At 45.6% G+C, this 59,510-nt stretch overlaps 2 protein-coding genes across 3 annotated transcripts; both read right to left on the bottom strand.

The window, feature by feature from the left end:
- Nucleotides 1-14,767: 14,767 nt before the first annotated feature.
- Nucleotides 14,768-38,467, bottom strand: LOC121485201 (carcinoembryonic antigen-related cell adhesion molecule 6-like). Of its 2 annotated transcripts, none has more exons than XM_041745291.1 (10): nucleotides 38,340-38,467; nucleotides 36,103-36,462; nucleotides 33,783-34,061; nucleotides 32,907-33,161; nucleotides 22,901-23,179; nucleotides 21,903-22,023; nucleotides 20,886-20,938; nucleotides 20,532-20,563; nucleotides 20,076-20,117; nucleotides 14,768-14,858 (listed from the first exon to the last, which is right to left on the bottom strand). In XM_041745291.1, the coding sequence occupies exons 1-10, from the start codon at nucleotides 38,401-38,403 to the stop codon at nucleotides 14,823-14,825; spliced, it is 1,521 nt and encodes a 506-aa protein (XP_041601225.1). In that variant the 5' UTR covers nucleotides 38,404-38,467; the 3' UTR covers nucleotides 14,768-14,822. The 2 variants fall into 2 exon arrangements, with proteins under 2 accessions (XP_041601225.1, XP_041601224.1); XM_041745290.1 differs by lacking the exon at nucleotides 14,768-14,858 and adding an exon at nucleotides 17,961-19,809.
- Nucleotides 38,468-49,319: 10,852 nt separating this feature from the next.
- CD177 (CD177 molecule) lies at nucleotides 49,320-55,144 on the bottom strand. Its single transcript, XM_041734557.1, has 9 exons — nucleotides 55,093-55,144; nucleotides 54,878-55,018; nucleotides 54,344-54,529; nucleotides 53,299-53,418; nucleotides 52,981-53,097; nucleotides 51,228-51,368; nucleotides 50,369-50,554; nucleotides 50,101-50,235; nucleotides 49,320-49,843 (listed from the first exon to the last, which is right to left on the bottom strand). The coding sequence occupies exons 1-9, from the start codon at nucleotides 55,142-55,144 to the stop codon at nucleotides 49,686-49,688; spliced, it is 1,236 nt and encodes a 411-aa protein (XP_041590491.1). The 3' UTR covers nucleotides 49,320-49,685.
- Nucleotides 55,145-59,510: the final 4,366 nt, after the last annotated feature.

Raw genomic sequence — 59,510 nt, 5'->3', positions numbered from 1 at the left:
GTGTCTGGTGGGTTTGGAGTATAGAAGGGGGTCTCAGCTGTTGGGGGGTGGGGAGTGTCACATGAAGCAGTCCTGGGAGAATAATCTTTTACTGAAGCAGGAAGCGTGAGTGGACCTTCACCCCTGGAAGGACAGAGTTTTTGGAGGGACAAACTGCCCACAAAGGAACCAGTCTCAGCAAACAGACACCTGGCCAGCCAGCCAGAGGGGGTGAGAGAGTGCAGTGGGGGGAGCCCGGGAGCCAGGAGGATGGTGACTGGATGAGGTTGGGAAGGGTCAGAGCCTGCTGGGCCATGGGCTCTTTGAGGAAGGCTCCAGGCTGTGGAGCAGCTCTGCTGCTCCCTGGTGGACAAGAAGGGAAATATATGGCAGAAAAAGTCCTGCTACCCAGTTCTGTATTTTTAAAATTTGTACATTAATATTTCCCAAATGTATCAAAAATTGTTAATGACTTTGTCCAGTTAGAGTTGACATATAAGAAACTCATCATATTGATGGTATACAATGTAATAAGTTTTGCCATGCCCCTGTACCAGAGAATTCATTCCTACCTGAAGATAGTGAATGCGTCCCTTTCTCTCAAAAATCTCATGTCCTCTTTATTCTTTTCATTCTGCCCCATTTGACCCTCCTTCCCTATTTTCCCACGAAACCTTATATTTTATTTTGTCATTACAGATTGGTTTTCATTTTTTGGAAATTTGAAAAGTTGAATAATACAATACAATGTGGGACGGGACAATACAATGTCAAACTTCTTTACTCAGTGTCATTTATTGCTACATGTTCTTGGATATATTCAGTTTTTTTCTTTTTTAAGCTTTGTTACATTACATTGAACCATGCAGGAAATTTTTTAAGGTTTTTTACTATTTATGTATTTGAGAGAGAGAGAGCAGAGTGAGAGAGAGAGCAAGAGAGTGAGAGAGAGAGAGAGAACACAAGTGTGTGGGTGTAGGCAGAGGGAGAAGAAGACTCCCCACTGAACAAGGAGCCTGGAACGGGGCTCAATCCCAGGACCCTAGGATCATGACTTGAGTCAAAGGCAGACACTTAAGCAACTGAGCCACCCAGGAAATCCAGGCTTTGTGGTTTTTTAAATTCAGTCACTCGTTTATGCAGTTATGTTGTTTCCAACTCTGAGCTATTACAAGTAGACTTACCAGGAATTTTTGTGCAGGAGTCTTTCAAATGAGTGCATCTTTTCATTTCTCTTGTGTAGAGTTTCACCCAGGAGGGCAGTGAGGGGATCACCGTGGAGGCACACGATTAATATTTGAAGAACGTGCTACACTGTTTTCCCAAGTATTATTATTTTACTTTCCCACTAGCAATGTATGAGAGTGCCCGTTGCCCCTCATCCTCAACAACACTTAGCATGGACAGTCTTTTACCTTTTTTAGCCAGTCTGATGTCTGAGAGGTGACATCTCAGTGTGGTGTTTGCTTTTGTTTCAACTGGGAAAGTATTTTTCATTTTCTTTTATCTTTCTTTTACTTTATTATCAGTTCATGGGAGATCTATCCTCTTAATAGCTTCCATTATACATATATTACATCATCCTCAACCATTCATCTGTTGATGGACGTTTAGGTTGTTTCCCTATCTGGACTATTGAGAATAGTGCTGCAATGAGCACAGGTGTGCTGATATCTCCTCCAGATCTTGATATCAATTCTTTTGGAGAAATACCCAGAAGTGGGATTGCTTGATCATATTGTAGTTCTATGTTTAATTTATTGAGGAACCTCCACACTGTTTTCCAGAGTGGCCACAACAGCTTGCCTTCCCACCAACAGTATGCAAGGGTTCCAGTTTCTCAATTTCTTAACATCCTCACTAACACTTTTCTTTCTTTCTTAAATTATAGCCACTCCAACAGATGTGTGGTAATATCTCACTGTGGTTTTGATTTGCATTTACCCTTTTTCATGTACCTGTTGGCCACTGGAAAATGTCCTCTCAGGTCTTTAGCCCTCCCATTTATATTTTATAAGCTTCTTTTTTAAAGTTTTTTTTAAAATATTTTATTTATTTTTCATAAGAGACACACAGAGAGAGAGAGGCAGAGACACAGGCAGAGAGAGAAGCAGGCTCCATGCAGAGAGCACGATGTGGGACTCGATCCTGGGTCTCCAGGATCATGCCCTGGGCTGAAGGGAGGTGTCCCACCGCTGAGCCACCCAGGCTGCCCATCTTTTTAAAATTTTAAATTGATTAATTAATATATAATGAATTGTTGTTTCAGAGGTAGAGATCTGTGATTCATCAGTCTTTTTAAATTTTTATTTATTTATTTTAAAATATTTTATTTATTTATTCATGAGATACACAGAGAGAGGCAGAGACAGGGGCAGAGGGAGAAGCAGGCTCTCTACAGGGAGCCCGATGTGGGACTCGAACCCGGGATTCCAGGATCATGCCCTGGGCCGAAGGGAGGCGTCCCACTGTTAAGCCACCCAGGCGTCCCATTTTTAAAATTTATTGTTTTTTTTCTTTCTTCCATTTTTAAAATTTAAATTGAATTAGCCAACATATATTAATTACATCATTAGTTTCAGATGTACTGTTTTTAAATAATAAAAAAAAAGATGGACACCTGTGTGGCTCAGAGGATGAGCATCTGCCTTTGGCTCAGGTCTTGATCCCAGGGTCCTGGGATGGAGTCACACATCAGGCTCCCTGAGGGATCCTGCTTCTCCCTCTGACTGTCTCTGCCTCTCTCTGTGTCTCCATGAATGAATGAATGAATGAATGAATGAATGAATGAATCTTAGAAAAAGAGATTTTATATATTTGCCGGAAGAGAGAGAACAAGCATAAGCAGGGGAGAGGGAGAGGGAGAAGCAGGTTCCCTGTTGAGAAGGGAGCCTGCTGCAGGGCTGGATTCCAGGACCCTGGGATCATGCCCTAATACAAAGGCAGACACATAACTGACTGAGCCACCCAGGCACCCCTGTAGTGTTCATTAATTCATCAGTTGCATATAACATCCAATAATCATCACATCACGTGCCCTACCTAATCCTCATCACCCATTTACCCCATCCCACCCACACACCTCCAGCCCAGCAACTTTCAGCTTGTTTTCTATAGTTAAGAATCTCTCGGGATCCCTGGGTGGCGCAGCGGTTTGGCGCCTGCCTTTGGCCCAGGGCGCGATCCTGGAGACCCGAGATCGAATCCCACGTCAGGCTCCCGGTGCATGGAGCCTGCTTCTCCCTCTGCCTGTGTCTCTGCCTCTCTCTCTCTCTCTCTCTCTCTCTCTCTGTGACTATCATACAAAACAAACAAACAAAAAAAGAATCTCTCATGGTTTTCTCCTTCTCTGATGACTTCCCATCCAGTTTTCCAAAAACTCCCTTCTGTTATGATCCTCTGCACAGTTTTTTATATTCCACATGTGAGTGAAAGCATACGATAATGGTTCTTCTCTGGTTGAATCATTTCGCTCAGCATCATACCCTCCTTTTCCATCCACATCAATAGAAATGCTAAGTATTCATCCATTCTGATGGCTGAGTAGTGTTCCATTGTATATATATATATGGCACATCTTTTTTATCCATCCATCTGTCCATGGATATCTTGGTTCTTTCCACAGTTGGGATATTGTACACATTGATGTTAGAACATTGGAGTGCAAGTCCCCCTTCAAATCACTACATTTGTATCTTTGGGGTAAATACCTAGTAGTGCCATTGTCAGGTCACAGGGTAGCTCTATTTTTACCTTCTTGAGGAACCTCCATGTTGTTTTCCAGAGTGGCTGTACCAGCCTGCATTCCCACCAGCAGCGGAAGAGGGTTCCCCTTTCTCTGCATCCTCATCAACATTTACTGTTTCCTGTCTTGTTAATTTTAGCCATTCTGACTGGTGTATGGTGATAACTTATTGTGGTTTTGATTTGTATTTCCCTGATGCCAAGTGATGTGGAGCAGTTTTTCTTGTGTCTCTTGGCCATTTGGATGTCTTCTTTAGAGAAAGTTCTGTATAGATGTTGGAAACTAGCCCTGTATCTGATATGTCATTTGTAAATATCTTCTCCAATTCCATAGGTTGCCTTTGAGGTTTGTTGACTGTTTCCTTTGCTGTGCAGAAGCTTTCTATCTTGTTGAAGCCCCAAGAGTTTTTTTTTCACTTTTGTTTCCCCTGCCTTTGGAGACATGCTAGCCCATTTAAAATCAGATAATTTGTTTCATTTTTACTATGCTATTGTAGGAGTTCCTTATATATGTTAGATATTAACCCCTTATCTGTACATGGTCTGAAAATATTCTCTTCCATTTGGTAAGTGACCTTTTTATTTTGTTCATGGTTCCCATTGTTGTGCAGAAGCTTCTTAGTGTAATATATTCTATTTGTAGATCTTCATTTCTGCTGCCCAAGGTTTTTTTTTGTCATATTCAAGAAGTCATTACCAAGACCAATGTCATCAAGCTTTTCTCCTGTTTTCTTGTAGGAGTTTGTGGTCTTACATTTAAGTCGTTGATCCACTTTGAGCTGATTTGTCTATGTGTGGGCAATTTCATTCTTTTGCGTGTAGCTATCCACTTTCCCCAATATCATTTGTTGAAGAGACTATATTTTCCCACTATATATTCTTGACACCTTTGTTCAAGATGCATAGACCTTATATGCATGGATTTAGTTCAGGGCTCTCTTTTCTGTTGCATTGTTCTGTCTCACTGTCAATACTCTTACCTGACAGAGAGCTGGTTCTGAACACAGTTTTGGCTGCTCACACCCCAAAAATCCACACTTGCGAGTTAAGTAATGGGAGGTGAGGAAATGTTTCTATATTCAGGAAGCCACAATGCTGGGAAGATGGTGGACTGCTGTTTCAAACACTGTGTTCCCCATCCATGGGGACTGGGAGTGGAGGATGATTACAAGTGGAAGGCATGAGAGGGAGCCTGCATGCAGGAGAAGCAGGTGGGTGGAACTGGTTTCTGTGGACATGACCCTGAATGACTTGCTGGCACGCAGGAAGGCTGTTGTCCAATGGAGGCAGGACTCATCGCCTGGGAAAGTTTGGTCCTTCACTCCTCAAGGCCAGTGGTCTGCAAATCCCAAAGAAATTAGGTTAGTTCTGCTATAGATCATGGGACTTGGGTCAGCAAGCAATGGGGCACATGCTTGGAGCAAGTGAACACTTAAACCTGGTTGGATTGTTGTCATGATGCCACACTGCTTTGATGAGTGTAGTTTTGGAATGTAGTTTGAAATCAGCGAGAGTGATGCCTCCAGCTTTGTTCTTGATCAAGATGGCTTTGGCTATTTGGTGTATTTTGTAGTTCCATACAAATTTGAGAATTGTTTTTTTATCTTTCTCTGAAAAATGCTGTTGGCATGTTGATGGGGATTGCATTGTATCTGTAGATCATGTTGAGTAGTATGGATATTTTAACCCAATTAATTCTTCCAATCCATGGAAAGGTGATATCTTTTCATTCCTTTCTGTGTATACCAATTTTTTTCATCAGTGTCTCATAGTTTTCTGTGTTTCTTTCTCATCCATGATTATATTTAGTCCAAACTATTTGTTTCTTTTCCTTCTTCCTTTTTTTCACAGAAGACTTTGAATTCTTTTACTTAGCTGTAAACAAGTTCGTTGCAACAAAATTTCTTTTGGTGTGAAGAGCTCCTAACATGTTTTTCTACAGCAGGAAAATATTACTGTTCAATGTCATTGAGAATCTTCCACAGAAATCATGCCAATAGAGTGAGATTATCACAATGTATAGTATATTATTCCACTCTAAGTATATTATTTTCTTGCAATTTTAAAAGTGTACCAACTCACTTGGGTAGTGTAGGAAGTAGGATACTTCAAAAGCCATAGATACAGAGCTTAGGAAGGTAAAGGCTGTGAGTGTCCCTTTTCATTTAATGTATGCTTGATTTTCCATTCTTCACACATAAACAGGCAGTTCCTGCTATTCCCTGGGCCAATAAAGAACAGATCTTCCAAGGAATGGAATTTACTCTGACATTCTCATAGGTATGATGAAGTTTTTCCAAAGCTAAGTGCCAAGATATCAGCAAGTGTAACTTTGGGTAATGGTCCAAACAACAAGCTCTGCTTTCTTGGTGGTGGCAAATGGAGAACTTTGTCTTGTTTTCTGTGAGTAGACACTGAAGCCACGATGTCTTTTGTCTTTGCCTCTCTTCTAGCTGAGTGTGCTCTGCTTACTCCTTGACCCAGAATCTGTGGGGGTTGGGGGTTGGCTCCTAGGCTGTATCTCTAGTCACCACAGAGCAGAGCTCACCTGCCTCTGCCACTATAGACAGGACTATTGCCTGCCTCCAGGTGCCTGCCTCCACCCCTCATGGCACCTCCAGAACAAAGTATATCATTGTTTCTGATGCCATTATAAATGGGATGATTTTATTTATCTTCCAGATACTTTGCCATATGTTATTCATTAGTGTTTGGAAATGCACTGACTTCTGGGGAGCCTGGGTCACTCAGTTGATTGAGCATCTTACTTTGCTATGGTCATGATCCCAGGAGCCCAGGATCAAGCTCCACCAGGGGCTCCCTACTGGACTGGGAGTCTGCTACTCCCTCTCCCTCTATCATTCCCCCTGCTTGTTCTCTCTCTGTCAAATAAAGAAAAAAAAATAAATAATAAATACATAAATAAATAAATCTTTATAGAAATACACTGATATCTGTATATTGATTTTGCATCCTGCAGCTTCCTGATCTGTTTATTAGTTCTGACAGTTTTTCATGGAGCCTTTAGAGTTTTCTGTACATAAGATCATGTCATCTACAAACAGACAGTTTTACTTCTTTTCTGGCATGAACATCTTTTATTTCTTTTCTTGCCTAATTGCTCTGGTTAAGACTCTCAGTACTATGCCAAATAAATGTGGTGAGAATGAGCACCCTTGTCTGTTTCTCGTTCCAGTAGGGAAGCTTTCAACCTTTCATCATTGTGTATGATGTTCACTGGGAATTGCCATATACAGCTTTTATTATGTTGAGGAGTGGCATACTCTATATTTTTCTATACTTGTTATTTCTGCATACCTGTGTCTTTGCACAAAAAGAAAATTCCACTAGTCAGAAAGAGTTACACTCCTGCACTGTTGCTGGGAATGTAAATTGGGAAGCCATTCTGGAAGTCAGTATAAACGTCCCTCAAAATGTTAAAAAATAGAACTACCCTGTGATTCAGGAACTGAGCTACTAGGTATTTACCCAGAGAATATAAAATACTAATTCAAATTCATACACACATGCTGATGTTGCTAGCAGCATTATTTACAATAGTCAAACTATAGATACAGCCCAAATGTCTGTCAGTTGATGAATGCATAAAGATGATATGGTATACACACACACACACACACACACACACATGCGCACACATTGGAATAAGACTGAGCCACAAAAAGGAATGAAGCCTTGTAATTTGCAACAATGTGGATGGAGATAGAATGTATTATATAAGTGAAATAAGTCAGTCAGAGATAGATAAATACCATATTATTTCACTCCTGTGGAATTTAAGAAACAAAGCAAATTAGAATAGGGAAAAGGAGAGACACAGAGAGAGGCAAATGAGGAAACAAAGTCTTCACTATAAATAATAAACTGTTGGTTGCCAGAAGGGAGATATGTGGGGGAATGAGTGAAATAGGAGATGGGGTTAAGGAGGGCATTTGTTCTGATGAGCACTGGGTATTGTAAGAAAGTGTCGAATCATCGTATTGTACAGATGAAACTAATATTACACTGTATGTTAACTAACTGCAATATATTTTATTTTATTCTTTAAATTTTAAAGATTTTTTTTTGAGGTGGGGCAGGGCAGAGGGAGTGGGAGAGGATCTCTAGCTGACTCCCCCACTGAGCACTGGGGCCTGATGCAGACCTTGATCCCATGACCCCAGATCATGAACTAATCTGAAACCAAAGGTCAGATGCTCAATTGACGGAGCCACTCAGGAGCCCCAACTAACTGGAATTTAAATAGAACCTTTAGAAAATGCCCACTCATCAATTTTTGTCACTAAAATAGTTACACTGGCATAAGTCTAGACAACTAGTTAAGAAAGGCCTCTTAATATGATGCAATATAAAACCCAAGAAGCATTCTTTTTTTTATTTAATTAATTTTTATTGGTGTTCAATTTACCAACATACAGAAAAACACCCAGTGCTCATCCCGTCAAGTGTCCACCTCAGTGCCCGTCACCCATTCCCCTCCAACACCCGCCCTCCTCCCCTTCCACCACCCCTAGTTCGTTTCCCAGGGTTAGGAGTCTTTATGTTCTGTCTCCCTTCCTGATATTTCCCAACATTCCAAGAAGCATTCTTGATGAAAAAAATGTAACCTGAATCTATTTAAGCTTTGATATTCATTTTCCAATAAATGGGAAGTATAGGGTTTAGAGAAGCAAGTGATGACACCATAAGGAAACAAAGTCAGAATATGGACATCCTACATGACAGCATGTCTGGTGGTCTTTCAAAGAGTTTTTATCATAAAAAGTTGAGGAGGTAGAGGACCATTACATAGTGAAATGTTTTGCTTACTGAGTTTTCTTTTTTTTTTCTTTTATTTATTTTTTTTAATTAATTTTTATTGGTGTTCATTTACCAACATAGAGAAAAACACCCAGTGCTCATCCCGTCAAGTGTCCACCTCAGTGCCCGTCACCCATTCCCCTCCAACACCCGCCCTCCTCCCCTTCCACCACCCCTAGTTCGTTTCCCCGAGTTAGGAGTCTTTATGTTCTGTCTCCCTCCCTGATATTTCCCAACATTTCTTTTCCCTTCCTTTATATTCCCTTTCACTATTATTCATATTCCCCAAATGAATGAGAACATACACTGTTTGTCCTTCTCCAATTGACTTATTTCACTCAGCATAATACCCTCCAGTTCCATCCACGTTGAAGCAAATGGTGGGTATTTGTCGTTTCTAATTGCTGAGTAATATTCCATTGTATACATAAACCACATCTTCTTTATCCATTCATCTTTCGATGGACACCGAGGCTCCTTCCACAGTTTGGCTATTGTGGCCATTGCTGATAGAAACATCGGGGTGCAGGTGTCCCGACATTTCATTGCATCTGAATCTTTGGGGTAAATCCCCAACAGTGCAATTGCTGGGTCGTAGGGCAGGTCTATTTTTAACTCTTTGAGGAACCTCCACACAGTTTTCCAGAGTGGCTGCACAACTACACATTCCCACCAACAGTGTAAGAGGGTTCCCTTTTCTCCGCATCCTCTCCAACATTTGTGGTTTCCTGCCTTGTTAATTTTCCCCATTCTCACTGGTGTGAGGTGGTATCTCATTGTGGTTTTGATTTGTATTTCCCTGATGGCAAGTGATGCAGAGCATTTTCTCATGTGCATGTTGGCCATGTCCATGTCTTCCTCTGTGAGATTTCTCTTTATGTCTTTTGCCCATTTCATGATTGGATTGTTTGTTTCTTTGGTGTTGAGTTTAATAAGTTCTTTATAGATTTTGGAAACTAGCCCTTTATCTGATAAGTCATTTGCAAATATCTTCTCCCATTCTGTAGGTTGTCTTTTAGTTTTGTTGACTGTATCCTTTGCTGTGCAAAAGCTTCTTATCTTGATGAAGTCCCAATAGTTCATTTTTGCTTTTGTTTCTTTTGCCTTTGTGGATGTATCTTGCAAGAAGTTACTGTGGCAGAGTTCAAAGAGGGTGTTGCCTGTGTTCTCTTCTATGATTTTGATGGACTCTTGTCTCACATTTAGATCTCTCATCCATTTTGAGTTTATCTTTGTGTATGGTGAAAGAGAGTGGTCCAGTTTCATTCTTCTGCATGTGGAAGTCCAATTTTCCCAGCACCATTTATTGAAGAGACTGTCTTTCTTCCAATGGATAGTCTTTCCTCCTTTATCGAATATTAGATGACCATACATTTCTGGGTTCTCTATTCTGTTCCATTGATCTATGTGTCTGTTTTTGTGCCAGTACCACACTGTCTTGATGACCACAGCTTTGTAGTACAACCTGAAATCTGGCATTGTGATGCCCCCAGCTATGGTTTTCTTTTTTAAAATTGCCCTGGCTATTCGGGGTCTTTTCTGATTCCACACAAATCTTAAAATAATTTGTTCTAACTCTCTGAAGAAAGTCCATGGTATTTTGATAGGGATTGCATTAAACGTATAAATTGCCCTGGGTAACATTGACATTTTTACAATATTAATTCTGCCAATCCATGAGCATGGAATATTTTTCCATCTCTTTGTGTCTTCCTCAATTTCTTTCAGAAGTGTTCTATAGTTTTTAGGGTATAGATCTTTTAACTCTTTGGTTAGGTTTATTCCTAGGTATCTTATGCTTTTGGGTGCAATTGTAAATGGGATTGACTCCTTAATTTCTCTTTCTTCAGTCTCATTGTTAGTGTATAGAAATGCCATTGATTTCTGGGCATTGATTTTGTATCCTGCCACACTAACAAATTGCTGTATGAGTTCTAGCAATCTTGGGGTGGAGGCTTTTGGGTTTTCTATGTAGAGTATCATGTCATCGGCGAAGAGGGAGTGTTTGACTTCTTCTTTGCCAATTTGAATGCCTTTAATGTCTTTTTGTTGTCTGATTGCTGAGGCGAGGACTTCCAGAACTATGTTGAACAGCAGTGGTGAGAGTGGACATACCTGTCTTGTTCCTGATCTTAGGGGAAAGGCTCCCAGTGCTTCCCCATTGAGAATGATATTTGCTGTGGGCTTTTCGTAAATGGCCTTTAAGATGTCGAGGAAAGCTCCCTCTATCCCAACACTCTGAAGGGTTTTGATGAGGAATGGATGCTGTATTTTGTCAAATGCTTTCTCTGCATCTAACGAGAGTATCATATGGTTCTTGGTTTTTCTCTTGCTGATATGATGAATCACATTGATGGTTTTACAAGTGTTGAACCAGCCTTGTGTCCCAGGGATAAATCCTACTTGGTCATGGTGAATAATTTTCTTAATGTGTTGTTGGATCCTATTGGCTAGTATCTTGTTGAGAATTTTTGCATCCATGTTCATCAGGGATATTGGTCTGTAATTCTCCTTTTTGGTGGGGTCTTTGTCTGGTTTCGGAATTAAGGTGATGCTGGCCTCATAGAACGAATTTGGAAGTACTCCATCTCTTTCTATCTTTCCAAACAGCTTTAGTAGAATAGGTATGATTTCTTCTTTAAACGTTTGATAGAATTCCCCTGGGAAGCCATCTGGCCCTGGACTCTTGTGTCTTGGGAGGTTTTTGATGACTGCTTCAATTTCCTCCCTGGTTATTGGCCTGTTCAGGTTTTCTATTTCTTCCTGCTCCAGTTTTGGTAGTTTGTGGCTTTCCAGGAATGCGTCCATTTCTTCTAGATTCCCTAATTTATTGGTGTACAGCTGTTCATAATATGTTTTTAAAATCGTTTGTATTTCCTTGGTGTTGGTAGTGATCTCTCCTTTCTCATTCATGATTTTATTAATTTGAGTCTTCTCTCTCTTCTTTTTAAGAAGGTTGGCTAATGGTTTATCTATCTTATTAATTCTTTCAAAGAACCAACTCCTGGTTCTGTTGATCTGTTCCACAGTTCTTTTGGTCTCGATATCATTGAGTTCTGCTCGAATTTTAATTAACTGTCTTCTTCTGCTGGGGGTGGGGTCTATTTGTTGCTTTTTCTCTAGTTCCTTTATGTGTAAGGTGAGCTTTTGAATTTGAGATCTTTCCAGTTTTTGAATGGATGCTTGTATTGCGATGTATTTCCCCCTCAGGACTGCTTTTGCTGCATCCCAAAGATTTTGAACGGTTGTATCTTCATTCTCATTAGTTTCCATGAATCTTTTTAATTCTTCCTTAATTTCCTGGTTGACCTTTTCATCTTTTAGCAGGATGGTCCTTAACCTCCACGTGTTTGTGGTCCTTCCAAACTTCTTGTTGTGATTAAGTTCTAATTTCAAGGCATTATGGTCTGAGAATATACAGGGGACTATCCCGATCTTTTGGTATCGGTTCAGACCCGATTTGTGACCCAGTATGTGGTCTATTCTGGAGAAAGTTCCATGTGCACTTGAGAAGAATGTGTATTCAGTTGAGTTTGGATGTAAAGTTCTGTAGATATCTGTGAAATCCATCTGATCCAGTGTATCATTTAAAGCTCTCATTTCTTTGGAGATGTTGTGCTTAGAAGACCTATCTAGTATAGAGAGAGCTAGATTGAAGTCACCAAGTATAAGTGTATTATTATCAAAGTATTTCTTCAGTTTGGTTATTTGGTTTAAATATTTGGCAGCTCCCACATTTGGGGCATATATATTGAGGACTGTTAAGTCCTCTTGTTGGATAGATCCTTTGAGTATGAGATAGTGTCCCTCTTCATCTCTCACTATAGTCTTTGGGGTAAATTTTAATTTATCTGATATAAGGATGGCAACCCCAGCTTTCTTTTGAGGACCATTTGAATGGTAAATGGTTCTCCAACCTTTTATTTTCAGGTTGTAGGTGTCCTTCTGTCTAAAATGAGTCTCTTGTAGACAGCAAATAGATGGGTCCTGCTTTTTTATCCTGTCTGAAACCCTGCGCCTTTTGATGGGGTCATTAAGTCCGTTCATGTTCAGAGTTACTATTGATAGATATGAGTTTAGTGTCATCATATCTATTCAGTCCTTGTTTTTGTGGATTGTTCCACTGAACTTCTTCTTAAAGGGGAATTTTAAGAGTCCCCCTTAAAATTTCCTGCAGAGCTGGTTTGGAGGTTACATATTCTTTCAGTTCCTGCCTGTCTTGGAAGCTCTTTATCTCTCCTTCCATTTTGAATGAAAGCCTTGCTGGATATAGTATTCTTGGTTGCATGTTCTTTTCATTTAGGACCCTGAATATATCCTGCCAGCCCTTTCTGGCCTGCCAGGTCTCTGTGGAGAGGTCTGCTGTTACCCTAATATTCCTCCCCATAAAAGTCAGGGACTTTTTTTCTCTTGCTGCTTTAAGGATCTTCTCCTTATCTTTGTAATTTGCAAGCTTCACTATTAAATGTCGAGGTGTTGAACGGTTTTTGTTGATTTTAGGGGGGGATCTCTCTATTTCCTGGATCTGAATGCCTGTTTCCCTTCCCAGATTAGGAAAGTTTTCAGCTAGGATTTGTTCAAATACATATTCTGGCCCTCTGTCCCTTTCGGCGCCCTCAGGAACCCCAATTAAACGTAGGTTTTTCTTCCTCAGGCTGTCATTTATTTCCCTTAATCTATCCTCATGATCTTTTAATTGCTTGTCTCTTTTTTCCTCAGTTTCCCTCTTTGCCATCAACTTGTCTTCTATGTCACTCACTCGTTCTTCCACCTCATTAACCCTCGTCGTTAGGACTTCTAGCTTGGATTGCATCTCATTTAATTGATTTTTAATTTCTGCCTGATTGGATCTAAATTCTGCAGTCATGAAGTCTCTTGAGTCCTTTATGGTTTTTTCTAGAGCCACCAGTAGCTGTTAAATAGTGCTTCTGAATTGGCTTTCTGACATTGAATTGTAATCCATATTTTGTAACTCTGTGGGAGAGAGGGCTGTTTCTGATTCTTTTTTTTGAGGTGAGGTTTTCCTTCTAGTCATTTTGCTCAGTGCAGAGTGGCCAGAAACAAGTTGTATTGGGAAAAGGAGAAAAAGAGAGAGAAGGAAAGAAAAGAGAAAAAGAAAAAAGAGAAAGAAGAAAAAAAAGGGGAAAAAGAGAAGTAAAAGAAAGAAAAAGAAAGAAAGGAGAAAAAAGAAAAAAGGGGGTGTGGGGTGGGGGAAGCAATCAGAAATCAAGAAGAAAGAAAAAAAAAGCACAAAACAAAACAAAAAACAAAAAACAAAAAAAAACACGGGGGAGTATCTTCCGATTCTGTATACTTTAAGTCCCTTGACTTCCCTTGGAACTGGTCCGTCTCCTTGGTCTTCTGGGGGAGGGGCCTGCTGTGCTGATTCTCAGGTGTTAGCACTTGGGGGAGCTGCTCTGCCCCTGCCTGGTGCAGGGCTCGGTGGGGGTTGTTCACCCCGGGAGGCCCCGGGAGGAAGCCACAGTGGCGGGGGCAGCTCTGGGACCCTGGAGTCAGCTCCCGCAGTAACTCCGGGGCTCTCCGTCTGCAGGGCTCGGGGGCTCCCGGGCGGGGCCACTGATCTGCTCAGTTCCAGGCAGGAGCGTCCTTGCTGTCTTGGACCCTCCCAGCCTCTCTGCCTGTCCCTGGGGGAGGCCGGATCCTGGGCTGTGTCCCGGCGCCCTGTGCTCCGGAGCCTGCGCTGCTGGATTCAGCTCCCGCCCCGCAGCCCCTTCCGCGGAGCCGCTGCCCGAGCCCCTCCGAGCTGCTCCCGGAGCCCCGCAGCCCCCTCCGCGGAGCCGCCGCCCGAGCCCCCCGAGCTGCTCCGGGTCCCGCCGAGCGCTGCAGCCCTTAGGGAGCTCGGCGCATCTCCCCGGGGCGCAGTTCCTCTGCTACTGTCCCAGGGAGCCCGAGGGAGTCCCCGCCTTTCTGGGGATCCTGCTCCAATTCCCGGGAGGCCTTTCCGTGGGGAAGGTTGGTGCAGCTCCTGCTCCTCCGGGACGGGGCTCTCCTGTCCTGGGGACACTCGCCCCGGCCTCAGCCCGGCTCCTCGCGGGGCCCCTCCCCCTTGGAGGCCTTTTGTTTCTTTACTTCTTTTTCCCCGTCTTCCTACCTTGATAGAAGCGCGAACTCTTCTCACTGTAGCGTTCCAGCTGGTCTCTCTTTAAATCTCAGGCCGAATTCGTAGATTTTCAGGATGATTGGATGGTTTTCTAGGTAATTTGTTGAGGACAGGTGACTTGGAGACCCTGCTCTTCCGCCATCTTGCCCCTCCCCCCTTACTGAGTTTTCAAAAACGCCCATGAATCTGGCAGCTAGATCAGGAAACAGAACATTGTTAGCATCCAAGAAGTTCCAGCCCTCTTCCAGTTATAAATGTCTTCTTAAAAAAGATATATTTATTTATTTGTGAGAGCAGGAATGGGCAGGAGCACAGGGAAAGAAATCCACAAGGAGGAAACCTGGGTGGCTCAGTGGTTGAGCAACTGCTTTTGGCTCATGTCATGATCCTGTGGTCCTAGGGTTGAGTCCTCCATCAGGCTCCCCACAGAGAGCCTGCTTCTCTCACTGCCTGTCTCTTTCTGTCTTTTTGTGTCTCTCATGAATAAATAAATAAATCTTAGAGAGAGAGAGAGAGAGAGAGAGAGAGAGAGAGAGAGAGAGAGAGAAAGGAAACAAGGAGACTCCTGACTGAACTCTGAGCCTCATAAGGGGATCTAACCCAGGGCCCTGACTTCATGACCTGAGCCAAAATCAAGAGCCAGCCACTTCTCCCACTGAGCCACCCAGGTGCCCCCCATTTATACGCTTCTAATGTTCAATCACCTTTGCTTTCCTGGGACAAACTGAACTTAATCCTGGTCTACTGTCTTATTCTATGTACTGTTGGATTTGGTTTGAGAATACCTTGTCTAGCATTTTTGCCTCTCTGTACATCAGGATGACTGGCCTGATACTTTCCTCTTTTTGTACATTGGTTGTTGGTCCTCTTTCCATTTAAAGGTTATAGTAACCTCAGAATCAGTTGGGGGATATTCTCTCTTTTCTATGGATGAACATGTCTGATTTTGAGACGATTTGTCTTGAAAGTTCTATGAAACTGATTAAACTTATGAAGTGGAAAATTTATTCTCTTTCCTTAAAATCTTTTCATATGGGGATCCCTGGGTGGCGCAGCGGTTTAGCGCCTGCCTTTGGCCCAGGGCGCGATCCTGGAGACCCGGGATCGAATCCCACGTCGGGCTCCCGGTGCATGGAGCCTGCTTCTCCCTCTGCCTATGTCTCTGCCTCTCTCTCTCTCTCTCTCTGTGTGTGTGACTATCATAAATTAAAAAAATTTTTTTTAAAAACCAGGATTTTCTCCTATATATCCAAAGAATGATACTCGAGTTCCCCCAATTTGATATTAATACAACAATATAATCTACTATGATGTCTACATTAGCTTCCAGTTACTGCTGTAACAAATAACCACCAACACGACAGCTCAAAAGCAACAGACATTTCTTATCTTATGTTTTGGGAGGTCAGAAGTCCAATATGGGTTTTACTGAGCTAAAATAAAGATATTTGCAAGTCCACATTCCTTTCTGGAGGTTCTAGAGGTAGATCCATTTTCTTGCCTTTTCCAGTTTCTGGAGTCTGCTAATACTCCTTGACTTGTGGTCTCTTGATTTGAGCTCAGGTCATGATGTCAGGGTCCTGAGGTCAAACCCTGCACTGGGCTCCCTGCTCAGTGGGGAATCTGCTTGAGGATTTTTTCCCTCTGCCCTCCCCATTCTCAGGAGCATCTCTCTATCTCTCTCTCCCAAATAAATAAATAAACCTTTAAAAAAAAGATTTATTGGAATCCCTGGGTGGCTCAGCGGTTTAGCGCCTGCCTTCAGTCCAAGGCGTGGTCCTGGGGTCCCCGGGTTGAGTCCCACATTGGGCTCCCTGCATGGAGCCTGCTTATCCCTCTGCCTGTGTCTCTGCCTGTGTCTCTGTCTCTCTCTCATGAATAAGTTTTTTAAAACTCTTAAAAATAAAAAAAAATATTTATTTACTTATTCATGAGAGACATAGAGGGAGAGGCAGAGACATAGGCAGAAGGAGAAGCAGGCTCCCTGCAGGCACCCCAATGCGGCACTTGATCCTGGACCTCAGGATCACGCCCTGAGTGAAAGACAGATGCTCAACTGCTGAGCCACCCAGGCATCCCATAAATAAATAAATCTTAAAAAAGAAAGGATCTCACACTGGTGCTACTGCATACCTGAAGAAGGAAAAAAGTATGGACTGAAAAAGTTATGAAGAAATAATAGTCCAAATTTAGCTTGAGTGAAGCCCGAACATGATAAGCATCACTAAGACACATGGCAAATTTCTGAAAACTAAAAACAAGAGAAAAGAATATCTTGAAAAACAGCCAGAATAACAACCCATTGCATATTAAGGAACACTGATTCAAGTGATGGTAGGTTTTATATCTGATGGCATGGAGGCCAGAAGGAAGTGGCCTGTTTTTTAAGTGGAGGACAAATCCTGTCTCTGGCAAACGATCCTCAGGAATAAAGGGGAAATAAGGAAATTTTCAGATGGAGGAAGAATATAAAAATTTGTTGCCAGCTGACCTGCTAAAAATAATGACCAAATGAAAAGATATCCAATTCATCCTTCTCCATTGCTTATGTTTGGTGTCTTATCTAAAGCTAACCCCGTTTACATGGTTTTGAAATAACCACTTCTTTCACCCCTTTGGGGGCTCAAACTAACTATACTGACATCAAGAGACACAAGCTCCACTGACCAAGGCAGCCAGGTGCCCCAAACCAAATTTATTTTAAGACTATTTATTTTTTAGAGAGAAAGAGTGAGAGAGCACAGGAAAGAGTAGCAGAGGGAGTAGCAGGCTCCCCACTGAGCAGGAAGGCCGATGTGGGGCATGATCCCAAGACCCTGGGAATATGACCCAAGCTGAAGGCATACCTTTAACTGACTGAGCCACCCAGGTGCCCATTAAATATATTCAAAGATTTTATTTATTTGTTATGGAGAGAGAGAGAGGGAGGGAGCACAAGCAGAGGGAGGGGCAGAGTGAGAAGTAGGCCCTCCACTGAGGAGGGGGCCCATGTGAAACTTGATGGGGGGAGGCTTTACCCCAACCTGGGATCATGACCTGAGACGAAGGCAGACCTTAACAGACCGAGCCACCCATGAGTTCCTCCCCTAAGCAAAATTAAAATAATTGAAATCAGAGAATAGTAATCCCTAAAAATAGTAATCATGGCTCCTGGGTGGGTCAGTGGTTGAGCATCCCCCTTTGGCACAGGTTGTGATCCTGGGGCCCTGGGATGGAGTCCCACATTGGGGTCCCCACAGGGAGCCTGTTTTTCCCTCTGCCTGTTTCTCTGCCTCTGTGTGTCTCTCATGAATAAATAAATAAAATCTTTAAAAAAATAAAAATAGTAATCAAACTAGAAATAACAGAAAAATCTCTGAAACATTTGGAAAGTAAGATACATATATGTAAATAAACTATGGATCAAAAAGCTAGTCTCAAAAGAAATTTTAAAAATACACAGAATTAAATACACAAAAAGAATCTTCACTATTTGTGGGATGCAGCTTATCCTGTGCTGAGTGGAGAATCTGTGTTTTTTTAAAACATTTTATTTATTTATTCATGAGAGACACACACACAGAGAGAGAGAGAGAGAGAGGCAGAGACACAGGCAGAGGGAGAAGCAGGCTCCATGCAGGAAGCCGTATGCGGGACCCGATCCCGGGACTCCAGGATCACGCCCCGGGGCCAAAAGCAGGCACCAAACCTCTGGGCCACCCTGAGTGGGGAATTTGTACCCAGAAATGCTTACAAGTGAGGAAATATCTCAAATTGATAATCTAAGTTTACCACAAGAACTAGGAAAATAAGAGCAAAGGGAACCCAACTAAAAGCAGAAAGAAAGAAAGAAAGAAAGAAAGAAAGAAAGAAAGAAAGAAAGAAAGAAAGAGAATAGCATCCAGGTGGCCCTTATGTTGGACACTGTCAGTGGACAGAATGGACCTGAGCCCCATAGAAGGGCAGGGCTGGGTCTGTAACATCAGAGTTGGTTCTGTGGGTAGAATGAGGATGTGAAGGAGGAAATGGGGGAGGCTCTGAGGGGCCTAGTCTTTTCTCTCCCTCTGAGGGGTCACAGGCAGATGCAGGAACCCTCAAATGTTGGCTTCTACCCTGGGAGATCTTCAGGCTCCACTTGCCCTTGGGTGGAACGTTTGCTCTGCAGGGAAGGGCAGGCAAAGGGCAAAGGACTCTGACACCAGGAACAGGGCTCAGCCAGGATCTGGGAGAAGAGCCTAGGTTTCTGCTCAGCCCTGCTGCCTGGGGGGCTCAGCTGGGGCTCAGGAAACAGGATGTTGTGCTCAGGGGGGCTGGGTGATGGGTAATGGGTGTGTTTCCAAGGTCAGGCATGAAGGGTCAGAAGTTCATCATGAAACATTCCTGCCTTCAGTAGGCAAGGGAGTGGCTTGAATCTCAGGGGGCAGGTGGTCTCCCAAGAGGCTGGAGCAGACTCCCAGCTGCCCTGAGGCCACACTCTGGAGGCAGCCATCAGCCATGCAGGGAGCTGGAATGGATGTGCCAGCAAGTAACATCCACACATGTGTAAAGTGTTTAGGATTGAGAGATGAGAGCAGAATCGGGTTGTCCCATGAGAATGCTACTTCTGCCTCACTGCACTCTCTTCTGTAGAGCAGAAATGGGCAGCCTCTGCAGCAGTCCCTCATTGCTCCTCCCTGCTCAAGTCATAGGAGGAGCAGGGCTGAGACGCTGTCCGTGGTGCTGAGGACCCTCAGGCCTTCCCAGGGCTTGGGAGCCTTGATCTTCTAGGTGTGTCTGCTTTCTCCCATTCTTTTTTTTTTTTTTTCCTCCATTCTTAACAAGGAGCATGTGGAGATGGACTGGCCTCTGTCTCCACCACCTAGGGCAGTGAGGGGGCTGTGCATATCACTGGAGGAAGTGACTCCACAGTCAGATGACCAGGTCCCAGGCTGCCCACCAGCAGTTTGTAGAGAAGGTTGATGAACTTGACCAGAATTGATCCATGTCCCTGAATATCCTCAAAGTTTATTGCTGGTTCTCTGGCTCAGATAGTGGCTCCCAACACCACTTAGGTCTGGGGTCTCAGGAGGGTCCATGCAAGGAGCAGTACCATGGGGAAACTAAGAAGCTACTTCTGCTTTGGGTTTAATCTGGCAGTAAATGTTTGTGTCAGGGTGTTGTAATTCCTGTAAAACAAGAAGAAGCCTCTGAACCCCTGTAACCCTCTTAGAACATATCTGGGAGACTTTCAGGCTCCAGGCAGAGTAGGGCTGCTCTCTGAGAGCCTGGCTGTGTGGCAGGTTCCTGCCACAGGCCCCTTCTTCCCCCTACCATCCCCTACTCTGCTTTACTCTGCTGTTTCCTGAACCTGAATGCACAGCCAGGGGTAGGCTAGAGGCAGATCTTCAGCCCCCTTCGGATTAGGAACCAGAACATCCATTGCCCTACTCACCTGGTAGATAGAAACTGCTGCCATGGGGCTGGACGGTGAGTCCTAAACAGCAGAGAATGGGTGTTGATAACAGAGAAGTAGTGACCAGATCTGCCTCTTGAGCAGCCTTCTCCAAGCCCGCTAACCCAAACCCCTGTCCCAGTCCACTCCCCACTGCATTCTCTGCCCCAATCCTGTTAGCTCTTGACCCCTGGCTGATGCTCTCAGTGCCCATCTGCCCCTAGATGACCTCCAGGGTTCACACTCGGCCAGGGAGCAGGGAAAACTCAGTACATGGTGCGGGCTGGTCCTGCCCCAGGAGAGGGTTGATCCATTCTTGGCCAGAATGAGGCTTGCCTTGTCCTGGCTACTGGGGGACACAGGGCTTGTGTTGTCCTGTGGAACTGATTGGTGGCCCTGCATCGAGCTTGCACAGCCTGGTCCCCAGTGGAAAGAGTGGGGGAGGAGTGAGCTTACCAGGGATGTGTTGCTGCTGGCTGGACCATGGCCTGAGAGCAGAGACAGGAATTAGCACCCAGGGCTGTGAGGAAGCTTGAGCTCACCCTCCCAGCCAGGGACACGTCTTTAGCTCTCAGAGAACCACAAAAGGAGAACCTCCCAGGGAGAGACTGATGGTCCATTTTAGAGCCCAGTTATGGCCAGGTGCTGACTAATGATCAGATTTCCAGAGGTCAGGAATTATAGGTAGTGGAGGTACCCTGGCTGAAGCCCCAGAGAAAGAGTCAGAAGCCAAGGGGGTGACTCCAGGGGTGGACATTGTGGGGCAGATCTATGGGGCTCCCAGTACCAGCAAGGCTGAACAATACTCACGGGCAGTGGATGCTGGATGCCAGAGCTCTCTGACATCATGCCAGGCACTGGCCCTAGAAGAGATCATGCTTATGGGTGAGGGGTGCAGGGTGAAGTCACAACATTTGGTGTCAGAGCAGGGGAAAAGGAAAATCCTCATTCTGGCAGGAGTTCGAGAATTCCTCTCTCCACCACTGCTGATTAGGAAAGCAAGGTCCCAGGAGAGGGGAAAGGAAAGGCCTTGGGAGCACATCTGTCCCAGGCCCAGAGGGGAAGACCCACAGACAATGAAATCTAGGAGAAATTGTCCTGAAAAGGGATGGAGGACCCAGGAGAGGAATCAAACATGAGGGTTTGACTGAGCGGAAGGGGAAAGGCTGCAGGTGTATGTTCAGGACATGTGGGGAGCCCTGGGGATGCTGGATCCCTGAATGCGGGGCCTCTGATGTGGTCAGACCCTCACTCCCTCAGGCCAGAAGATGCTGTAATGTGACAACAGCCTTTATTCCATCTCTATCTGCCTGGAAGAGGCATAAAGCACGTCACAGGATTTCTCCCTGGATGAGCCCAGGTTCTCTGATCTCACACAACAGAGGCTCTGATTCCCGTATCTGCCATTTTGGGGGATGACCCTGCCTGGCCTGGCAGGTTATTCCAGTCTCCCTTGGGTGGCATTGGCCAGGACCATCCTCATATCCTGAGGTCACAAATCCCCTTCACATGGTGTATAGTCTTAAATAAACTATGGAGAGGTGCTGTTATTGATCACTTACAGCATTGCTGTAGATTTGATAAGTGAACCAGGACAACCCTGAAGAGCTGTTTCCTAGTTGCCCCTAATTTATAACCAAGGAGGCTGTGAATGAAGCACCCAGGTCAGCAGGTGGTCGGGAGGGAGCCTGATGCAATGAGAGGGAAAATCCAGGGGGCAGATGGGAGGCCTGGAAGAGCCAGCCCAGAATCCTGGGTCAGGACAGGGTCTTCCTGTCTGGGGGTGAGCTGTGGGACAGGATAAGTTTGTGGGAAATGCCATCGTACCTTCCAGTCCTTGTGCAGAGCAAGAGACACCCCAGAGCAGCCGTGAGTGCTATTCCAAGCAGAACCCCAAGTGCAGTGCCAATGATGGACCTCACAGGGAGGCCTGTGGTGCTTCTTTCATCTGAAATAAGAAGAAAAAGGGAGGGGAACAAGTCCCAAGTCGAATCTGGGGACACCAAGAGGGGCGGTGGGGGAAGGGCCTGCTTAGGGAGTAAGGCAAGGCCACTGAGGTCTGGGTGGTGTGTGTGTGTTGTCACCACAGAGTCCTCACCCCCTGACTGCTACATCATTTCTCTTCCTCACAGTGAAACCTTGGACTTTCCCTAATCTTTACATTGTCCCCCCACCTCTGGGACTGTTCATCCTCTCATATTATACCTCTTCCTCTCTGTCTTCCTTTTTTATCATCATTGTTGGTCTTAAAGGAAGGCCCTTACCTGTCCATTCAGTACTGATTAAAGAGAATAACATTAGCTGTTTGCTTTTGAGGTCAGCTCTGTGCAAGGCAGGCACAAGAGAAATATTATCTCATCTGCTGCTTCTCCTGCCATGAGGGACTGGGTATCATCCCCACTGTGCAAAATGAGTATCTGAGCATTTAAAGGGCTTATCCAAATCAGTAAAGGTCACAGAGCTGGAACTTGATAATACAGCACTTAATCTCAAGTCCGCGTGACATTACAGCTAGTAACAAAAACTTAATAAAGGAAAAATACCTCTAAATTTCTTTGAGTCCTAAATCTGTGTATGATACTATCTCAGGATTTCATCTCATAAGCTCAATGAAATTTAGCAGGTTGAGCATCTTGCCTGATGCCCAACAGCTGATACATATCAGAACCAAAATGCTGACAAGATTAATTTAATTCTAGAGGTCTTATTCACATTGTCCTACACACTATGAAGGAGGCTCTCGTCTTCTCTGAGGCTGCACCTATTTGATATCCCCTCCCAGAAAAATATACTGAAGGAAGGGTGAATGGTCAAGGGTCACTCACAGATCACATCCAGCTTGATGGGGTCACTTTTACTGGAACTGACGGGGTTGGCGACCTCACACTGGTAATTCCCAGAATCCTCCCTCTTGACAGGGTGTATGGTCAGGTTGCTGTTGCCCTGGGACAGGTTCCTTCTCTCCATGAGCTTTAGATTCTGGCCATTCAAAAACCACTGGATAGAGACCCCCACGTTACTTGTGGAGCAAGTCAGGACCACAGAGTCCCTATTTTCTGTGACTGTGATGTTGGTGACCCAGAGAGAGGGCTTTGGCACTGGCTCTGCAGAGAAACACAGGAGGTGATGGAATGAGAATTGGCCTGAGGCCACACATCTTCCTCTGAGATCTCATCCATCTGAGAGCCCCAGCAGGCTCTGTAAATGTACTCAAGAATATGGCTCTCCTGTCTGCAGAAGGATAAGTGTCTTTTTTCAGGTGATGCTCTATAAGGAGAGGGCTGCCCTCCACCATCCCTCACATTCTGATCCTCAGTCATGTGTCTGCTCTGCCTGGATGTCTCTGTAATATCAGCACCAGGAATCTCTTCCCTTCACATGGCCAGCAACCACATCATCAGGGGGAAAGATTCCTACTTCGTGACTTCAAAGTTACAGTAACCACCTTAACAGGACTGTGATATAAAGACAGACATAGAGACCAATGGAATAGAATAGGCATCCCAGAAACAAACTCTGTCATATGTGGTCCAATGATTTCAATAAGGTTGTCATGACCATTCATGGAGAAAAAATGTATTCCACAAATGGTGTGGGAACACTGGATATCCATGAAAATAAATGTAGTTGGATCCGACCTTATACCATGTACAAAAATTAACTTCAAGTGATCAATGAGAAGAAGGCAAGATGGCAGAAGAGTAGGGGGCCTTGTTTCATCTGGTGCCCTAGACTTAGATAACTTTCAAACCTTCCTGAACACCTATGAATTCAACCTGAGGTATAAAGAGAGAACTGGAATGCTACAGAGAGAAAAGTGATCACTTCTTACAAGGTAGGAAGGCAGAGAAGAGGAATGGAGAGGATATATCAGAAGATAATCAGCAGGGGAGGGAGCCTTGGAAAGTCACTGCAGGAAAACAGTGCAGTGCAGAATTGGAAACTTTAGAAATCTGCTCCTGAGAGTCTCCCCTGACTGGAAAGGGCTCAGTGGGGGAAATATAGCAGAATCGCAGGAGGGGCAGTGAAGCCTCAATATTCCTAGAGACATAGTAAAAATAGGGGCACCCAGGAGAAAGCTTAACTGGTACCATAAAGTGCAAACTGCAGACAGATTGCAGTACAGGACTGGAATGCAGCAATCCTCCTGGGGCATCTGGGAGAGGCAGGCTGGGAAGGTTGCCTGGCAGTGGACAGAAACAGGCTATCCTCCATCCCTTCCAGGGGCACAAATCCAGCAGCACAGCACTTTCTGTCCCAGGGCCAGGAAACATACAGAAGCTAGCTATCCTACATTCCCTCTGGGAAAGGAGGAATGAGGAGTGCACAAGACAGGGAAAGCTCTCCTGCTGCTAGGCCCCTACAAATTTCTACAAATCAGTGCCCCCATGCATGCTCCCAGGAGGACCTAAACCAGTATGCACTGAGAGACTGCAGCTTGGTACACCTGGGGAGCTTTTGCCTCGAGGGCTGGAGATCTGGCCACTGCCCTTTCTTTTCTTTCACCTGGGAGAGGCGGGGCCTCTGGAAAATAAAGGCCTCACAGGACAATCAGCTTCATGCCAGGCCAAAGGCAGGGCATCTCTGTCCTTGACACCTGAGAATCAGTGCAGCAGGCCCTTCCCCCAGAACAGCTGGAAGAACAGGGGAATAGCAAATTTACTGACCAAGCAGCACTGGAAAGCTCCAGAACTGAGGGAAAATAATTTCTAGAACTTGAGGTTTTTCCCTTATAAGTTGTTTACCTTTCAGGTTAAAAATATCCAATATTTTTTTTCCTGCTATAACTCCAATATCTTATCAACTCTTCACTTTTAAGTTTTTTCCTTTTTGACCTTCATTATTTTTACAATTACATGCTATAGATATATTCTTAACTTTTGGATTCCTTTCAACATATTAAATTTAATTTTTGTAGATATATAAGTTATGGGTTGGTTTTTTTTCTTTTAGCCTTGTTTTGTTTTATAATTTTGGAATTTAGTACCTTCTAACATACAAACCTAAACACACTCAACCAAGTGTAACACCATGTTGGTTCATTCTGTGAGATTATATTCTCTCTTCCTTCCCATTCTGCTCCCCCCCTTTTATCTTGTTTTTGTTTCTGTGGTAGCTGTTGTGTCTCTATATAAGTTTTGCTGGTTTATATAAATTTGGAAATTATTACCTCTTTTTTAAAAAGATTTTATTTATTTATTCATTAAAGACAGACAGAGAGAGAGAAAGAGAGACAGACAGAGACAGAGACAGAGACACAGGCAGAGGGAGAGGGAGAGGCAGGCCCCACGCAGGGATCCCAATGTGGGACTCGATCCCGGGACTCCAGGACCACACTCTGGGCTGAAGGCAGGCGCTAAACTGCTGAATCACCCGGGGATTCCCCAAGCACCTTCTAACATACAGAACAAAGTACACTCCGAAGCAAGAGGATTACCCTCTAGGTCCACTCTGAGACTATATTCTCTCTCCCCAACCACTTCCTCCCCACCCTTATTTTTTAATTTTTTACTATTTAAAAATTTTTTCACTTTCATGGGGTTTCTTTTCTTTTCCTTTCTTTTCTTTTTCTTTTCTCTTCTGCTCCCTGACCTCTTCGGAATTGTCTAAGGTGTGTTTCATTTAGGTTATGGTTGTTATTTTTGATGCTGCTCCCTCATACAGCCATTCTGCACTGGACAAAATTACTAGAAGGAAAAATTGACCACAAAAGAAAGAACCAGAAGTAATACTCTCTGCCACAGATCTAATGGATATGGATTTAAGTAGCATGTCAGAGATACAATTCAGGGATACAATTATAAAGTTATTGGTAGCTCTTGAAAAAAGCAATAAAGGACTCTAGAGATTTTCTTACTGCAGAATTTCTATCTAATCATGCCAAAATTAAAAATACTTTAACTGAGATGCAATCTAAAGTAGATGCTCTAACTGCTGGGGTTAATGAGGTAGAAGTGAGAGTGACATAGAAGACAAGTTGATAGAAGGAAGGAAGTTGAGGGAAAAAGAGAAAATTAAAAACCTACAAGGAGAGGCTTCAGGAAATAAGTGATAGTTTGAGAAGGAATAATATTCACCTCATTGGGATTGGAGAAGATGTGGAGAGAGAGGACCGCAAAGTATATATGAACAAATTATAGCTGAGAACTTCCCTCATCAGGGAAAGGAAGCGGGCATTCATATCCATGAGATAGAGAGGAGCCCCCCAAAATCAATAAAAACTGATCAACACCCCGACATAATAGTGAAGCTTGCAAATTTCAGAGATAAAGAAAAAATCCTAAAAGCAGCTCAAGACAAGAGATTCTAATTTATATGGGGAGAAATATCATATTAGCAGCAGACCTATCCATGGAGACCTGGCAGGCCAGAAATGGGCTGGCATGATATATTCGGGGTACTAAATGAGAAAAACATGCAGCCAAGTATACTTTATCCAAGAAAAAAAATACTTTACCCAGCAAGGCTCAATAGAATAGAAGGAGAGACAAAGAGTTTCCAGGATAGACAGAAACTGAAAGAATATGTGACCACCAAACAAGCTCTCCAAGAAATATTAAGGGGGACCCTATAAGTGAAGGAAAAACCACCCCAAAAAACCAATCTTCAGAAACAGGGACTGTATAGGTAATACTATGGTACTAAATTCATCTCTTTCAATAGTTACTCTGAAAGTGAATGGACTAAATGATCCAATCAAAAGCCTCAGGGTAACAGACTGGATTAAAAAGCAACCCATCTATATGCTATCTACAACAGACTCATTTTAGGCTTAAGAACACCTCCAGATTGAAAATGAGGTGGTGGAGAACGATTTACCATTCAAATGGTCCTCAAAAGAAAACTGAGGTAGCAATCTTCATATCAGATAAATAGATTTTAAACCAAAGACTGTAATAAGAGATGAAGAGAGACATTATATCATACATAAAAGGTCTATCCAACCAGAAGACCTAACAAGTATGAATATTTATGCCCCTAATGTGGGAGCAGCCAAGTATATCTACCAATTAATAACCAAAGTAAAGAGATATATAGATAATAATATATTAATAGCAGGAGACTTCAACACGGCATTCTCAGCAAAGGACAGATTTTCTAAGGAGAACATCACCAAAGAGGAGATCCCTGGGTGGCGCAGCGGTTTGGCGCCTGCCTTTGGCCCAGGGCGCGATCCTGGAAACCCGGGATCGAATCCCACGTCGGGCTCCCAGTGCATGGAGCCTGCTTCTCCCTCTGCCTATGTCTCTGCCTCTGTGTGTGTGTGTGTGTGTGTGTGTGTGTGTGTGACTATCATAAATAAATAATAATAATAATAACATTTTAAAAAAAGAACATCACCAAAGAAACAAGGGATGGACACTGAAGGGGGCACTTGATGGAATGAGCACTGGGTGTTATGCTATATGTTGGCAAATTGAACTCCAATAAAAAAATATACAAAAAAAAAAAAAGAAACAAGAGCCTTAAGTGACACACTAGACTAAATGGATTTCACAGATATATACAGAACATTCCATACTAATTCAACTGAATACACATTCTTCTCAAGTGCACATAGAACTTTCTCCAAAATAGACCACATACTGGGACACAAATCAGGTCTTAAATGATACCAAAAGATTGGGATTATCCCCTGTATATTTTCAGGCCCCATTGCTTTGAAACTAGAACTCGATTACAGGAAGAAATTTGGAAGGAACTCAAATACTTGAAGGTTAAAGAGCATCCTACTAAAAGATGAATTAGTCAACCAGGAAATTAGAGAAAAATTTAAAAGATTTATGGAAACTAATGAAAATGGAAGTACAACTGTTCAAAATCTTTGGAATATGACAAAGGCGATCCAAAGACTGAAATACATCGCAATACAAACCTCCCTCAAAAAATTGGAAAAATCTCAAATACACAAGCTAACCTTGCACCTAAAGGAACTGGAGAAAGAACAGCAAATAAAGCCTAAACCAAGCAAAAGAAGAGAGATAATAAAGATTAGAGGAGAACTCAATGAAACAGAGACCAGAAGAACTGTCAACAAAATCAGGAGCTGGTTCTTCAAAAGAATTAATAAGATAGACAAATCCCTAGGAAGACTTATTAAAAAGAAAAAAGACTCAAATTAGTAAAATCACGAATGAAAGAGGAGCAATCACAACCAATACCAAGGAAATACAAATGATTTTTAAAATGTATTATGAGTAACTATAGGCCAACAAATTAGGCAATCTGGAAGAAATGGATGCATTCCTGGAAACCGACAAATTACCAAAACAGAAACAGAAAGAAATAAAAAAACTTGAACAGGCCAATAACCAGTGAGGAAATGGAAGCAGTCATCAAAAACCTCCCAAGACACAGAACTCCAAGGCCAGATGGCTTCCCAGGGGAATTCTACCAAATATTTACTTTTTTTGTATTTTTTTATTAGAGTTCAATTTGCCAACACATAGCATAACACCCAGTGTCCAATCCGTCAAGTGCCCCACTCAGTGCCCGTCACCCAGTCACCCCATCTCCCTGCTCACCTCCCCTTCCACTACCCCTTGTTCGTTTCCCAGAGTTAGGATTCTCTCATGTTCTGTCTCCCTCTCTGATATTTTCACTCATTTTCTCTCCTTTCCCCTATAATCCCTTTCACTCTTTCTTATATTTCCCATATAAATGAAACCATATAACGTTTGCCCTTCTCTGATTGACTTACTTCACTCAGTATAATACCCTCCAGTTCCATCCACGTCGGAGCAAATGGTGGATATTCGTCGTTTCTAATGGCTGATTAATATTCCATCACCACATCTTCTTTATCCATTCATCTTTCAATGGACACTGAGGCTTCTTCCACAGTTTGGCTATTGTGGACACTGCTGCTATAAACATCAGGGTGCAGGTGTCCTGGCATTTCACTGCATCTGCATCTTTGGGGTAAATCCCCAGCAGTGCAATTGCTGAGTTGTAGGGAAGTTCTATTTTTAACTCTTTGAGGAAACTCCACACAGTTTTTGAGATTGGCTGTACCAGTTCACATTCCCACCAACAGTGCAAGAGAGTTCCCCTTTCTCCACATCCTCTCCAACATTTGTTCTTTCCCATCTTGTTAATTTTCCCCATTCTCACTGGTGTGAGGTGGTATCTCATTGTGGTTTTCATTTGTATTTCTCTGATGGCAAGTGATGCGGAGCATTTTCTCATGTGTTTGTTGGCCATGTGTATGTCTTCTTTTCTACCAAATATTTAAAGAAGAAATAATACCTATTCTACTAAAGCTATTTCAAAGGCTAGAAATGGCGGGAATACTTCCAAACTCATTCTAGGAATCCAGCATTACTTTGATCCTAAAACCAGACAATGACCCCACCAAAAAGGAGAATTATAGGCCACTTTCCCTGATGAACATGGATGTAAAAATTCTCACCAAGACACTAGTCAATAGGATCCAACAGTACATTAAGACGATTATTCACCACAACCAACTGGGATTTATTCCTGGGATGCAAAGGTAGTTCAACATTCATAAAGCAATCAATGTGATAGATTACATCAATAAAAGATAAGACAAGAAACATATGATCCTCTCAATAGATGCAGAGAAAGCATTTGACAAAATACAGCATCCATTCCTGATCAAAGCTCTTCAAATCATAGGGATAGAGGAAACATTTCTCAATATCATAAAAGCCATTTATGAAAAGTCCACAGCAAATATCATTCTCATGGGGAAAAACTGAGAGCCTTTCCACAAGATCAGGAACATGACAGGGATATCCATTATCACCACTGTTGTTCAACATAGTACTAGAAGTCCTAGCCTCAGCAATCAGGCAACAAAAAGAAATAAAAGGCATTCAAATTGGCAAAGAAGAAGTCAAACTCTCCCAAAAGATTCCATCCACCCGAAGACTGTTAGAATTCATACAGCCATTCAGTAATGTGACAGGATACAAAATTAGTGCACAAAAATCAGTTGCATTTGTATACACTAACAATGAGACTGAAGAAAGAAATTAAGGAATCAATCCCATTTATAATTGCACCCAAAGCCATAGAATACCTAGGGATAAACTTAACCAAAGAGGTAAAGGATCTACACTCTAAAACCTACAGAACACTTATGAAAGAAATAGAGGAAGACATAAAAAGATGGGAAAACATTTCATCTTCATGGGTTGGAAGACTAAATATTGTGAAAATGTCAATGCTACCCAGAGCAATTTACATATTTAATGCAATCCCTATCAAAATACCATGGACTTTCTTCACAGAATTGGAACAAACAATCTTAAAGTTTGTATGGGACCAGAAAAGACCCCAAATAGCCAGATGAATGTTGAAAAAAAACTGGTGGTATCACAATGCCTGACTTCAAGCTCTATTACAAACCTGTGATCACCAAGACAGTATAGTACTGGCATAAAAACAGACACATAGATCAATGGAACAGAATAGAGAACCCAGAAATGGTTCCTCAACTCTATGGTCAACTCATCTTCGACAAAGCAGGAAAGAATATTCACTAGAAAAAGGACAATCACTTCAATAAATGGTGTTGGAAAAAATGGACAGCCACATGCAGAAGAATGAAACTAGACCATTCTCTTACACCAGACACAAAGATAAACTCAAAATGGATGAAAGATCTAAATGTGAGACAAGAATCCATCAAAATCCTAGAGGAGAACACAGGCAACAACCTTTTTGAATTTGGCCACAGAAACTTCCTGCAAGACATATCTACGAAGGTAAGGGAAACAAGAGCAAAAATGAACTATTGGGACTTCATCAAGATAAAAAGCTTCTGCACAGCAAAGGAAACAGTCAACAAAACTAAAAGACAACCTACAGAATGGGAGAAGATATTTGTAAATAACATATCAGATAAAGGGCTAGTATCCAAGATCTATAAAGAACTTATCAAACTCAACATCCAAGAAACAAACAATCCAATCATGAAATGGACAGAAGACATGAACACCCATTTCTCCAAAGAAGACCTACACATGGCCAATAAGCACATGAAAAAATGCTTCACATCACGTGCCATCAGGGAAATACAAATCAAAACCACAATGAGATACCACCTCACACCAGTGAGAATGGGGAAAATTAACAAGGCAGGAAACAACAAATATTGGTGAAGATATGGAAAAGGGAACCTTCTTGCACTGTTGGTGGGAATGTGAACTGGTGTAGCAACTCTGGAAAACTGTGTGGAGGTTCCTCAAGAAGTTACAAATAGAGCTTCCTTATGACCCAGCAATTGCACTACTGAGTATTTATCCCAAAGATACAGATGCAGTGAAAAGCCGAGACACCTGCACCCCAATGTTTATAGCACCAAAGTCCACAATAGCCACACTGTGGAAGAAGCCACAATATCCTTCAACAGATGAATGGATAAAGAAGATGTGGTGTATGTATACAATGGAATATTACTCAGCCATCGAAAAGGACTAGTACCTACCATTTGTTTCAATGTGGATGGAACTGGAGGGTATTATGCTGAGTGAAATAAGTCAATGGAGAAAGACAATTATCCTATTGCTTCAATCATATGTGTGGTATAAGAAATAGTGAAAGAGGGATCCCTGGGTGGCGCAGCGGTTTGGCGCCTGCCTTTGGCCCAGGGCGCGATCCTGGAGACCCAGGATCGAATCCCACATCGGGCTCCCGGTGCATGGAGCCTGCTTCTCCCTCTGCCTGTGTCTCTGCCTCTCTCTCTCTCTCTCTCTCTCTCTCTCTCTCTCTCTCTCTCTGACTATCATAAATAAATAAAAATTAAAAAAATTAAAAAAAAAGAAATAGTGAAAGAGACTATAAGGGAAAGGAGGGAAACTGAGTGGGAAAAAATTAGAGAGGAAGACAGACCACGACAGACTCCTAACTCTGGGGAAACAAACAAAGGTTTGCAGAAGGGGAAGAGGGTCGGGATATGGGGTAATAGGGTGATGGCCACTAAGGAGGACACTTGATGGGATGAGCACTGTTGGCAAATTTAATTTAAATAAAATATTTTTTAAAAGAAATAAAAAAAAGATCAGACAGCTAAACATAAGAGTCTAAACCGTAAAAGTCTTAGAAGAAAACACAAAGCAAAAACTTATTGAGACTGGATTTCCCAATGATTTCTTAGATATGACACCCAAAGCAAAGACAACAAAAGAAAAAAACAGATGAATGGGATAGCATCAACATGGAAAACTTCTGTGCATCCAAACACAATTGTCAGAGTGGTATCACTAGTTATGGAATGAACAGGATATGAAATACAGTCATTATATTCTAATGGGGCTGCATGGTGATGGGTGGGAGTTACATTGTGTGGCACAGTATAATGTATAGAATTGTTCGATCACTATGTTGCACACCCGAAACTAATGTCACATTGTGCTCATGCCATATAGTGTCACATTAAAGTTCACTAAAAAATAAAAAGTGACAGCAATGAATGGATTGGAAGGAAACATTTGCAACTCATATCTGGTAAGAGGTTAACATCCAGAATATATAAAGCACTTCTGCAATTCAACAACAAAAAAACAACTTGAACTTGAGGATCCTTCTTTCTTCCCTATTTGCAAAGTCCTCTTTGTGTACAGGGCTCTCTGGAGCTGAGAACCCTTCTCTCCATGTTCCAGGCAGAACTCAAGGTCTGCAATGAAAAATTTGAGAGTAAGGGGAGGAAGTGCCTGCAGACATGTCATGGGAGAGTTGAGGGACAGACCTAGGGATTGACCATGTCAAGCAAATGGGAAATAACTTGTATAGGCTCTTTTTTGAAAAGCAGACAGACCTTCACCACACTGCTCAGTACAGATACTCCAGGGATGCACTTACCAGAGACGGTGATGGTCTTGACTGTGGTCTTATTGAGGCAGGTGCCAGAGTTATAGACGAGGCAGGTATAGGATCCACTATCGTTGGCAGTGATGTTGGGGATAAAGAGCTCCTGTGTGAATGACGGGAGTCTCCCATTGATAAGCCAAGAATACTGTGCAGGTGGGTTAGAGGCTGTGCGGCAGGAGAGACTGAGGTTTGCCCCTAGACGGTAGTAGGAGTCTGAGGGGGAAATGGTGGGTGTGTCCGGGCCATCTGGGAGCAAACAGAATAAAGCCACACAGGATAAAATCCCAGGGAAGGGGAACCTCCTAGTCTGCATAAGAGCCACAGTGTCCCTCTAAGCTGGGTCCCAACCTTGTTTTTAAATGTCCCAACCAGGGGATCCCTGGGTGGCTCAGCGGTTTAGCGCCTGCCTTTGGCCCAGGGTGTGATCCTGGAGTCCTAGGATTGAGTCCTACATCAGGCTCCCTGCATGAGCCTACTTCTCCCTCTGCCTGTGTCTCTGCCTCTCTCTCTCTCTCTCTCTCTCTCTCTCTCTCATGAATGAATAAATAAATAAATAAAATCTTTAAAATAAAACAAAATGATAAAATGTCCCAACAAGAAGCCCTCTGTGTTCACTGAGCCTGGGTCTGAGACATAAAGCTGTTTCCCCTCCCAGGCTGCTGACCCTCTCAGGAAGGAGCAGCCCATCCCCTCCTAGTCTTGTTTAGGCTGAGCTTGCCCAAGTTTGCAGGACAAGAAGCCATGGCCAGGCTGGGTGTCCAGCTGAGGGTCATGGACATGGACCCCAAAAGGAGGGATGTGGCTTGGCCTCTGGCTGTGTGAACTTGAGCTGACAGCCTGGACCAGGTAGGAACAGAAGTTACTTACAGAGCACATTCAGGGTGAATGGGTCACTACGATCAGCACTCACTGGGTTCCGAGTTTCACACTCATAGGGTCCTGTGTCATTCCTTGTGACACCATGTACAGTGAGAGTCCTGTTGTCCAGGGACAGCTCCAGCCTGGGACTGTCCGGGAGGCTCTTACTGTTTACTGACCACAGGCAGCTTGTGCTCTGAGTCTGAGCTTCACACATTAACACTACAGAATCCGCATTCTCCACGGGGCTGGAGTTGTTGCTTGTGATGCTGGGTTTGTGTAACTCCGCTGTGCAGACAATAGAGAGAACATTGCCCTGTGTGGTACCTGTGATTCCTCGGCAGACATTATTTTTTAAAGATTCTATTTATTAGAGAGAGACAGAGCACATAAGCAAGGGGAGGAACAGGCAGAGGAAGAAGGAGATGCAGATTCCCCACTGAGCAGGGATCCTCATCCAGGCTTCGAACCCAGCTCCCTGGGATCATGACTTGAACTGAAAGCAGATGCTTAACCAACTGAGGCCCCAGGCACCTCTTTCCACAGGTATCATGAGTCAGAGTTGGCATCTCTAGCTTTCAGCCAAACTGAGTCTTTAAAAGAATAAGGCAGGTGTGTATCTCAAGACAAATGCATGCAGATCTGAGCGCTGAGAGAAGGTAAGGCCCCTGCTCTGTGTGCCTGAAAGCACAGGCCCTCTCAAATGTGGATTACAGAGCAGTATTTGGTCAGTATTTGGGACAAATGCAGAGAGCCATGGACCTCTCTTGGTTCATCACAGACCTGCGGGCCTGCCCTAGAGAATGGGTTCTGAGCAATAATTACTGTTGAAGAAACCAGGAACAAGCCCAGAGGTCAGTTCACTTCTCAGCGCCCCGCACCCCCACCCCCGGGGCATGGAGACGTAGCACCCCCTGGCTGTTTGATAACGAGTGACATGAGGCAGTGACCTCTTACATGGCAGAGCCGAGTCCAACCACCAAGCAAAGAGCCAGAGAATGCGCAGGAAACAGGGGTGGTGAGCGATGAATGATCCATCATCTCTTCAGAGAGGGGTCCTGGGTGCAGGATCCTAGGAGGTCTGGCCACACAGGCTCCCTGCCCTCCAGCGGGAGAGAGTCCCCCACCATCCACTCCTTCCCTCCTAAGCAAAAGCAACTGAGTCTGTTACGCATGGACCCGTGGACCGTATGCTGGTTTCAGGTGCAGAGTCCGGAGGAGAAGGCAAGTCCCATCCTTTACACCCCAGTGGGAGCCACAGCAACACATCAGGAAACAATCCGATTTCAAGTTCAGCCCAGGCAGGTAAGGATGAGCCCCCTGGGGTGGGGGGGGGGCAAGGGCATTCTTCCTCTGATTGCTGAGGCAGGTCATTCTGAGTAAACTGGAGTGAGCCTCCATTTGGTCTCACTGCCCAGACCAGCATCCCTCCCACTGACGGAGGAGACAATGGGGCTGGGTTTGCAAAGAGAAATTGGGTGACTGATGTGCTGCTCATCAGTTTGTGTGACCCCGACTCAGTGACTATTTCTCCCTGTGCCTTGGTTTCCCCAGGATGCAAGAGGAATAACGGTAGATGATGTCTACTTGCCAGGCCTGTGAATTAAGTTTTAACATCCTGAAATATCTGATTTAAATTTTGTCCATAGCAGCTGGTCAACCAAATGGCCTCTGTTCCTGCTTGCCCCACAGGAGAGGGCTCCCTGGGCCTGAATCTGGGTGGAGGAGGAGCTGCCAGGAGCATGTCACTGCTCTGTTGCTCCCTGAGGAGCTGCCTTTCCTCTGGAGGTCCCCAGTCCCCCACAGCAGTTGGCCAATGGACTGGAGACCTGTTAGGTGTGTGCTGTCCATTCTGAGCCTCAGGTGAAGGCCCAGGTCCTGCCACTCCCCTCATGTGGCTCTTGACACTGAGCACTTGGCTGGTGACCAGCTTCAGCTTTCAGGAATTCCTTGCTCCCAGTCAGCTCTGCACAGGAGCCCTAACCCCATCCTGGCACAGACTCCCGGAGTCACCAGAATCAGGGGCCCCAAGACAGTGGTCTGAGCAGAGGCTTTCTGGGCTGAAGTCTGGGGAGGATCCCTCAGGCATGGCCTTGAATGTGTCCTGCATTGTCTTTGTCAGATGATCACAAGAGTCTGGATTCCAGGAAAGGAATTCGTATCTCAGGAAATGTGTCTCCAGTGTGTGTGGGTCCCCACCTAAACGTTTGAACCACTACAGGGACATAATGCAGAGAGGGATGGAGGCCCAGTGCAGGCCTGTGAATCCTGTGTGTGTGAAGTAGAATTCCCCCCACCCGACACCAGAGGTGAGAGAGGAATTACTCACGGAATACTCGGAGCTCTCCAGGGACTAGTGCAGTTTCAAATTTTCTGTTTATGATTTGTAGGATGTAGGATCCTGTGTCTTTCAGGGTGATGTTCTGGAACAGCAAGGATCCATTGGGGTATATTATCTCTCTGCCACTGTATGCAGGCCCCGGGGTAATTACTCGTGTGTCTACTACATATAATACAATTTGATGGACAGGTGCTACAATTTCCCCTCTGAACCAGGCAAGGCCTGCTGTATCCCCAGGCAGATTGAGGACCCGCAGAAGAGCGTCCTTCCCTTCAGCAGCATTGGGAGGCACGGATTCCACAGTGACTTGGGCAGTGGTGAGCGGGTTCCAGGAGATTAAGAGTGAGACTAGGAGGGAAGAGAGGGGACAGATCAGTGTTTGGACCTATGTGTTGGGATGGAGAGCTGGGGCCCTGGATATGGAGCAGGTCCTAATCCCCCAGCCTCCAGGTGTGTGTGTGAGTGTGCACCCGTATCTGGGTGTCTCTGTGTGTCTCATGCTGGTCAAGTCAGTGGCATGATGACATTACTTTTGGGTCTTTGAACTTAATTTCCTCTGTTTTGTATGTTCTTCCTCAGATGTGTGTGGCTCAGTCCCTCACTGCCCTCAGATACCTGCTCACACTCAGGGGGTCCCTGGGAGAGGCCTGCCCTGACGCCTCCTCTGAGGACCTTCTGTCCTCACACTCTGACCTTTCCCTCCTCTGTTCCCTTCAGGGCCTTTTCAGTACCTGACATGACATTCACCATGACCAAGTGGGATTTATCCCGGGGATGCAAGGCTGGTTCACACTCATAAAGCAATCAATGTGATTGATTGTATCAGCAAGAGAAAAAACAAGAACCATATGATCCTCTCAATAGATGCAGAGAAAGCATTTGACAAACTACAGCATTCATTCCTGATCAAAACTCTTGAGAGTGTAGGGATAGAGGGAACATTCCTCAGCATCTTAAAAGCCATCTACAAAAAGCCCACAGCAAATATCATTCTCAATGGGGAAGCACTGGGAGCCTTTCCCCTAAGATCAGGAACAAGACAGGGATGTCCACTCTCACCACTGCTATTCAACATAGTACTGGAAGTCCAAGCCTCAGCAATCAGACAACAAAAAGAAATAAAAGGCACTCAAATTGGCAAAGAAGAAGTCAAATTCTCCCTCTTTGCCGATGACATGATACTCTACATAGAAAACTCAAAAGACTCCACCCCAAGATTGCTAGAACTCATACAGCCATTTGGCAGTGTGGCAGGATACAAAATCAATGCCCAGAAGTCAGTGGCATTTCCATACACTAACAATGAGACTGAAGAAAAAGAAATTAAGGAGTCAATCCCATTTACAGTTGCACCCAAAAGCATAAGACACCTAGGAATAAACCTAACCAAAGAGGTAAAGGATCTATACCCTAAAACTATAGAACACTCCTGAAAGAAATTAAGGAAGACACGAAAAGATGGAAAAATATTCCATGCTCATGGATTGGCAGAATTACTATTGTGAAAATGTCAATGTTACCCAGGGCAATTTACACATTTAAAGCAATTCCTATCAAAATACCATGGACTTTCTTCAGAGAGTTAGAACAAATTATTTTAAGATTTGTGTGGAATCAGAAAAGACCCCGAATAGCCAGGGGAATATTAAAAAAGAAAACCATAGCTGGGGCATCACAATGCCAGATTTCAGGTTGTACTACAAAGCTGTGATCATCAAGACAGTGTGGTGCTGGCACAAAAACACACACATAGATCAATGGAACAGAAGAGAGAACCCAGAAGTGGACCCTCAACTTTATGGTCAACTGACATTCCAGATGTCTCTGCGGGTCTGTCTTCCTCCCAGAGAAGTGAGCTCCGGGAGGGCAGGGACTGGTCTGCTCTGTGCTGTACCCCGGGGTGGCCCGGCTGCAAACACCCAGGGCTGAGCGTCCCCGGGGCCCTCCGAGCCTGGCGCTTATCAGGTCAGGATCCCAGGGTGGTGGCAAGGGCAGGGTTTGGGGTCCCTGGGTGTGGTTTCCGTCAGGTTGCAAAACTGAGTCCCGGTGAGGAGGCCCTTGGGACACAGCCCCTCACCCCCACCTGCAGATCCCGAGGCCGTCCCGCCGCTGAGCCGGCTCCCCCGCCCCGCCCGCCGCCCCGTCCCCTGCGGAGCCCCGTCCCCCCCCCCCCCAGGCCGCCGCTCCCCCGACCTCCCGCCCCTCCCAGGGGATCGGCCCCTCACCTGCCAGCAGGAGCTCCCGCCAGGGGCCGCGCCCTGCTCGGGGAGAGGCCGAGGGGGGCTCCATGGTGCCCGCTGCCCGCTCCGTCCGGCCCGGGGGAGAGCAGCTGCCGCCGTTCAGAGGCTCGGGCCCCGAGGTCCCGCCCGGCAGCTCCGCGTCCTTCCCCTCGGCCGGGAGCGCGTGGGCGGGGGGGGGGGGGGGGGGGGGGGATCGCGGGGGGGGGGGCGGGATCACGTGGACCGGGGCGGGGTCTCCGCCGGTCCCCTCCTCTCCCCCCTCCCCCCCTCCCCTCAGGACTCCAGGTCCCCTCTTCCCCTCTGACTTCTGACTCTTTTTTTTAATGTATGTATTTTATTGAAATTCGATTTGCCAACATATAGTATATCACCCAGTGCTCATCCCGTCAAGTGCCCCCCTCAGTGCCCGTCACCCAGTCACCCCATCCCCCCAACCACCTCCCCTTTCCACCACCCCTTGTTCCTTTCCCAGAGTTAGGAGTCTCTCATGTTCTGTCGCCCTCTCTAATTTCCCCCCCTCATTTTCTCTCTTTTCTCCTATAATCCCTTTCACTATTTTTTATATTTCCCCTATGAGTGAAACCACATAATGATTGTCCGATTGACTTACTTCACTCAGCATAATACCGCCCAGTTCCCCAAATAGCCAAGGGAATATTGAAAAAGAAAACCAGAGCCGGGGGCATTACAATGCCAGATTTCAGGTTGTACTACAAAGTTGGAATTATGAAGATAGTGTGGTACTGGCACAAAAACACACATAGACGGATGGAACAGAATAGAGAACCCAGAAATGGTTCCTCAACTCTATGGTCAACTCATCTTCGACAAAGCAGGAAAGACTATCCACTGGAAAAAGGACAGTCTCTTCAATAAATGGTGCTTTGTTGGACATCCACGTGCAGAAGAATGAAACTAGACCACTCTCTTGCACCATACACAAAGATAAACTCAAAATGGATGAAAGATCTAAATGTGAGACAAGATTCCATCAAAATCCTAGAGGAGAACACAGGCAACACCCTTTTTGAACTTGGCCACAGCAACTTTTTGCAAGATACATCCATGAAGGCAAGGAAAACAAAAGCAAAAATGAACTATTGAAACTTAATCAAGGTAAAAAGCTTCTGCACAGCAAAGGAAACAATCAACAAAACTAAAAGACAACCAACAGAATGGAAGAAGATGTTTGCAAATGACTTATCAGATAAAGGGCTAATATCCAAGATCTACAAAGAACTTATTAAACTCAACAGCAAAGAAACAAACAATCCAATCATGAAATGGGCAAAAGACATGAACAGAAATTCCACAGAGGAAGACATAGACATGGCCAACAAGCACATGAGAAAATGCTCTGCATCATGTGCCATCAGGGAAATACAAATCAAAACCACAACGAGATACCACCTCACACCAGTGAGAATGGGGAAAATTAACAAGGCAGGAAACAACAAATGCTGGAGAGGATGTGGAGAAAGGGGAACCCTCTTGCACTGTTGCTGGGAATATGAACTGGTGCAGCCACTCTGGAAAACTGTGTGGTATTAAAGAGTTAAAAATAGATCTGCCTTATGACCCAGCAGTTGTACTGCTGGGGATTTACCCCAAAGATACAGATGCAGTGAAACGCTGGGACACCTGCACCCCGATGTTTATAGCAGCAATGTCCACAATAGCCAAACTGTGGAAGGAGCCTCAGTATCCATCAAAAGATGAATGGATAAAGAAGATATGGTTTATGTATACAATGGAATATTCCTCAGCCATTAGAAACGACAAATACCCACCATTTGCTTCAATGTGGATGGAACTGGAGGGTATTATGCTGAGTGAAGTAAGTTAATCGGAAAAGGACAATCATTATATGGTTTCACTCATTTGGGGAATATAAAAAATAGTGAAAGGGATTAGAGGGGAAAAGAGAGAAAATGAGTGGGAAATATCAGAAAGGAAGACAGATCATGAGAGACTCCTAACTCTGTGAAACGATCAAGGGGTGGTGGAAAAGGAGGTGGGCAGGGGGTTGGTGCGACTGGGTGATGGGCACTGAGGGGGGCACCTGACGGGATGAGCACTGGGTGTTATACTATATGTTGGCATATCGAACTCCAATAAAAAAAATATACAAAAATGAAATGGTTAAAAAAAGAATCACAAAGAAAGCGGAAAATGGTTCAACAAAAGAAAAAAATGTGGTAAAATGTTACACTTTGGAACTAAGGAAAGGATACAGATATTTTTTGTATTATTTTCCCAACTTTTCTAGATGTTCAAAAATCACACTAGAAAGTTGAAAACATAGGGAGATGTGTAAGAAAGTGACTTGCTACATCAGGGGTCATGGAAGGTGGCATCTGGACATACAAAGACTAGAGGAAACATCATCACAGGAAGAGAGAACAGTAAGTGCAGAGACCCTGGGGTAGGAATTAGTCAAGTATGTTTAAGAAGCATAACAAAATCTAGCTTAATGGATATCTTTCAACAAGAAGGAGAATGGTAGGAAATGCAGTTGAATGGGTTGGTAGAGTCTGCAGCATGTAGAACCTATAAGGACTTTAGCCTTTATTCTCCAACTTACTCACTGGAGGGATTCAAGCCTGAGAATGACATGGCCTGTGTTTTCAAAGTTTTTTTTTTTTGGATTCCGTGTGTAGTAGAGATACACTGTAGAGAGGCAGAGGGGACCAGTAAGGAGATTGTTGCAATTTAATCCAGGTGAGAGACACAGGTGTGTTGGACCAGAGTGGCACTGGTGGCAGTGGTGACAAGTGGTCTGACTCTGGGTATACATTGAAGATGGAGTCAAATAGGATTTTTCTGGCAGGTAGTATGTGAAATGCAAGAGAAACAGAGGAGTAGGGATGACTCCAAAGCTGTTAGACTAAGTAGCTGGAGGAAGTAAGCAGCCATTTGTCCTGAAATGAAGACAGAAAGAGGAACAGTCTTGGGGTGGAGGTGGGAAGAGGTGAGGAAGGATATTAGGAGCTTAACTTTGGGTATGCTAAATCTGAGCTTATTGGACATCCAAATAGTGATGATAAATTGATATTTGGATATATGTGGCTTGAGAGGTCTTGGCTGGAGATAGAAATGTAGTAATTATCAGCATGTAGGTAGTATTGTATTTAAAGCCTTAAGATGGGATTTTAGCATGAAGTGTGAGTGAGGGTGGGAAGTAAAGAAGAGAGGACTGAGAACCAAGCCTCAAAGAACTCCCAGGTCTAGAGGGTGGGAAGATGACAAACATGACAAAACAGTGGAGACTTCCAGAGAGCAACTGGAGAAGCAGGAGGAAAGCCATGTGTGCTGATAGGTAAACATGTACCAGTCTAATTCAAGTAAGATGAATGCTGAGAATTAGACATTAGATTAGCAACACGGAGACTACCTTTCAAGGAATTTTGCCAAAAAGGGATGGAAGGTTTAGGAAGGAGTGGAATCAAGATAGGATATATATATTATTTTAATACGGTGAGAGAATTGGTAGCATGTTTGCATTCTGATGAGAATGAGTTGATATAAGGGAAAACTGAGCTCACCTGACAACATCCCAATCTGAGTGGCAAAAATCCAAGAAGGAGAAAGACATCTAATGACCTACCCATGTGGGCAGCTCTTCCCCACCTTCCCCTCCCCACTTTTGGGTGCAAGAGATACAGCCTCTTCCTCATCCCTTCCAGAAGCCATGGCATTATAGACTTTGATCATGTCTATGCTCCTGACTAATGCACATCAGATTGAATGGAGTCTGTCCCAAATAGAGTCATACTGAGAATGAGCCAAAAACACTGTATCACCCTTGGCCAGAAAGTACTACAGGGACAGACCTGATGACAACTGTGATTCCTGAGTAGTCACCTCCCTTGGTATAACTGGCCTCCAGACTGGTGTTAGGAAGGGAAGCTGGAACCTCTGAATGTGAGGTGGAAGCCTTCAGGATGGATGGGAGCCTGTGTCCAATCCTGCTGCCTCCATCCTGGCGATGTTGAGTCTCCTTCAGGTGAAGCTGGCATCCTTTGTCATAGAGCTAAGCACACACCTGACTCAGGAGTTGGAGGAGCTGAAGGAAGGTGCAGGACAAGATGAGCCAGCAGAAGAGCAACATCTGGGGGTTAGCCACAGAAGTGCCTGCCTGGATCAGATTTTTTTTAAGATTTTATTTATTTATTTATTTATTTATTTATTTATTTATTTATTTGGGGGGGGGTCAGAGAGAGAGAGAGAGAGAGAGAGAGAGAGAGAGAGAAATAAGAGTTTTATTATTGAATAAGCATTAAACCAGAATGTGATATGCACCACATTTGACACTCTAAGAAATTGCACAGAGAAAGCTCAGCCCCTTACATAGCCAGGCAGATGCTACTCATTACATACATGTTGTAGTCTGAACACTAATCAAGTAAGAGCACTTGACAGTACCATTTGTCACACATAGTTCATCCTAAATTAGCCTGGTGATTGGGGGTGACCATCTGTGCTAGTTAATTGGTTTTATCAAGGAAAAGTAAACTCATATCTTTTTTAAGACTTTACTTATTTATTTAAGAGAGAGAGAGCATGAGCAGGGGGAGGGGAAGAGGGAGAAGCAGACTCCCTGCTCAGCAGAGGGCTTGATCCCAGGACCCAGGAAACATGACCTGAGCCCAACGCAGATGTTTAACTGAATGAGCCACCCAGGCATCCCTAAACTTCTCATATCTTTATGACTGAAGGTAGTTCTACAAAGCTAGTATGAGGTGCCATCACCTAAGTTAGGCTCCTACCCTTTCCCAGAAACTGGGAAGGGACACCTGGATGGCTCAGCAGGTGGGAATCTGCTTTTCACTCAGGTCATGATCCTAGAGTCCCAAGATTGAGCCCCAATCTGCTTCTCCCTCTGCCCCTCTGCCTGCTCATGCTCTCTCTCTCTCTCTCTCTCTCTCTCTCTCTCTCTATTTTCTGTCTCTCTCTATCTAAAATAAAAAAATCTTTGAAGGAATAAAAAGAAACTAAGAAATAATCTGGGGGCACCATCTTTCTTGCTGATTCTATTTCAAAGAGATGGATTCCCATGTCATTGAGAAAGACATCCCCGAGTTATAAAGGGGGCAATAGGCCTATTTAGATGTTTTCAAGATTTACATACATCTCAAAGGGACAGAGAAAGCATTTACTTACAATTACATATTTCCTAAAGAAAATATTTCTGAAAAAAAAGGGGGGATCTCTTTCCCTTTTTGCACCAGGGAAAACTAATTTTCCTTTCTTTCTCAATTTGTATTTACCCTTTCGGGGGTGATTGCAGGAAAGAAGTGTCATGCCAAATGCTACAAAACTAGCCTGAGGAATGCCTGGCAGCATGTTGGTGACCTTGGTAAAGGCAACTTAACGAAAGGGGAAGATGGAGAGATGATCAGGTGAGTGGAAGGTGAACGAGTAGAAGAAAATAATGGTATCCAGAGACTGGAAGACACTTGTCTGAGAAGAGAAGGGGCAGTACAAGGAGTGCAAGACCAACAAAGTGATTTTTTTTCAATGAGTGGCTTCAGAGAATGTGTACGATGCGGAAACAGCTGATGCAGATGGGGAAGTGGAAGGCTGCCTCAGCCACCATTGCCCTGAGAAGTACCTTCTTTGGGGAATTTCTTGGGGCAATGGCCCTTTTAGGTTCTTTAAGGTTCAAGTCTGCAGTATAAATAACAGTGAAGGTTTAGGCTCAGGGTCAAGGCTCAGCCTTGTCAGGGTTGGGTATTGGTTATAAGAAGATATTCATGGTCAGAACATGGGCTTGGATGGGGTGAGAGTTAAGGAACTTGTGATTCTGAGATCAGATTAGAGGTCAGTGTCCAGAGGACAGAGGCTGATCTTCAGATACTATAAAACCTGAACTTCATTCTGTCTCTTTCTATTTCTCCTTCTCCATTCCATAACTAAGTTTCTTTTGCTCCTATATTTAATGTTTCTTTCTCCTTCTTCCTCTCTTTCTGCCTCTCTCTTTTCCTTAAAGATGAGGGAGACAAGAAAGGGGTTAAGGAAAATTGTCTCTCTCACCATTACTTTTGCAACTCATGCCTGCAGAACTTAAACAGCTTTAAAAGTTGGTTCTTTGTTGGTTGAAATTGACTTTAGACCCAACATGAATAATTTAGAAATCAAATGAGCATAATCTGGCTCAAGTCTCTGCAAATAAATGAAATCTAAATTCCAATTCCTTTTTCTTCTGGAGTAGCTCCAGTAACTCCCTGGAGTAGTTCTTTTTTTTTTTTTTTTTTTTTTCCCCAGTGGATCAGTCACTTGTATTCGATTTTTTAAATCTTGTGACTGGTTTCACAAATACAATTGGGCAAAAACCTTACTCCTGTAAGGGGAAATCAGACCTGACTAATCCTCATGCTGGCACTAAAAGAAGAATTACATGTTTGTAAGTGCAGATACAGTTAAATACCATAATAGTAGGGACAATAAAGGATCAGCCACAGAGGAAATAGCTATAACTTACAAAAAGGACAAACCATTAAAAACGCGCAAAAGAATTATGCTAGAAACTAACCTAGCCTTCTCCCACTAAAGTCTTCCAGTTGGAAATATCAAAATATTCTTCTAAAATAATTTCTAGGTGATTATATTTAGAAATTAATGACAGTAAGAGCATCTGTCCCAAACCCAGCACACTTTTTACAGAGCATCTTATAATTTCCAATAGAAGAGTCACAGTGCAGAACTATGGGTTTTAGAAAAAAACCCATGTCTCCCTCTGTACATACTTATTTGGAAAGGGCCACTTGGCTTGTCACTGGGCCCAAGGTGGAATCTGGATGCCAGGTGCACTGGACTAAATATGTGTGTCCCATCCCGCAATTCATATGTTAAAACCCTAATCCTAGTATGAAGGTGTTTGACCTTGAAGCCTTTGAGAGATAAAATTAGATCATAAGGGTGGAGTTCTTGTGAATGGGATTAGCACCCATAGTGGTCTGGGTTCTCCAGAAAAACAGGACCAATAGGATGTATATAGATATATAGAACGAAATTTATTATGAAGAATTGGTTTATACAATTATGGGGGCTAAGAACCCTCATGATCTGCTGTCTGCAAGCTGGAGGCCCAGGGAAGTAGGTGGTGTCATTCTTTTATTTATTTGTTTGTTTGTTTGTTTAGAGAGTGGGGGAGGGGCAGAGGGAGCAGGAGACAGAGGCTTTAAGCAGGCTCCATGCTCAGTGCTCAGCCCATCTCCGTCTCACAACCCTGAAATCATGATCTCAGCTGAAATCAAGAGTCGGATGCCTGACTGAACCACCCAAGAGTCCCAAGGTGATGTCCTTCTGATGCAAACCTCGGGCCTAAGAACCAAGGAGCCAGTGGTGTAAATCCCAGTCCAAATCCAAAGGCCAGATAATTAAAGGGCTGATGTTGGAGGGCAGAAGAAGACAGAAGTTACAGCTGAAGCATAGAGCATATCCCTCCTTCTTCCACCTTTTTATTCTATTTGGGCCCTCAGCAGATTGGAAGAGGCCCACTTGCATTGGTGTGGGCCATCTTTGCTCAGTTCACCAATTCAAATGCTATTCTCTTCTGGAAACAGCCTCACAGTAAACCCATAAATAATGTTTTACTAGCTATGTGGGCATCCCTGAGCCCAGTCAAGTTGAAGATTAAATCAACCACCACAGGGGCACCTGGGTGTCTCAGTGGTTGAGTATCTGCCTTTGGCTCAGGTCATGATACTGGGGTCCTGGGATCAAGTCCTGCATCAAGCTCCCCACTGGGAGACTGCTTCTCCCTCTGCCTATGTCTCTGCCTCTCTGTATCTCACGAATGAATAAATAAAATCTTTAAAAATCAAACAGCGGCACCTGGATGGTTCAGTGGTTGAGCATCTGCCTTCAGCTCAGGGCGTAGTCCTGGAGTCCTGGGATCGAGTCCCACATCGGGCTCCCTACATGGGGCCTGCTTCTCCCTCTGCCTGTGTCTCTGCATCTCTCTCTCTCTCTCTCTCTCTCTCTCTCTCTCCCTCAGTCTCTCTCTGTCTCTCATAAATAAATAAGTAAATCTTTTTAAAAAATAAAAATAGAACTCAATCAATCAACCATCATAGCACTCTTTTGGAACCAGTTAGCTTTCCTTTGGCCACGTGAAGCTACAATGAGAAATATCCCGTCTGTAGCCCACAAGAGGGCATCCTGATCTTGAACTCCCAGCCTCCAAAACTGTGAGAAATAAACTTCAGTTGCTGATAAGCCATGGTATTTTGTTGTAGAAGGTCAAACTGACAAAGTCACCGAGCCACGAACACCAAGGGCACTGTGACCTGAAATACATATCACATACTGGGTGCAAACTACCAAACCGTGATGCTGGGTGTGCACAGCAACATCCATCATCCATGGAAAATATGTGTATGGGATCAGACTCAAGTGGGAATGGAAGATACAGGCATACACCTCAGATGGTTCAGATACCCATGGCACCTGTTCCTGATGCTTTCCCCTCCACCTATACCTATGGGCTCATGGATATTCCCTGTGATCTGTTTATAGAAAAGGGAAACAACAGACCAGGTTTATGAACAGATCTGTATGATGGGATGGTGCCAGGCAATGTATAGATACTGGGTTAGCACTGCATCCATGTGGCCCTGAAGGAGCGATGTAGGGAATTTCTTCAGGTGGTGAAACTTCAGGGGTCCACCTTGTGGGAGAGATGGATGTCCTTAGGTCCACTTATGCATGGATCCATATGAGCAACCTGATCAAGGACTTGGAAAGAATAAAAGTATAAAGAAAAAAAAGAAAAGAGTAAAAGTATAAAATGAAGACAGGGAGGATATGTAGATGGTCCTCTGGAGGTAGACACAGAGTGTGAAGGTGTTCATGACCCACGCTGATGCCCACCAGAACACATGCAGTGAGGAACAGCCGCGTGATGTGGGCTGGAGTGGAAGCTCCACATGGTTTACAACAAATGGGCTAACTCTGCAAGGCTGACCAGGCTGTTGACTATACTCAGTGCCCAAACCAACAGAGGCAGAGGCCATTCTAAGCCCATTATGGTGTTGGTCTACAGCAGGACTACACAAGGTGTGCCCCATCATGAAGAGGACTGAGCTTTATCCTCACAGGAATATACACATGCCTGAATCCACATGCGTGGGTTCCCATTCACCTTCCTTAGACACCCAATGCTTCTGTCAACAGTGCCATTTAGGAACTTAGAAAATGTCTTTTGTATTGTTACGGTGTCCCATGAGGAAGTGGGGTAATTAACTCGCAGTCATGGAGCTCACCAATCTTCCCAGGTGTCCCATTAGATGGAGACAGTTAGCTTATTAGGGTGATAGAATGGCCCCTGATGGCACTGGATGAGAGATGGTACCCTGGTATCCATCAGGAATGTAGGTCTTAAATCGGTAGTCAGTCTACTGTGCCACATCCCCTATAGCCAGAATGCAAGAATCCATGAAACTCCAGGAGAATAAGGGAGAGCCCCTCCCACTACTGTACCCAACAAACCACTTCTGGTCTCTTTGACCTTGAGATTAGGTGGGTGAAGAACCCATCATAATTCTAGTCAACTGGAAGCCACTTCATCCCAGTCATTTTGTGCTTCCCCACGTGGCTATAACAGAAAGCAAAAAGTAGGAGCATCCTGCTAATCACCAGATGGAGCGTGACTGCCAGAGGGAGGTTGAGTCACCGGATCAGGGAGGACTATGTTTGGAAGCCAGGTGAGGTGTAAGGGGTACATCTTCATATTTCCATGGCCAGTGGCCCTGCTCCATGCAAAACTACAGACACTCAATAAAGATCATCAAACACCCACACCTCATAAGAACGAAGATTTGTGTCACACAATTGCTTAGACTAGGTGTTGGCAGGTAGTAAGATGATATGGAATGGGTGGGGTAAGGCGCCAGTTCTGGTTACCACTGGCTACACATCCAGGACCTTTGCAGCCTTGTTTTTACATTATTTTCTTCCCCATCTTCCTCTCACCATGGCATATGAAGAACTGGTCATCACTGTGGGCATCCAACTCATTATCATTAGCATGCCATGTTGTTGCTGTGATTAAGTAATGGATGGGAATTGTGTATCTTCTATACCGAGGACTCTGGTTTTCATCTGGACAAGGGAAGGGGGTAGATGTGAGCAGGAAGAGGGTGGACCGGGCGGGACACCTGGTGTCCTCCCCTTGCTCTGTGCTGTGGGTGGCAGATCTTTGGGGCTGCATCGGTGGGGCAACTGCCTGCCCTCCAGCTATGTTCCAGAGGAGCCCCAACTAGCAGACAAGAGGGAGGACTCTGAGTAACACTGGGGTGATAATTCCCTAGCAACCTCCCTACGGTGTAGGCTGGGTGGCCTTTTCAGCCTGAAATCAGAGCACCTACCAGGCAGCCCTCTGAAAACCTCACCCACGTACCCTTCCCCCTACAGATTCCAATAATAGTAAAGACTTTTCCTCACCTTTCTTGGGCCCAGAATGGTTACAAAGACCAAGAAAATCAGCCTCGAGAAACTGCAAAATCTCTTCTTTCTCTATTCCTCACAAACCCTATGTCAAGTTTCTCGGGTAGGATGAGTCCCCCTTGGGTAGGAGTCCCTGCTAAGAGAGAGGTCTCATCGGTGGTGTGATGGTGTGACACCACCTCCCAGATCATGGTGATGTCCACGTACCTTTAGCCCGAGCATCCTGGAGGCTCTGCTACCCTCCAAGGTGGAATGGGGACATGCACCTGAACAGTGAAGGAAGGTCCTGAGATGGCGAATCTCTCACTGGGCTCCTCTTATCCCCATGCCAGATCTCTGCATGTCCTGCCCTCCCCTCACAGAGAAATCTCAGCATTCAGGGAAAGGACGATGTCTTTTTTTTTTTTTTTAAGATTTCATTTATTTATTCATGAGAAACACAGAGAGGCAGAGACATAGGCAGAGGGAGAAGCAGGCTCCCTCTAGGGAGCCCGACACAGGACTCAGTCCCAGCACCCCGGGATCACAACCTGAGCCAAAGGCAGACGCTCAACCACTGAGCCACCCAGGAGCCCCAAGGACGATATCTTTATCATCAGACACCTGTGACCACTGCTTAACTATCCCCTCACCCAGAGGGCAAGTTCAGCTGCCCCCAGATGCCTCCACTTGTTGTTATCAGGCCATGAAGTATCTGGATGTACCAGGGGATGGCAATTCATGGAGAGGACAAGGAAACAAATTCAGTGTCCAAGGCTGTTTGTTCATGAAATCAGAGGGAAGGTTAGTTTAGGGGTCAGCAAGGAGCTAAGAGCCATAGGGAAGTGAGGTCAGCAGAGAGGCATCCCACACCAGGGGCTAGGGATAGCTCAAGCCCCATCATTTGTGTAGGGACCTCCCCAGTCTGGAGAACTGGGTCCGGCTCTTCTTAGAGTCCTCCATCACAGAGAAGACCCCAATTGTCCGGGCATGATTCAACAAGGAGCTGGAACCTTGGGTCATGCAGCCCTGAATGTCCAATGCAGAATATATCCCACCTAGAGAGTGAGTCGAAGAGGTTTCAAAGGACAGCACGCTTAAAGTCCGAAGACCCAGGAATCCAGGATCCCCCCAGGGACCCTCAGATCTAGAGACCCTGCTTAATCCCCTCCTTCCTCAGACCCAGAAATCGAGTTCCCAGCTACCCCCCCCCCTTCAAACCCTTGAGTCAGGGCCTCAAGAACCCTCCCACCTCAGAACCAGTGAATCCAGGCCCCCAACCCTGCATTCTTGGGACCTGGCCATCAGCACTCACCTTCCCGGAGAGTAATGTAACCACTATAACAGTGAGTGGTGCCACTGGGGCATGTAACTTTTTCTGGGTTTTCTGGGCAGGATCCAAAGATCTGCAGACAGACGGGACACTGCAAATCTCCCGGGGCAGGGGCAGCTGAAAAGTAGAGAGAAGGTGAGGGTCGAAAGCTCTGCTCCTTGCTGTAACCACCCCCCTCTATCCCTGGGGTCCCTGTGTCTCCCCACGGCTCAGTGTTCCTGGTCCCACCCAACCCACTGGGATTCCATACCTGAACGAGGGAGAGAGTTCAACAGGACACTGGTACTGCTGGCCCTGTTGCATCTGTCGGAGGAGCAGAAATGGGCATAGGAGGCCACCAGTACTCCAGGGGGGGCCGAGTGTATGGTGATAGTTGGGGCATCCTGTGTCCTGCCCTTGCTGCAACCTTTGCTTCCTACTATGATTGATTTGTGTCCTGAGGGGCGAGAGAGCAAAAGCTGGGCTGGGGCAGGGGGATCTTATGATCGAGGCAGAGCCAGGGACTACCCAACCCTCAGCAGGCAGGTGGAGGGTGAGCGCAGATGCCTGATTTCTAGGGCACAGTGAGTGTAGGGGGATGGCTGGGGACCAGAGCCAGCTCTGCCATCCATCGGTTCTCCCTCAAACGTCACTTGCTCCAGCAGCTTCCCCGGCCACCTGCTTTTAAGCCTGGCAAACTTTACCTAGTTCTCCCAACCTCTTTCCCCTCGGAGTGGCTCTTTTCTTCACATCTGCACCTTACTCTGTTTTGTCTGTATTTTTTGCTGCCTCCCCACTGGCATGTACAGCTGGAGGAAGGCAGACTCAAGGTGTCCATGGTGCCTATGACAGTGCTTGACACACAGCAGATGCTCAGTAAATCTCAGATGAAATTAGTGAGGTTACTCTGTGCTAGGTGTTTTCAGCCCTCTGCGCACAGACTATGACAAGCACCTGGCAAGGTAGGTACTATTACTGCTGTCATTTCACCCCATTTCCAGAAGGGGGAACCAAGCCCCAGAAAGAGGAAGACCTGAGCTTAGAATGTGAGGCATGAGGGGAATGTGGCAGGAAATTCAGGGGACAGGACCCAGGATGGGGACACTTGGGACCCCGAGCAGCCCACGTACCTACGTCGATGAGCAGAAGTGTTTCCTGACACACCTCCCCAATGTTACAAAGCTCGTAGTTATTTGGGGTCCACTTGATGGGTGTCTGAGACAGATGTTGACGGCTGTGCAACATGATCCCCCGTTGACAGGTCAGAAAAGCTAGGGAGGAGTTGGTATGTATGGGTCCATGTAAGCCAGGGAATCAGCCATGTCTCTCCCTCTGGATCCCATACTTGAGAAGGTGGCCATGTTCTTGGGTCATTCTCCAGGTGATCTGGCCACAGAGTCCCCCAATCTCAGATTTAGAAGGGACCTTGGAAGTTGGGGTCTCATCCCCATTCTTTACCCTGTTTTTGCCTGAACACCTTGGAGAGCCTTTCTCGATGATCCTTAAGGAAGAGCCCTCCTCCCTTTGGGTGTGACAGGTATAATGGCTCTTCTTTCGCCTGAGTCAAACTCTACTTCCCTTACCCATCTGGATGAGGAGGGTAGCCAGCCACCATATATTTCCATATTTTCTTTTTTTCTAAGATTTGTTTCTTTATTTGAGAGGGAGAGAAAGAGGGGAGCGGCTGAAGGAGAGGGAGAGAAACACAAGCATACCCCGCTGCTAAGCATGGGGCCCGACGTGGGGCTCAATCCACAACCCTGAGATCACGACCCAAGCTAAAACCAAGAGTCGGATGCTCAACCCACCGTACCACCCAGGCGCCCCCACCATATATTTCTTTTCACTGGAAACCCTGTGTTCCAGGCCAAAATACTCAAATGCCTAGTGTGCACTGAGCATCTACTATGTGCCTGGCTATACTGGTTGTTTTCCACGGACTAGCTCATGTAAGCCTCCTAGGGAGCTCCCTTCACCCGGATTACCTCATTTCCTCACAGCAACCTCCAGTGTAGGTGGCATAATCATCATCACCCCACCAGCAAGTTGGGAAATAGAGGCAGAGACTGGTTTAGGAGCTTGCCCTGTGTCCCACCATAAGTAATTGGCAGGGCTGAGCTCAGAACACAGGTGTTCCGTCTCCTCGAGGTGGGTGCTGACCATCCTCGGCTACCTGGGGCCAAGGTATTGAGCCCTTGGGAGTCAATTTGAAAACCATGAGCCTAGATCTTCTCTTCAGCCTTCACGTGGCCAGCAGGGATGGTTTCCTAGACGCAGAAGCACCCAGGCTGGTAAGGAGGCATCCACAAGCACGCAACCTCCACCAGCCCCAAGAGGGAGGCCTGCTCATCTCCCCACTACACAGATGACACAACCACGCTCTGCTGTCTGCTCCAAGGCTCGTCCCACTTCACGCCTCCTCCCCCCTCCCCCGCCTCGCCCCCACTTCCCTATCTTGGTCAATGGCATCTCCTCTCTTGCAGCTGCTCTGGTAAAATATTGCCATCATTTTTTGGCAACTGCCTTCCTCTTGGGTTGCACCCATCAGGAAGTCCTGTGGCTTCAGCCCCAAAATACCACCAGGACCTGCCAGCTTCTCACCATCTCTACTGCTTCCCCCAGGGCCAAGACCACTGGCCCTCACCTGCTTCCCCCTGATTTCCCAGCCCCACCCCCAGCAGCCAGGGGGATCCTCATTAGGGGTAAGTTTATTCATGTAGCTCCTCTGCTCGGAAGACTCCATAAGGTCCCCATCCTTCTCAGCATAAAATTCCTAGAATTTAAAGTGACTGTAAAGGCTCCGGAATCTGGCTTAAATAAACATTCAGATTGCTAGTGGGTCCTCCAGCCCCAGGCTGTGCTTTTTGTGGCCCTGACACTCACCATTAGGCCTGCAGTCCTCACTCACTTTGATGGACCCAATTTCCTGAGTCCCATTAAGCAGATCGCAGCCTGGTTGGGATGTGCATCCTTGGACTCTCAGAATTTGGAAGATATTCCCTGTAGACGGGGGCAGGGAGGGAGTAAGGGAGACATTGCTGGCACTACCTCGCCCTCGGGAGAGGCGCAGCTCTGGGAAGCCAGGGCCACCTTCCTCAGGTCCCAGCTTCTGTCCTTCACCAGAGAACCAGATCTTGGTCTTCAGACCCCCCCAATTCCACCATTTCAGCACCCCATGGGGGACCTGCTGTCCTGGCTCACCTCCTCTGATCCAGACTGCCCCACGGTAGCAGTGTGTGCTCCCAGCTGGGCAGGCCAGCTCTGTTGCAGATTCACAGTCTTCTGTAGACAAGCAGACTGGACATCGCAGGGAGCCCGGGCCTGGGTAAGTGAGAGAAGGCTCTGGATTCAGATGGAAGCCAGCTTTCCCTCACCCCCAATCCTGCTTTGCTGGTCCCAAGAAGCAACCTCCCCAGTCTCCCACAAACACGTTCTCCTTGGCTCCTCTCTTGCAGGCACACCAGGGAATCGGGGACAGGTGGCAAGGGAGAGAGCAACGGGGGAGGGGAGGGACAGGAGAACTTTGGACGGGCACCTAGGCTGGGGCACCGGCGGGGCGAGGTTGGGGAGGGGTGCCCTGGGAGGAACCAGTGAGTTCACTTGCAGGTTCCCTGAAACACCAGACCCTGGTGTCCACAAATCATTCCAAAGAGTAAAGGAAACACAACACATTGCCCCAAACTTGATTTGTGATACCAGCAAGGATAGGAGTATAGTCCATGTACTGTAATAATGTTGTGTGGTAACAGACGGGAGCTATATTTGTGGTGAGCACAGCATAACATACACAGCTGTCCAATCACTGTGCTGTATGCGTGAAACTAATGTCCCATTGTGTGTCAACCAGACTCAAATAAAACTAAAGAAAAAGAAGTTATAGGTTAATTTCACTTTGGAAGAGGAATCGCCAAAACCCTAAACAAAACATGAGCGAATCAAATTCTAAATAGAAAAAGGAGGAGGTGGAGGAGGAGAAGAAGAAGAAAAGAGCATGCACCAGGTTAGGGCCATGCTACAGTCTAAGCTAGGTGTAGGAAATGAGTGTGGTTTGCTGCTCAGTGACCAACAGAAGAAGGGGTGCTGAGGGAGGAGGTCCCAGGGAGAGTGGACAGGGAGGGAGGAGGGAAGAGGGATCTAAATGGATGCTGCCTCTGTGCTCACTTCCACTCCTCAGCCCTGCTGCACCCCTGCCCCTGACAGCTCCTTCTCTTCCCTTCTGCCTCCACCTCCCAACCTCCCCTTATACCTGTGGTGGAGGGCAGGGACCAGAGTGGGAGGGTGGTGGACAGGCTGTTGCAGTTGTCTTTCTCCCGGCACACGTGGGTGTAGGAGAGGATGGAGAGGCCAGGGCCTGCCCTGTGCTCCCTGATGAGGACATCCTGATCCGCCGCCGCAGTGCAGCCCTTGCTGATCACCACATTCACTTGGGGTCCTGCACCGAGAGAGAGGCAGACCCTAGACTCCTGAGTCTAAGGGAGGAGGGGCTGAGGGCCTGGACTCCTGCATCTGAGGGAAGAGGGGCTGGGGGCCTGGACCCCTGGGTCTGAGGGAGGAAGGGGCTGGGGATCAGGACTCCGGGGTCCTAGAGGGAAAGTCTGCATGGTGGTCTAGGGTGAGAGGCTGGAGAGGTGACTGGGTGCTCCAAGGGCTGTTCCTGCTGAGGAGAGGAACAGGGGGGCTTCTGAGTCCCTACAACAGAGTACAGTAGGACTGGACAGGGAGGGATGTCTCTCCTGAAGACGGTGGAAGTTGAGCATGGGGCCCACAGGGCCCTTCTTACCATTCTCAATGAGGATAAGTGTGTCTTGGCAACCCCAGCCATCTTCACATGACTCCTGGCCAGCCGTCCACTCAAGGGGCAGTTCCAACACATCTCTCAAAGAATTATGTGTCCCCGACTGACAGGTCAGGGCCTGCACTCCTGAGATGGGAAGAGAAATCCATCTGAGCCCATCCTCTAGGAAAACACCCTCCCAGGTTGGGGTCCTCACTCACGGGGCAGCATGAGGGTCACGCCCAGGAGAGCCAGCTGCAGGGCAGGGCTCATGATGAGGGCAGCTGGAACTCTTGCTCCTGGGCTTTCTCCCGGGTACCCAGACCTTTTATATCTTGCCAGAAAAAGGAAGGAGGGAGAGCCTTGATAGAGGAAGTCTGGGCCCAGCCTGAGTCTCACTGGATAAATCGGGTCCTCCTTCCTTCCCTGGACCCAGGAGTCCAGGACCCCTGACCGCCCCCACCCCCAGCAGTTAGAAACATCGCAGACCCCAGGCCCCATTGGTCCAGCTCTCGAGCCCCCTTTCCTCCTGAGGCCCACTAGGCAGGTGTCCACCCCCATGCTGTTTCAGGGTAGTATGGCAAGGCAGTTGCCTCACACCAGTCTGGCACCTTCTGGCCCCAGGTGGGGATATGGCCCAACTACCTGTGATGACATTGTGTGGTGGCCCCTGTGGGCACTGACAACTCCCTGCTCTAACCTCTGCCTGCCATGGATTCTTGCTCCTCATTTATCTCTTTCCTTCTTGCATTGCTTGCCATTTTATTCCCTCTCCCCACCCTGATGTTCCCTCCTGCTTTCTCTTCCTCTGTTGTCCCCACTCCAAGCCCAATCCAGGCCCCAGACTTTATTTTTTTTAAGATTTTATTTATTTATTTGAGAGAAAGCATGAGCAAGAGAGAGAAAGCACAGGAGCAGAGGCAGAGGGAGAAGCAGGCTCCTCTGCTGAGCAGGGAGCTAGACATAGAGCTAGATCCCAGGACCCTGAGATCATGACCTGAATTGAAGGCAGATGCTTAACCAGCTGAGCCACCCAGGCGCCCCACCACCACCAGGCCACCAGGGAACTGAAGTTCCAGGCTGGGGAGAGAGGTGATTGTGGAAAATGAATCTCTGTCAAAGACGGGATATTCCTGGGCAGCCCCAGTGGTACAGAGGTTTAGCGCCGCCCGCAGCCCGGGGTGTGGTCCTGGAAACCCAGGATGGAGTCCCACGTCGGGCTCCCTGCATGAAGCCTGCTTCTCCCTCTGCCTGTGTCTCTGCCTGTGTGTGTGTGTGTGTGTGTGTGTGTGTGTGTGTGTGTGTGTGTGTGATGAATAAATAATTTAAAAAAAAAAAGACAGGATGAAGAGCAGGTGATGTGAAAGTAAGTGACTGAACTGGATCAGGGGAGGCCTCCCAGAGGAGGTGACCTGTGAGGTCACAGGTGACCTGTGAGCTAAGACTGAATGAAAAGAAAGTGCTAGTTATGGAAGCTATGCGGGCAGGCATTCCAAGCAGAGCGAAGAGCAGGTGCAAAAGCCCTGAGGTGGGACCACTCCTGGCTTATGTAAGGATTAGAAAGCAGGTGACTCGGCTGCAGAGAAGGAAGGGGGAAGTGATGGGTGTTGAGAGTGGAGAGGCTGGCAGGGGCCTGACAGCGCAGGCCTGAGTCAGGATATCCAGGCAACTCTCCTGTGCGTCCCACATATTTCAAGGGGCAAATGCAAGGCTGGGCATGGAGCTATTTAGTAAAAAGCTTACAGTTGTAGGTATGTGAAACTCTGTTTGCTACCAGGCTGGTCCATAGCTCCGTGATTATGTAGCCTTGGGTCATTCACTTCGCCTCTCCCAATAGCCTCATCCTCCTCTGTAAAGTATGAGTGATGATGATCAATACATCGTGGGCTGCTCATGGGCCTTGAAGCTGGGAGGTGGGGGTCCATTTGAGAAGGACTGTGCGATACAACCACAGGTGTAGACAGTGACTATTCTCCTAGACCAGAAAAACAGGGAGCCATTGATGCAGGGAAGTTGGGCACTGGTCAAAGGCTCAAATGCTCAGGACTTGCAGGGGTTCTTTGGATGATGGCTCTGGACGTTAATCTCTGCAGTAAAGGTCCCACAGAGAAGCACTCCCACCCTGTCCTAAAATATAGTTCAGAGGGACCTGGATCATCTGAGTTTCTTTTTTTTTTTTTTTATCTGAGTTTCTACAGCACATTGAACTGTGCTAAATCATTGATGGATGTATGTTATCCATCATAACATAATGGATGGATATTATCCATTCTGAGAAATTGATGAAAAAGAGGTAGCAAGCCTCCTTGATGATTCAGGAATAAGACTTGTGTATGCCAAACTGTGGGAAACAAGCACCCCCCTCATGTTGGTATTAATCATAGGGGTCTAGCTCTAAGGCATGTCCCAAAACAGTAGCCCCCCTCTGTACCTGCAGAGGAGACATTCTTTTTTTTAAGATTTGTTTATTTATTCATGAGATACACAGAGAGACAGGGAGAGGCATTGGCAGAGAGAGAAGGACTTGATCCCAGGACCCCAGGACCACGACCTGAGCCAAAGGCAGACAGTCAACCACCAAGCCACCCAGGTGCCCCTGGAGGAGACATTCTAAAGCCCCCAGTGGATGCCTGAAACTGTGGTAGTACCAAGCTCTATATGTACTATGCTTCTTTCCTATCCATACATATGTATGATAAAGTTTAATTTCCAAGTTAGGGGCAGTAGGAGGTTAATAACAATGACTAATAACAAAATAGACCAATTATGCAATATACCACAATAAAAGTTAGGTGAATGTGGTCTCTCTCCCTCAAAACATCTTATTGTACGGGACTCACCCTTCTTTGTGTGATGATGTGAGATGATAAAATGCCCACACGATGAGGTGAAAGGAGAGGAAGGACACAGGCCTGGTGATACAGCGTTCAGCCAGTCCTGACCTTTCCCCACATGTCAGAAGAGGAATCATCCAGGGCACCTGGGTAGCTCAGTCAGTTAACTGTCTGCCTTTGGCTGAGGTCATGATTTCAGGGTCCTGGGATGGAGCCCCGCGTTGGGCTCCCTACTCTGCAGGGAGTCTGCTTCTCCCTCTTCCACTGCTCCTCCTGCTCATGGTCTCTCTCTCTCTCTCTCTCTCTCTCTCTCTCCTCAAATAAATAAAAGGAAGAAAGAAAGAAAGAAAGAAAGAAAGAAAGAAAGAAAGAAAGAAAGAAGAAAGAAAGAAAGAAAGAAAGAAAGAAAGAAAGAAAGAAAGAAAGAAAGAAAGAAAGACTTCTAAAAAAGGGGGGGGGGATCATCTGGTTCCAGACCACAGCTTACTGCAGGGAACTGAAACTGGGTGGGGGGACTGCTGTATCCCTTCTGAGACAATTTGCTACACCCTGTGTGGTTGTCTTTAGACAAAGGGTCACTTAAGATTTGTTGGGGGTGGAGGGATGAGTGCATTTTAACCTGTGACTCCTAGTCATCTCTGCGAGATCCCACAAGACTACCAGGTTTGAGTAGATCCTAGAGTAGGAAAGGAGTCGAACGAAAGCCACGTAATCCAATGGACCCAATGTCCATTGAAAGTTTCTGTGACCTAAAGAAATCATAGGATAATCATAATGAGAAACTCATTACGATTTGGAGCAAAGGTTTTGGAGCAAAGGTATGTCTCCATCTACAAATAACTACCCTCCATTTGGAAGGCAGCTCCTGGCTTATTACTGTGTCCCACGGGAGTCTAAATATTGGACTACAGGCCACCAAGGGCATTGTGACCTGAACTGCAAATCACATAGTGCGTGCTGTCTGAGCTACCAAACCATGACACTGGGCATGCACAGCAGCATCCATCATCCACGGGAAAGGTGTGTATGGTGTGTACAGGATCAGGCTCTCGCAGGTCCAGAGGGCACCAGTGAATATCCCAGTAGGTGGCTCAGATGCTCATGATGTCTACTTCTGCTGCCTCTTTCTCTGCTTGCACCTATGGGTTCGTGGGGACACCCTGTAATCTGTTTACAGAGAAGAGATAGAGGGGCACCTGGGTGGGTCTGTCAGTTAAGTGTCTGCCTTCAGCTCAGGTCATAATCTCAGGGTCCTGGGATCCAGCCCCAAGTCAGGCTCCCTGCTCAGCGGGGTATCTGCTTCTCCTTCTCCCTCTGCTACTTCCCTTGCTTGTGCTCTCTCGCTCTATCTCAAATAAATAAATAAATAAAATCTTTTTTAAAAAATGAAAGAACCAATCCTGCCAACACCTTGATTTTGGGCTTCCAGCCTCCAGAAATGTAATACCTTTCTATTGTGTAAGCTTCCCAGGCTGTGGTACTTAGTTATGGCACCCCAGAAAACAAATCCACAGGCCAAGAGCCAATTCCGGGTGATCTGCACTACAGGAGCTAGAAGCCAGCTCTGGTGTCAGGCCTGGAGGCAGGGCAAGTGTTAGACAGAGTTGGGAAGGGATGAGGGAGGGTCCCAGAGCCTAAGGGACAGAGTCCTTGGGACCAGAGCTACCTCTTCATATTTATATTAACTGTCCTTAATGTTTTTATTAATAATATATTAATAATTATTAATATTAATATTGTACTTAATATTAACTGTTCCCAATTGAAAGTTTTTAATAAATTTTTACATAAAATTAAGAGCTTTT

This window comes from Vulpes lagopus, chromosome 2 (assembly GCF_018345385.1).
Source record: "Vulpes lagopus strain Blue_001 chromosome 2, ASM1834538v1, whole genome shotgun sequence".
Taxonomy (NCBI): Eukaryota; Metazoa; Chordata; class Mammalia; order Carnivora; family Canidae; genus Vulpes; species Vulpes lagopus.
Note: the sequence above shows the minus strand (reverse complement) of the source record. Positions and strands in the feature narration are given on the sequence as shown.

What these genes read in the sequence shown, in the direction of transcription:
- LOC121485201 (XM_041745290.1), bottom strand. Translation starts at nt 38,403, where the DNA reads ATGGAGCCCCCCTCGGCCTCTCCCCGAGCAGGGCGCGGCCCCTGGCGG. An exon ending in TGGAGAGCTCCGAGTATTCC is followed by an intron (nt 34,062 to 36,102) that starts GTGAGTAATTCC and finishes TTGTCTGCACAG; the next exon opens with CGGAGTTACACAAACCCAGC. An exon ending in CCAGCAGCAACACATCCCTG is followed by an intron (nt 20,118 to 20,531) that starts GTAAGCTCACTC and finishes TCTGCTGTTTAG; the next exon opens with GACTCACCGTCCAGCCCCAT.
- CD177 (XM_041734557.1), bottom strand. Translation starts at nt 55,144, where the DNA reads ATGAGCCCTGCCCTGCAGCTGGCTCTCCTGGGCGTGACCCTCATGCTG. An exon ending in GTCCCTGCCCTCCACCACAG is followed by an intron (nt 53,419 to 54,343) that starts GTATAAGGGGAG and finishes TCACTTACCCAG; the next exon opens with GCCCGGGCTCCCTGCGATGT. An exon ending in GGCAGTCTGGATCAGAGGAG is followed by an intron (nt 53,098 to 53,298) that starts GTGAGCCAGGAC and finishes CCCCGTCTACAG; the next exon opens with GGAATATCTTCCAAATTCTG.